Genomic DNA, 72,089 nt, shown 5'->3' on the forward strand with positions numbered 1-72,089 from the left:
TTTCTTAATAGAGGTGAAACATGAAGGAACAGTAAAGATAGAGGGTTTAATTAATCTCATGGGCTTTCTGTCTCAAGGGGAACAAATCTTTCATGAGCCCAAATTATGAATCTACAAATCCATAAATCTAACTAACCACATTAATAAAATAGAAATGGAGACAAATTCATTAAATTCTTTGAGATCTTTTAAAGAAAAATATTATCAATGTGCTGAGTGAAATGTCAATGGATCATGGAAAGCAAAGACATTGATGCAAATTCCTAGGTAATAATGATCCTTGATGGCAAAGGCAGATAGCAAGCTCTGAGAAATGGTTCTAAATTATTAAACTGATTATATTATTTTATCTAATGGCCAAGGAAGTTATTATTGGGTATGAGCCCTAAAGGTGAGCTCATGTGGAAACTGAGACTCTCAAGGTGTTAAGGATAAATATTTCCTTGTAAGCAATGCCTTGATGTTAAAGACAAAAGAGCCATAGATGATATTGAGCACATTAAAAGAGAACACCTAAAGCATTAACATTTCAACCAAAACTCTGAAGTATAATGTAATTCCAGCACATTAAGAATGGTTCATGAATCACAATGAAAATGGCTGATCAAAATATCTCTGGGTTAGGGGAATTTACATCCACTTATGAGCAATTTAGGGAGTCTGTGGGTCCAAACAATAATCAAAGGATAATATGTATGATCTCCTCATGGCCACTGGCCTCTGCTTGGTGGCAGTGACAGATGAAAGATGGATTTGTGCTTGATTAGGGGGTATTCACAGCTTGTTCCAAACCAATTGCCAACTCAGCACACGCAGGGGCTCTCAAGCCTTGCTCACAGCAATGTGAGTGGGTGGCAGTCCATGTCCCAAAGACTTGAAGTCTCTTGAGGCAAATAATAAAATGACATAAAGCACAAGATATTTAAAAATTCTTTAATGTTTCTATTTTAATTACTTGGTAGAGTGAATTCATTTCTTTTAAATGTGTGAGAAGCATATTCCAGACACTGGATTCTTTATAAATTCATCTTTAATCTTTTTCTTTCTTTTTCTCTTTAATTACTTGTCTTATTTCTCCTCTTATTCAATATGAGGTTACATTTTAGATAACTGGGAAGAAAATGTGGTCTTTTATCAAATATATTAATACAAAACTATCTTAAATTTTTAGACTCTGTTTTCCTTTTGGAAATTTCTTGAGAGTTTTCTCCCACTTTCTACCTGGCATTTTGCTGCTTTATTGAAGTTTCACATATCTTCTCTGACAATAGCTAACCCCAGGGAATCAATAGCCATTGCTGTTTAATGCAAAGCCTTACATATAATGGAAATATAACAAACATTCCTTGATTGGATGAAAAAAATACAAAAATCACTGTTTTGGGTACTGAATATTAGAGAATTAATTTCTCCAAAATGGCTTAGCTGTGTCCATGATTGGACTGAGCATTTCCTTATGTGTGGAAACATGAAAGGCAATGGAATTGGGTCCATGAGTCAAGAATACTCTGATGAGGTTTTAGTCTAACTCAAAGTGCAAAGCACATTTTGTAGGCAAAACAACTTTTACACACAGACATGTATTCAAACATATCCTACATAACATTGAAACAAATACTTAACAATACTTGTCTTATGCTATACCTCTGGTAGGTAAATACAAAAGTGACTCTCAATGATTCTCTTTTGTAGTCTTCTATGCTTAGAGGGGGCAACAGCTATGGACAAGTTATGTGGCTACCCTTTGATTAGGTACCACAGTATGAAAATGTAAGACTTTTCACTTGTGATTAATGAACTAGCCTCAAAGCATATTAAGCAAACTAACCAAAAATGAGATTGTCCATAATGGGCCTGAGCCTAAGCAATAAGCCATTTAGAAGAGTCTTGAAGGAAAGGGCCTGAAGATGTGGCAGATACTTCCTGCTGTCCTCAAAAAAAGGAAGATAGAATTGATTCTTCAAGAAAATAAATCATGGCATTAACATCATGAGCTTTACAGGGAAACCCAAGACTAAGACAAAAAGACCCAACCCAAGTCCACATCTTAACTATATCCTTGGAAACCTACTCAGAAGACCCATCAGGCAACCATTGAATCTTTAAGATTACCAATTTGTGGTAAACTGTTAAGTTTATAACTATCATTACACAGCAATAAAAATTAATTCAATCAAACTTCATATTTTCTTATTATTAAAATGCTGGTCAAAATCAAGTAAGTTGAGAGCAAGTCAGATACCTAGACTCACAAGCTAAATTTCAAATACCAGAGTTAAATCATCAAATTTTCTTCACTATGATACCAAATTTTTATCAAAATTTTATTAATATGAATTAACATCTTTTATCCAGAAACTCTTTTAAACATTTGAAGCCAATATTTATGACTATTTTGCTAATTATAATTTTTCTGCTCATTTACTAAAAATCCCTTGCAGGCTAACTATATGTGGGATACAGTGAAGGATGTGACTCACATTAGTAAGTAAAATATATGTGAAGTCTCACCTTTGTGAACATAAGTGTGAGGGTTTGGAAAAAGTCATGAAAATAAAGCCAAATATCTAACGATATTCTGTCAATAAATATGTACTGTGAAGTACTTCCATTGAGCATGTTTTTATGTTTAGGGCCAGTGAGTATTAATAATACTCAATAAATGTGAGTATTAATTAGCCCAAGTTTTAAGAACTTTATCATCTAATATGAAAATGAAATTTGTACAGAAATACATCATTGATGAGAGGTATATACTCATATCATCAAAGCTATATAATATGATAGGTAACCATTCACACTATCAGAGTTGTAATCTATGACAATTCAACACTCATATTATCAGAATCAAAGATAGAGAGTGATGAACTCTACTATGGCATCAAGGAAGGCTTTCTGAGGTGATATCAGACATGGAAGCTGTGGATAGCCTGGATCTGTAGACTCTCTCCTGATGTGAAAAAAACAAGCCAGGAAACTTGTGATTCTTTAGAAGAAAATTCTTTAGGGCCTTTGGTTTCTGTGCCAATGGAAAGTACTGAGGATTTTTTAAAAGGTGTATCACATAAAATAATATTCTTGAAATATAAATGTAATTATCTAAAATTAGAGTAATAAGCACAAACTGCATATAGATTAGTTATAAGTCAACCAATCTTCTCAATGGTAGAGTTAAGAAAAGATGGAGAGTAGTCTTGATGATTTGGTTAAGACTGAAGTAAAAAGCTTTAGGTTGTTAAATGGAAGGAAATGATAAACATTTGAGTGGGCAAAATTGAGCTTTATATTATTTTCAATGAGATTGCTCAAATCCATGCTTTCAGGATCAACATTATAAATTATGCTGTCCCAGGACCTAGTCTGTGTGGCTTCCTTATGTTTTGGCATACTTTGTTTGTGCTCTCACAAATAAAGCTTGCCTAGAGATCAGACTGTGGAGCTGGCCACTAGAGGCCAGACAGTGGTGGTACACACTTTAATCCCAGCACTTGGGAGGAGGAAACCGGAAGTGATATGGCTGGGCAGAGAGAGGAAGTGATAAGGCACAGTGGAGACAGGAGCTTAGCCCTTTCAGGCTGAGAATTCGGTAGAGGTAAGAAGTCTCTCTAGTGGCTGACTCCTTTGCTGATCTTTCAGCATTTACACTGACATCTGGCTATGGGTTTTTATTATTAAGACCAATTAGAATTTGTGTTATATCTGGCACCCAATGTGGGGCATGAATTCACAATAAAAGCCACTTGCCTGTGGCTTTGCAGTCACTGACACAAGCTGGAGCTGCAAGTGGCTGGAGTCATTACCCCACTAGCTAAGTTTCTGTTGCAGTTTCTCTGCAGCAAATTTCATAGTTGTCTGGGTTCCAAACACCACAAGAGTTAGCCACTTTTGCATGTTCCCCCAGGCAGACTGCTGGCTCTTAGGCTTCTTCTCTCCTGGTAGGTTGTGGGCTCTCACTGGAACCCCTCCTCGGGATGCTATCACACTATGCAGCTGCTTTGAAAACTGCTCTGGCTTCTAGTGTTCTATGCAGATGGTTCTGCCTCACATCTGAATTGTCATTGTGACCAGATTTGGTGAGACAACTGGGAATTCTTAAAAGGAGGATTTAGATAAAAGAGTGTTTTTTTTTTTTCACATTAAAAAAATGGGAAACACTATTACAATGGAGGGAGTTAGGTCTCTGATGGATAATACGCTGGATGGATTGAAAATGGAACCATTAAATGAGAGGATAATTAACTTAGATGGGACTTACATAATGCCAATTATAAATATTATCTGTTTGATAATTTTAGTTTTATCATTAAAAAAGTCGGTTAATATAAGTGCCAAGATAAAAGGGTTTTTTAATAAGTATATTTATTTTATAATTAATTTGATTTTACATATCACCCACAGATTCCCCTGTCCTCCATCCTCCCACCTCCCAGCCTTCCCCCTCAATCCAGCCCCATTCCTACCTCCTCCAAGACAAAGTTTCCCTTGGGGATTCAGCTCAGCCTGGTAGATTAAGTTGAGGCAGGTCTAGTTCCCCCTCCCTGCACCAAAGTTGAGCAAAGTGTCTCAGCAAAGGCCCTAGGTTCCCAAAAGCCAGTTCATACACCAAGGACAGGTCCCAGTTCCACTGCCTGGGGGCCTGCTAGACAGTTCAAGCTAATTAAGTTTCTCACTTATCCAGAGGGTCTGGTCCAGTTCCATGGGGGCTCTTCAGATATTGGTTCACAGTTCATGTGTTTCCGCTAGTTTGTCTATTTGTCCCTGTGCTTTTTCCAATCATGGTCTCCATATCTCTTGCTCATATAATCCCTCCTCTCTCTTGCCAGTTAGACTTCTGGAGCTCCACCTGGGGTTGGCTGGGGATCTCTGCATATGCTTCCACCAGTCACTGGATGAGAGTTCTATCATGACAGTTAGGGTGTTTGACCATCCAATCAGGCACTCTCTTGACCATTGACAGTAGCCTATAGAGGAGGTATCTTTGTGGACTTCTGGGGACGTCTATTTATTAAAACAGATTGTAAACATATTCAGACACAGACAGAGCATTTAAAAGGAGAACCAATCTTAGCATTGCATTATAAGGTAACAAAGGGACAGCCTAAGATTTCAAACAGCCAACCTTAATTTATCTAGTAACCCTTACAGGAAATGCCAAATGATAGATATCCTCAAGGCTATGGAAGAGCTAAATGGACTACTGTGCAAATGTTAGATTTGAGGAGATTGAAGGAAGCAATATTCTCAAATTGCATGCATTCACCATTTGTGAAGCAGATGTTAAACTCATGGTCAACTTGTAATAGAATTATCTCTCAAGACAGGAGAGATTTGGTTACAGCAGTCTTGGAGGTTGGTCCTCAATTACAATGGAGGACCTGGTAGAAAGATGAGGCTAAGACCATTGAACAACAAAATAGGACTAGAAGTGTGGAACTCTCCCAAGACCAACTTCTTGGAGAGGGAGATTATGCTAATGTAGAATTGGCAATCTCTACATAATGACCACACTCTGGCTTTGTGACATGCAGCAACCTTGAATGCTTGGGACAGAATTGAAGAAGTAGGAAAGAAAATTGAGTCATTTATTAAAGTTATGCAGGGTACAAAAGAAGCCTTCACTAATTTCTTACAAAGGTTGACTTCAGCAGTTATTCTATAAGGGAAAAATAAAGAATCAGATCATAGAGTGAGGAATCAACTCCATCTATGGTTCAAAGAAAATTGAGTTAAATTTTGATTTTTGATTCTACATGAATTCTGTGATTATTTTTGAGAAACAGAAAAATACTGAGTGGTGGTTCTTTTGACTTGTAGCCCCTGCCCAGGACATAGGTCTGCTTGTCTGCTTTGCTCTTTTGTAATAGGAAATTGTGATTTCATAAAGAATTTTATAAGTATGATCAGTGCTAGAAACCACAGAATTGATGCTTTTTTAAAAAAAAAAATAGACTTCTGTTGAAGATTTAATGTGTAGAAAGACTTCTATACGATTAATTTGTTAAAGCAGATCTATATGTCTTTAGACAGGTAGAAGAATACCAATTCAGGAAGTTTTGCTATGTAAATAATTCACACCAAAATAAATGAATAAATAAATAGCCCTTTTAAAAGCCTACCATAAGATTCTGTTCTTTTTTTTTTTTTTTTTTTTTTTTTTTTTTTTTTTTTTTTTTGATTTTTTGAGACAGGGTTTCTCTTTGTAGCTTTGCGCCTTTCCTGGAACTCACTTTGGAGACCAGGCTGGCCTCGAACTTACAGAGATCCGCCTGGTTCTGCCTCCCGAGTGCTGGGATTAAAGGCATGTGCCACCACTGTCCAGCAAGATTCTGTTCTTCTGCATACCAGAGGCCATTATAAATAACTCACAGATCTATGTCTTATTGGTTCTTCGAGTGATGATTGCTAAAATTCAAACTTGTTAGAAAGTGTGGACAGAAATGTGAGAATTCCCATATCCCAGTGTCCATGATTCTGACCTTGACCAAGGTAAGTATATCTAAGGCTGAAATTTTCTTTTACAATCCTCAGTTGATCATGGCCTTGGGATCTTAATACATTTGAATTTTAGCAGATTTTCACTATTAAGAAATGCAAATATTGACTACGTAAAAAAATGAAAGCATTAATATCAATTACATTTGCACTATGTTCTGGCCATATGAAATTAATCATTCAGTTCATGCTCTTCTATTTCATCATATTATTTTCATAATAAATGTTAAAACTCTTGTATCTTATTCTGAATTTAAATAACTATAAGCTAGGCCCAAAATGGCCAAAGTATCATCGTCACATTTTAGAAAGTCTTCAATTTCAATTATAACAGAAGACAAAGCAATTATAAATACACTTTAATGAAAAAAGTAAGGACATTAGTTCATAAGAAATTTTTTTATATTTTAATAAGGAAATTTCTTAATCACTTAAGTTATACATTGTATGCATTCATTAACTCCTGGTTTACTAAGCACTCAAAGCTTCTGGAGACAAAAAGGACATCAAGAAAATAAACAAAACCCAAATATAATTAAAAGGAAAATGTGAGAGTTTGGTATTTTGGAAGTACTTATTAGCATGATAGTTCTCTCTCAGGGAGACTATATAAACTATTTCACTTTGATATGAAGAGATATTTTGTGCACTTCCATTATTAAAGGACAAATTGAATCATTTCAATAATGTACATTACTTTGTTTATAATTGCTTTTACAGCCCTCTTTAATAGTATAGTCTTTTAGTAAATGCTTTGTCTTCCTTTCTAAAATTTGTTTGAAGAAAATTGAAAGAAATCTTGCCACATTCGTCTGCATAATGCTTGATTTATACACAATGACCTATTCTTCACTCATACATCTGTTATTCAGTGCTGCCTCCCAGGAATGCAAGCTTTGTGACTTGTCCAGTGACTTGATTTTTCTTCTTTGTAATGAAGTCTGTTATCTACTTCAGAATGTTACATGGAGAACTATCTAATGTTTGTGCTCTTTTAGGCCTATTGTGTATACATTATAAACATATACATACATCATTTTAAGCCTATCTGTATCACTGGTAGCATTTTTTTTTATGATAAAGTATGGTATAGAATCTTAGGTAGCACACAATTAGCCAAGAAACCTGGTATGTATTTCTTGGGAAGCAGCAACAACTGGACATTAATTAAAATGCATCTAATAATTTACCAGGAGAGAGAGAGAGAGAGAGAGAGAGAGAGAGAGAGAGAGAGAGAGAGAGAGAGATTTTTTAAAAAGAAAAATTCACTTTCCCACACATTAAACAAGTTGGAGTTTAGTTTTCATTTTCTCATAAAGAAAAAAAAAATAACTGAAATAAAAAGGGTAACAAGAGAAAATAAGTTTGACTTTAAGGCTGAAAAGTGTCTTGGTGTAGGTGACTTTCATCCACTTCCTTTGCCATGTGACTTTTCATTCTTTCAGTTAAAATGACAGAATACATTTTCCCCCACAGCTATTGGCCTGGCCATGAGGCTTCCATTAATCAAAAGCAAGAGTGAGAAATGGCAGCCTGACAACTATAGGCCACAACTTTAAGCACCTCTACAGGTTGTCATGGCATGGCAGTGGCTTAGTGAGCTCTGGTGACTCTGATCATGTGTCACTCATTCCCTGAAACCAGAAAGCTAAAGACGATATTCTTGTGGACTGGAAAAAATTAAGAGGATGAGTGGAAACAAATGGACTAAAAGCATGAGTAGCGACACAGGCCCTGCCATTTCCTGCCAACCTGTAGAGCTGTTTGCCAACTATATGCTCAATACTTAATGTCATGGAGGTTTGTGTTTGGTTCTCACAATCAGTGTAGGAAACATGGTCAGCACGCAGTCTAAGCCTCATGGGCCATTAAGTGTATTTCATCTAAAAACATTAACTATTGAAAATAACCCTTGCCACTGACCTCACTACTCAATATCTCTTGACTGTTATTCTGTTCCATAATAGATATGGTGAAATTCTGTACCCATTCTCTTCATGTTTTCAAAAACGTGAACAATTCCCGCCCCCACCTCCACCCCCACCCCACTACACCAAAAGACAAAAATGGCACCCATATAAAAAGCAGCATATATATATATATATATATATATTATATATATATATATATATATAACAGTGAGCTAACAAAAACCATAATGGTACTGACATGAAAGTAGTGTATATACAAACAAATAGAAAAGGGAGCCTAGATATTTAACTTTCATATACATATTCAAATGATTTTTCAACAATATTGCCAAGCATTTTCAAGAAAGAATAGAATAGATGATTAGACTAATGGTGTTGAAAACTTAATAGCTACATGAAAGAAATGGAGTTATAGACTTATTTTATGCCATATAAAAAACAATTTGACATGGCTCAAATTCCCAAATATGAGAGTGAAACTATGAAATTCCTAGAAAAGAATATAATGGGAACGATTCATGACACTGAATTTAGAAATGATTTCTTAGATATAATATCAAAATCACAAGCAACAAGAACAATATATAAACTAGATTTCATCAAAAATAACCCATTTTTCCAAAAAATATAACATATATTTCTCTCATTAAAAAAAGGAAATCGCCAACAGAGTCAAAAGGCCTTTCCCAAAAGGCCTTTTCATTTTGGAAAATCACATATATGACAAGAAATTGATTGATTATATTAAGGGTTTCTACACAGTGTAACAGTACTGACAACACAAGACAACATAACCATGATAAAACTAGAGTAAATTCCTGGAATTGACATTTCCCATAAGAAGACAGATGAATGGACCATAAGTATGAAAAAGAGTTCAATGTTTCTAATCATCAGGGTAGAACAAATCAAAATTATCATGTGATATCAATACTCACTAGGATGGCAGTCAGTCATGAAGATAGTCCTGATTGATTAAAAAAGGAAGGGAGAGAGAGAAATAGAAAGGAAAGGGGGAATAGAGTGGAGAGAAGTAAGTCTTGATAAGGATGTGGGGAAAATGGAACCTTTGGGCATTGCTGGTGGGAAGGCAGAATTGCTATGGGAAGTTGATGTGGAAATGGTATCATAGTTCTTTAAATCATTAAATGTAAAATATTATACATTGCAGAATGTATACTTTTGAATATATACCCAAAAGAGTTGAAAGCAGAGACTAAAACAAATTATACACTGTCGATAGCACCATTATCCACAAAACATAAAACATAGTGAGGCAGATAAGGTCCACATGCCAGATGAATGGGCTAAGCCTCAAGAAAAAAAAAAAAAAAGCTGTGACATGAGCAGTAGTGCCTTGATCCAGAGGAGGCTGAAAACAGGACCCCCAAGATGACAACTGCTGATGTAAGACCCAGAGCCAAATCAAGAAATGCCACAACAGCTGTAGAAGCAATGTCTGCCAAACAGCACACGCATAAATACCTCAGCCCTTTGTTTAATAAATGATATTACTTGCAAACTTCCCAGAGTCTGTGCCATTGACTCTGTGTCTGATCACTCTCATCATGGGATCAGAGACAGCGGGACCCCAGCTGCAGAACCAGAAACAACATAGAAACACTATCCAAGCATCTCTTCATCAACTGATGGGTGGAAAATAAAAACATGACATAGATGTACAATGTACTATAGAATGCTATAAATCTCTCACAAGGAAGGGAGTTCTGACATGTTATTATATTGCTGATCATTAAAAACATTTTGCTAAGTGAAATAAGTCCTTCACAGAATAAACAACATTGTATGATTCCACATACACTAAGTAAATAGTAACTCACTATCATAGAGGTTGATAGAAAAGTGGCCAGCAAGGACTTTGCTGTTCATTGGTCTTTAATAGATATGAAGCTGCAGTTGTGGAGGACAAGAAAAAAGTTCTGAAGTTAGATGTTGGTATTATACAATGGCATGAGTACTTTTTACTACTGAACTGACTGTAGATCTAAAATTGGTACATTTCACATTGCATGTGTTTTTCTTCATGTAGTATTCTTCCAGAAATGGTAAAAATCCTCTAATTCTCCAGTTAAATTAACATTCTCTGTAATGGGAAGAAAGAGCCATGACACTCATAATATTCAAGATACTTCACATGAAGCCTCCATGACATCATTACTCCTAAATTCCAGTCACCAACAAACTGAGATGATATTGTCTAAGGGCTGGAGCTCACTGCAAATCACCTATGCCTCTGTAAGTAGGCCCAGTAAATTCATTGTTTAATCAACTTGGGCTTAGAATCTATTTTTTTCTGTCTTCTCCTTTTCCCCCAGAAAAATCTAGCAAGATCTCAACAAAATAAGCCGAGCTCATGCAGGAAAACAACCTCATTTCAGACCAGTTTAACTCTCTTGAGTTATTCAATTCTTTTAGTCACTAAGTAAACCTCAAACTTAAGATCCTAAGGGTTTCTGGTGTAAGGCAGATATGCTACATTTGTCGATATGATTGTTTTCTTCTGGGTCTCCTATCCTCTTTTCATGCCTAGAAGCAAGAAGGACAGAATTGTGAGGGTTTGTTTAATGGAGTGATTCATTTGATTCTGGTGAGCAGATGCTACCCATATTGCCTGACTTGATCTGGGTGTGTATGTGTTGTTTTGCTGTGTTTTCCAAGATCTCCATCCCTATAGCAATTTGGCTGATCACCTGCTGGATCCCTAAAGCAATACTACTGACTCTAGTTCAGTAGATATTCAGACAGGGAGTGAGATATTAGCTTTCCTTTAATATTGCTTGTAATTTAGTTTAATGTACTTGAAGATAGACAGTTGGATATAACGATCTGGGCAACTGAATGCATGCTTAAAAAGGTGATTTGCTCATGATGTAGTCCAATAAGGAATGGATAGTCAAAATGTTAGTTAGCTAGCATTTGAAGAATTCAATCAGAGATTGTCAGATGTTGAATACAGCTATTTTCAATATACTTTCCTACGTCTTCCTAGAGGGCTTAGACCTCAATATTCCCCACCCCTGCACACAGAAGCTATAGATGATGAAGGAGTGCTGAGAGCAGGATAAATAGTCTCCGATGTGGTTTGAGTGAGAATGGCCCCTATAGGCTCATCTGTCTGAGTACTTGGCCCCAGTTGGTAGAGCTGTTTGGGAAGAATTAGGAGGCTTGGCCTTGTTGGTTACAATAGCCCACAACATTCCATTCTCAGTGTGTATGTGTGTCTTTCTACGTTGTTCTTATAGATCATGATGTAAGATCGCAGCTACTGCTTCAGCACCATGCCTGCCTGTGTGCTGCTATGCTCCCCACCATGATATTCATGAGACCCTCTGGAACTGTGAGCTCCAAATTAAATGCCTTATTTTGTAAGTTGTCTTGTTAGTGGTGTTTTGTCACAACAATTGAATTATGTAAAGTAGACAACATATATGATAGCTCCAGGACTGTAAAGCATTTTGAGAACTATCTTCAGTCCATGCTATACTACAACCTTTCTTATGCCCTTGCAAACTCTACATCTCAAATTTGTTGGATGATTGTGTCACCTGATTGCACTAGAAAATCAGTTGCTCATGTATCAGCCTGTTTTGACAAAATTTTCTTCAGGTGCTTCTTGCAGAGACTTGGAACTCCTTGAACTTACAATAAGATCCTGACTGCTTTCTTTCTGTATCCCTGGAGAGTAAATACTTGATCACACAGCAAAATTTGTTCAAAGTGTGTAATAGATGATTAGTAATTCTTATGAAATAAATAAATACAATAAAACCTTCCAAGTCGTATTATTTCCCATTTGCTATATAAGAAGTGAAGTTTGACTTGGAACTAGGCAATCAGGAAATTGTAATTATAAAATGGGTATCTAATACAAAGGGGAAAGAGAGTATGGAGAGATAGCTTGGTGAGGAGAAAGATACACAAATGGCTTCATTGTTGTGATGTCCTTTTGTATTGCTCAAAGTATTCATCTACCTTTGCACTTACATTCTTAACCTTGTAGAGCTGGGAATAATGTATACTCATACCACCTTCCAGGGGACACCAAGTTAAGTGCCTGCCTTGAGCCCAATTATGCTCTCTTCCAAATAGAATCCCTGTTACTCTCATGAAGGCATGGGATCTCAGAGGAATAGCAGCTGCAGAAGCAGCTGCAGTGCTGAATAGAACCTTAAGTAAATAGCCTAGAAGGCCAGTGAACAATGAATTATAATAAACCAACTGTAATTAGTAATAAAAGCCTTAAAATAACTGTACTCATGAGATAGTACTGGTCACATCCTTGCTGTGTTCTGGAAATAATAGAATCATTTTTTCACCCAATGTAACTACTATGGTAATTAAAAGCTGATTTAGGATCAAAGGTAACCTCAAGGTTATAAATATAAGTAGCCAGCTCTAGAAGTGTAAGTAGCTTGTTCATATTCACATATTCACTTTTTAAAAGTAGGAAGGAGATTTTGGAATCTATTTTTAAAACAAGCTCAGTAAAATCAGCTAAGTAAAGCAAGTCAATCAATACACAAACTTTTTTTTTAATACAGATAAAAGAACTTAAGAAAGAGGAGACATATGTAATCATGACTGAGGGAAAAAGCTATTTATTACGTCTGTTTATCCATATAGGGACTGCTTTAACTGCAAATATCCATGATATAAGACTTAAAATAAATTTGAAAATTTATAGTGAATACTGTAAGTCAAATTACTTGAGTGGTACACCCAACAGATTCTACCAACACTAATAAAAGCCTTAAATAACTCTACTCATGAGATAGGACTCTCACATCTTTCCTGTATGATGGAAATAAGAGAATTGAGTGTTTTTTGTTTTGTTTTGATTGTTGTTATTGTTGTTTTGTTTCATCCAATGCAGCTATAACAGTTTCTAACAACAACTAGAAATTTCCTAGGCTTTACTAAAGTCTCATTATTTCTATGTGGTACAAATATCTATTTATCAATTTAACTATTTAGCACTTCCATATTCCTATATTATGGTAGATTAAAATGTTTTATATTGGAGAAACCATCAGTCTGTATTCTAACACAGAACTTCTGCACTAAGAATGTATCTCCATCATTGAGAATAATGTTAGAAGGTTACAGTCTAAATCCAGAATTGGAAACTCCAGAATTAAGGCAATAATAAATGAATATGGTGCCTCCAAGAGAAATGCTACAATCTCAAATAGCTGATATTGAAAATGGGGCAGTTGAGCTAGGTGGTGGTGGCACATGCCTTTAATCCCGGCACTCAGGAGGAAGAGCCAGGCAATGTGAGTTCAAGCCCAGCTAGAGCCAGATCTAGCACAGGCACCAAAACTAAAACTACACAGAGAAACTCTGTCTCATAAAACCAAAAAAAAAAAAAAAAATGGGGCAGATGGGAGTAGAGGTTAAAAAAATGTCCTTTTTGAGGCTGCAATCCAGACATATAGACATAAATCATCAAATGGCATGGTTGCAAGTGCAATCGTGACAACACCAAGTGCTATGAAGGGAATCTGGGGTGAGGATGAGAGATCATTAGGACAATTTAGTAGTAGTCGAATTAGTGTAGTTTCAGAAAGGTGCAGATGGAGCCAGTGTCTGAAGGTTAGAAGAAGAGGATGTTATTAAGAAAAGCTAAAAGGGTGGCTGTCATCAAGGGAGCTCTGTAAGGGAGGGAAGAAAGGCAGTGGTGAGATTGAGCAAAAACTCCCTGGCTAAAGGCAGCATGGCATATTCAAGGGTCCTACAAAGGAACACATAAAAACATTTTGAAAATATTTATCTTTTCATCTTCTAGACATGGCAGGTCCATGACACGAATATTACCTCCTCCCTGAACTGGATGGTGAACAGCCTCTCACAGGTGGAGAAATGGTTCCTTGCATGGTCTACCAGGAAGGAAATAGCACATTTGTAGACTCTTTTATGGAGAATTTATGTTCTTTCTTATGCTGGGTCTTCATTCTACATAGAATAGGTCAAAGCATGAGAGACAAGCAAGAACCATCACAAGGTTCATATTGGGCACTTTTCAATGGCCAAACCTTTTCTTATTTCTTGGAGGTAGCCCCAGAAATGGTCACTAATCACATCAATTTACATATTATTCAGCTCAAAAGAGGCCATATTACAATGATGAAGTCAAAAACCATAAACAGCATGTGTAAGAAATGCTTTTCTAGACAATAAAAATGGAAAGATGGCAGAGTAATATTTATGAGTCAGAAAAGTCATTTCAAATTGGGTTATATATGAGTTGAGATATAGACAAAGGATGAATGTAAATTCAATTTGGGAAACGTAGGTAATGAAGTCAGATCTAGAGATACTATTAAGAAAAGGACTAGAATATTCCATGGAGAGAAAGAGGCTCATGCTGGCTAGGCAGTGGTTAGTTACAGTGAGAACACTATATCATAGTCCTGGAGAATTAGCCAATAGCAATGACATGCTGTATAAAAAGGTTCAATGTTTTTTCTCCATTCCTTTCCTTCCCTTTCCTTCCCTTCCCTTCCCTTTCTCTCTCTCTCTCTCTCTCTCTCTCTCTCTCTCTCTCTCTCTCTCTCTCTCTCTCTCTCTCTTTCTTTCTAGAAGAATGAAAGAAGAATTTGGGGAAGAGGAGAAAAGACACATTTTTGGATAAATGCTTAAAAAGTCTTTCTAAATGATTGATAGAAAGGAAAAAGTCTTTCTAAATGATTGGTAGAAAGTCAGTTGCCTTTGGGCAAGCCTTAACATGTGAATATAGATGCAACATCAGTGGATGATTGTCTTGGATAAAGAAAGCATCTCTGTATTTACTATGAGAGAACAAGAAATGTAATGGAGCAAATATGTCAACATACTAAGGTGGTAATATGAAAGTTGACAGAAAAAGGCATATATAATAATCATTTTGTCTAAGCAAAAATAGGAAGTGAATGAATAAACAAGTGAACAAGAAATAAATCAGTCAATCCCTGATATGAACTGAGATATTTGTGAATAACAAGACCTGCAGCATTTGTGGGCAGATTACACAGTATCAATTTCCAAACAAAACCTTAATTTGTATGACAATTTACACCTTGAGCCTAGTTTTATTTCCCATGTTGTCAGACTAATACTTACATATTATGAGGCCCATACTGCTCATGCAATGATTTCTATTACTACAGTTAAAAATGTTGATGTCTCAGGTTATTTGTTTTTTTTTTAATTAAGAATTTATTTTTATTCATTTTACATACCATTCCAAGATCACCCTCTTCCCTCCTCCCGCACCTCCAGCCTCCCCCTCCCAACCCATGCCCCATTCCCTCCTACAAGAAGATAAGGCCTCCCATGGGGAGGTACATTTAGTAAAGTCAAATCCAAGCCCCTCCCCCTGCCGCAGGGCTGTGCAAGGTGTCCTATCATAGGTAGTGGGCTCCAAAAAGCCTGCTCATGTACCAGGGATGGATTCTGACCCAGGGGGCCCCTTAAGCAGATCAAGTTACACAACTGTCTCACTATGCAGAGGTCCTAGCCCAGTCCCATGCATGCTCCACAGCTGTTGATTCAAATTTTATGAGTTCCCACTAGTTTGGTTTGGTCATCTCTGCAGATTTCCCCATCATGATCTTGATGCTCTTGCTCATAGAATCCCTCTTCTCTCTCTTCGACTAGACTCCTGGAGCTCTGCCTGGTGTTTGGCTGTGGATCTCTACATCTGCTTCCATCAGTTACTGGAGCAAAGCTCTAAGATGACAGTTAAGGTATTCACTGATCTGATCACTGGGATAAGCCAGTTCAGTTCAGGTACCCTCTTCTCTATTCCTAGTAGTATAAACTGGGGTCATCCTTGGGGATTCCTGGGAACTTCTTTTTCTCATTAGCAATCACTAGTGAAAGCTCCAGTTAAAATAGAAAAAAAGTCTTGTCACACTTCTATCTCTTGCAATTGATATGCTGTCAGGTCTGACTAACCCTCCAAAGAAAAGTGGGATCATATTCATTAACAGTCTTGCTATCAGGAAAATAAAGTCCATGTAAGATACATCTGGTCAACTGAGCAAGATCCTGTAGCATTTGGGTTCAATACACTGCTATTTTGTACTGTATCCTTTATATACTTTTGTTCCAATAATACATACCCTCAACAGATCTGGACTATCTATTTTAGACACATTTAGGTGCTTCTTACTTCTTTGGGGTTAATTTTTATAAGAAAGTTACCAAATGAGTTCTAACTTTATTTTCATTTTGCAGGTTGAAAAACCACAACTTAAAGACATTATCTAGACTTACCAAAAATTTACAAGTAAAAAAGATGATCAAAAGCAGGATACAACTAAAGCCCTCACCATCATTTGCAGCAAGAGCGTCTTCCAAGACACCCAAACACTCATTCTACTTTGCCTTTTATATGCTGTAATATTGTTTCCTAAAAAGGTTCAATTCATGTCACAATAAGAAAATAAGATGCTTTAATAAAAATAATTATTGTATCAGTTGAAAATTATTATACCAGCTTATCTAGACAAAAATATTTAAAATGTTCACAAAATTAATTTTCTTCAGAATATTTTGGTATTGACATAATATCAAACAGCAAGGCAGCCATTCAAATTTTAAAATACCAATTCATTATACTTGTGTAAACTCCAAGATACATTTTAGTGTTATAGCTAACTTTTCTTATTCTTGGGAACATTCTTTCTCTCTCTCTCTCTCTCTCTCTCTCTCTCTCTCTCTCTCTCTCTCTCTCTCTCGTTTTTCTCTATCACAAAGAAGATGGGAAATGTATATTTCCAAACAAGATGCTGTAAAAATTTTAGGGTATTGAAAATATTCTGCTTCAAGGCTGAAAACTCGGTTTTTTTAATAATTCAGACCTCTGTCTTCCTAGGTGTGCTTTGCAACTACAGTGAAAGTTAGGAAGCGTGAGAGTGCCTTCCCTAGGAAGCAAACTTCTTAGCATACCGATCAGAACAGTTTCCTCTTTGTCTTCAATAGATCAATAACACTAAAGCTTCCAAAGCATCTATGCAACAGAGGGCTCCATTTCAGAATTCACTCCTGGGTTGTCTTCAAACGCACCGGTCGGTCAATACCTGCAACTCATCAATTTCTCAGGTCCTCTGACCATACCTTACCTGGATCTAATACCAAGATCTCCATTGTAAGTTTTTCCACATTAGATCAGCTTCCTCTGGGATTATATTTCAGTAAGTAAAATGCTCTTTGGGAACTATTTAGCTTTTTCTCAGCTTGTTCTTTTTTCCTGCCCATCTACTCTCATCCCTAAAAATCCCATGGACTTGTCATTTTTAAAGTTGAAGTATCAGGATTATCTAAAGTTTATTTTCTATAGGGAAAGCACAGGAAAGCAAGATGAAAGGGATATGTTGGAGCACATACTCACGAGTGCACAAGTTAACACACACACACACACACACACACACATACACACGAGGGAGAAGGTCTTTAGAAGCTGCATTGACACAAAAGCAATCTATTTGGTATGGAAAATAAAATAAAATTAATTTAAATACTCATGAATCACTCACATAATAGGCAGAATATTTTATATCCCACATCTAAAAGATATTTCCCTGGGTTTACTAAAATTAAGTGATTTGTAATTTAAAAAATAGATATGAACATTACTTTTGGCTGCAAGATTCTTTATAGTTTTCATGATTGCCTTCTTAAAAGTTTTTAAAACATTTAACACACTGTGTGATCTGCCTTGATGCTATGTCATGTTTCTGTTTTATGGGAGAAAACTGTACAAGGTCAGACATGCAAAAACAAAACTAAGAGTTTACTAAATAGAGAATAGGCATCTGTGAAAATGGTGAAGACTGTCAAGTCTCAAAGAAGCAGATAATTAATTATAGTTTGGAACTCTTCCAATATCTAATTCACCAACTGGTTAACACTTAGGAGGAAGCACACTGAGTGACAGGAAGAACCCTTGGGGTGAGAGCTGCCAACTCTGAGACAGGCAGCCTCACTATAGTGCATCAGGCCCTCCTGTATGGGCAAGCTTCCTCTGGAACAATATATAAAGCAGAGGGACAGGGATAGCAACATGGGTTCCCTAATCAGAATACCCAAGGCATTAGTCATGTGTGCTGTGCAAGTAAAAAACAAAAAACAAAAACAAAGTATATGAGTGTAAGAATAAAACACAAATTGCATGACAGTGAGACTAGAGGTGATCCAGTCATTAGTAAGAGATTTTCTATCCAGGGTTTTTGTGGATATCAATCTAATTGTTTAGCTTTCTAAATCTATGTTAGTATTAGTTTATGCGATTAGTTCATTTATCAAAGTAACTTTCTTTAAGCAACTTAATGTTAAGCAAGTGAAGTTTGCAAAGTAAATACGAGAATAGGAAGCTCCATTGTCAACAGAAGCTTCTGACACAGAGATGAAATCAATGAGTGAAGAAAATTTTTACTAGTGATGAAATAAGAGAAACATGAGGGATCTAGATAACTAATCTAGAATAGAAGCAAAGAGGAACAATTCATTGTTTGTTTTGATAAAACCATGCATTTTCTTTTCCATGCATGGGAGTCTCAAGAAAAGTTAGTCTCTTAAGAACAAGAAACAGGGCTTATAATGGCTACTGTTAGTCTACATGTTCAGTTAGATGCTGTGATGATGGGGAAACACAGTAACAACTCTTGAGGTTTATGACACATGTGCTATCATCTCCAGGGATTACCTACAGAAGTGCTTCACCTGGGGCTGCACTCAGAACATCACACAGAGCCATCTGGATGCCATCCTTGAATCTGGAAGACAGAAAAAGCATCAGGTAAAGCTATCAGCTTAAGATACAAAGGTAGAGCTGAGCATAAGTGATAGGAAATATCCACACACTGGAAAGATCTGTCCACAGAACACAGAATGCCAAGGACAGCGGTGGATTAGTGGGTTTATCTCAGAAGTGACAGGTTTCTGCATATCAGAAGCAGCATGCTGGAGTGGGTGACGGAAAAGCTTTATATGAATAAGCCTAGGGCCCCATTCACTGGGCAAACTTGGTTTTCTTTTTTGATCTAAGCCCAGGTTGGAAATCCTAGATTAACCCGACAAAGGCGGTTTTCCTTCAGTCTCAGTTGCTGCTTCCTTGGGGTTTGAGAGGATCCTGAAATGCAATGCCTCTCACCAGAGCCATTAACAAACATGACAAGACAATGAAGATAAAACCTGCAGAAACAAAACAAAGGCTAAAAACTCAAAAAGAACCACTTCCACTTTGAACAATTGTGCTCAAACTATTGATTGCCTCTGTGTGGGATATAAGTTTTCACTCCATTCCATTGTTTTGAGAGAGAGACCACAAAAAGTCATTATTCGTCTTAAGTGTGGACTTGACTGAACTCCATTGGAACACCATGAGAAGCCTACAAAGTGGGGACACCAAAATACTCTGGTTACTGTCTCTCAAGTAAAGCCTTCGATTCAAACTTCTGTGAGACCCTTAGAAAATTTACAACCTACAACACTATCTTTTGCACTTATGGATTTGCTTGGATCCTGTCAGCACAAGTCTAAAAGAACAAGAGAAGTACAGTTGGGCCTTCTCCAAGCAGAGGGGGGCAGGAGCAGAGTAAAGGTAACAAAGCATTGTTAAGGAATTTGAACACGTGCAGAAGAACTCACTGATTTTCTCACCTTCCTGCACTGTGCTGGGACTGTTCTTGGAAGTCCAACAGGTGATCAGATGAAAACTGTCTATTGTGATAACAGGAAAATATTTACTTAGTACATTCTGATGTCAGGGCTCCCAAACTCTTCTTACTTGGTTCACATTATTGTTTCTGGATCCACAGTTACAAGAAGGAGCAGAAATGTAAAGGCAGATGTTTCAGCCTCCATTTCTAAGGTAACTGTACTAACCACTAATTTTTTTTAATAACTATCAACCCCTCAGCGTTCTGCATTTTGAATCTAGCATTTGCAAGAAAGGCCCTAAAATGGAGCTCATGGAGTTCGACTTTTAGGGACACTATGGTTACTTCAGCTTCTTGTAAGAAGTGGAGTTATGCACTGAAAGCTTCTACAGACAAGGCTTGTTTTTTCTCCTCCTCTTCTTCTTAGAAACAATCACCAAGCTCATTATGAACAGAACCTAATTAATATAACCAGTTTCATTATAATTATCAACCTCTTAGGACAAATTGTGTTCCTTAATGTACAGTCTGCACAGAACTGCCTACGTTGTAACTATGAAAAAAAATTACTGGCTACCAGAGTTTACCAAATGTCACTGCAAAGAAATACTAACCCCACTGGAGTGACAGCTTTCATTTACCAGAAGATATTAAAACCCTGTCAATGTGATTTCCATCAAAAAGGTTTTCACTGAAATAATAAAAAATGAATGAAGGAAATCAAATGTAGTCGTCTAGTTAAATATTCATTTTCTAATCTTTAGGGAGCTGTTTACTATACTTTGAACACCTGGCCTCTACCAGAACATTGTCTGATTTTAAACTTGTTATCATGCCACAGAGAATTCCAACAGGGCCACCAGGTAAAGCCCATTTATTAAGGCAAAGTAACAAAGAATCCTCTTGAATCTGAGAATGACAGAAGGAAAAAAAAAAAAAAACCTCTGGATCTAGGGAAAACAGCTGGATATTCTTTCCAACATTTGAGGCAGAGTGAAGCAAGCAAGCTCCCAGGATTCATATTTGAAGAGGCCCTCTTTGAAACATGGGGGCTGCTCACAAATACGGAAAGGAAGGGGTCCATTCAGGATGGCATCTGAGGTACCTCAGAACTGGCAAAGGTTCCTAGACTTTACCTGAACCTCACCTCCATCCCTACGAGACGCTGAGGTAAGAAGCAAAGTTTAACATTTAGAAAGGATGCTAAGAAGAAACAGGTGGAGAGGTGGAAGAAAACATAAGGAAGTACAATATTGATAAATCAAGGAATGCAATAAAGAGGTTAGGGCCATAGGACACTGCACCATTCAATTCCCCAGAGGCAACATGGGAAGAAAATGGTTGGTAAGTTAGGGGATTAAGCTCTTGATTCAAACCCCAGGCCTGTCATATTAACTGATGTTATTTTTTTTCACTATTAATTTTTGAAGTTACCTTACAAAGCAATACGTTTCATTGTTTTTCCTATGTGCCTGTATCTGGTAACATGCTTTTCTAACTCAACACTGGCCCACTTTGCTCTACCTCAGACCTTCTGTCTACTCTCTACCTCCCTGTTATCTCCTCCCATTAGTTCCCCTTGTGTTTCTGTGTCTCTATCTACTTTCTTGACCGCCTCCCCATACACCACACAATTTTAGGTTCAGCATATGAGAAGAATCATAGGTCTTCTTCCAAGTCTGCGTTCTTTCACATAACACAGTGACTTCTGGTTCCATCTACTCTTCCTCAAATGTCTTTAGTTTTTGTTTGTTTGTTTGTTTCTTTACAGAGGAACAAAATTCCATTTTATGTATATGCTACATATTTTTTTATCCATTCATGAATAAGTGGTTATCTTAGCTGGAAATTTTTAAACAAGTTAATTTCTGTGAAGCTTAAGTTCTTCATCTATTGAATAAGAGTGACAGAGAACATTAATAATAAAATCATAGTTATCACAGTTATACTGTGGTACTTCCTATCTTTCAAGTGTTCTGAACACATATTATCTAGTGTTTACTAAAATAAAACTTAGCCAGTGACGCATTAAACAATATATCATAATAATATACCCCAATGTATAATTTTTAAAACCTACATTATCAAAATAACATTCATAGAGAGCATAATGATGATGTCAGGCATCAAATAACACACTAAGTACTCAGCAAAGCATGGAGTTCAAGGGAGAATTGCCATTGTCATGGTGGGTTATAAATCTTTTCTGAATGTTCTTTTAATGAAAGTGAAAGTTTAATAAACTTCTTATTTGGTCATCTTAATTTATTGGTTCATCACAATCTAGATGCCACTTAATTAACATAAAGAGAAGAATCACAAGAAGAGTCACTAGACACCATCTACAATTGTCCCCGAAAGGCACAACTAAATCCCAGACTTGAATGTCCCAGTGAATCTATTAACACTAAAGAAAACAGCATCCTCAGAGTGACAGGTATGAAGAGTGGAGGGTGGGAGGAACTGGAGGCTGTGGATCTTTACAACAACAAAGATGACATGCTAAGGAGCATGGTGTGGCAGTAATTGTCATACTGTCAGCAGATGTACTCACTCTTGCAAGTAGCAAATCTAACTTCCCAGGGCACAGTTAAGAAATAGGAGTAAAGAGGGCCATTCACATAGTGGGAACTAGACAGCTGTCTTTACTGGAGTCAACAAATTTGTCAGAGTATGTCAGTATGTGAGACGACAAATAGAAACCAAGGTTTTTGTTTTTTTTTTTTTTCATATGATTAGTGCTTGTTCAGGAGACACGTCCATTTAAGGTAATATTTTCCTATTAGAGGAGTTCCAGATCTTAGTCACAAGCGTCCAACTGATGTTGCTTTGATGTGTTTTTTGTTTGTTTGTTTTGTTTTTCACTTTCCCTTCCATTTAGTTTTACTAAATGGGATGAATACTTGTCCATTCAAAAGACAAGCTTAGCGTCATGAGATATGTTTCTTATACACAGAAGCCAGGAATATCTGTGAATAAAAAACAAAAATTTACAATGGACACTCACTGAGTGACAGAGATTATCTTGGAAGGTAATAGAGCTCAAGAATGGAGAGCCTGGATTCTCGTGGGGAAGCTGTCATTTGGTCTGTGGAATCAGACAGCAGGTAAGAAGGGCTCCCTTTGGGCCAATAGCACATGAACTTCATTGGCCATAACTGAGATGGCCGATGTCTATGAATCAAATGACAATAAAGAAGAAAACACCACTCCACCCCATCTCCACCCCCTGGCAAATGAAGCACAGACAATGATTGGCGTCCCAGGAAGGTCATGGAATATTTGAGGTTTGTGATATATTTAGAGGACCTATCTGTTTCATTTGGCAATGACTGTACCCTTAGGCCTTCTGTATCAATCCTAAGATTAAAGCATGGAATCACTTAAGCATCATATTATCCTGGTTCTATTTTTCATATAAAAACTTTTTATTGTGAAGGCACATTGCTGTGTTTTAAGCTGTTAGACACAAAAATTCTGAGGTTTCTATGGTTTCTTGAACCTCTGGACAAAACCTGCCACACTATCATAAGACAAACTAAATGTAGAAACAATATAGAAGATAGTAAATAATTAGAGTACACATTGGATATACATATAGTAGTAAATATATGTAAATATATTACACACAGAAAGTGCACAATACATGCATTTGGCCTGAGAAATAAAATGAAGATTAATGTAGTTACATCTAATTTAATGACTCTAAATTTGAGTGTGTTTGTGTGTGTGTGTGTGTGTGTTACTGTGGTAGATTTATTCATCTAAGGGCCAGTTGATATTTTATAGTACTAAATAAATAAGGCATGTAAAAGAAGAGGAAAGCAAAAACAAACAAACAAAACAGACAAACACACATATGCACACACACACACACACACACACACACCTCTGAAAAGATAAAAGAAGTGTGGTAAGAAGGTGAGAAGAAAGAGGCAAAATGGCACAGAAAGTTGAAAAAAGGTTAAAATGTGATTGTAAGGAGAATGTAAAACAATTAACTTCCTGAAATACCATAATTTTAAATATTTATTTATTTTAAATGTTCCTTTTAGAAAGGGGAAATCAACAGAAAATTTCAGAGGGCAACAGGAGGTTCTCCTTTGTATTTAGGGCAGCATTAAAGTCAATCCTGTGTGTGTGTGTGTGTGTGTGTGTGTGTGTGTGTGTGTGTGTGTGCATATATTTATATTTGCGTAACAGCCATCCTAGGTATTTGAAGTGTGGTGAAAATTATAGGGCAAGTTGCGTTTGCTGATCAATACTGGCCACCAGAATAAAAGACATTAACTTAAAAACCAGGCATTTGTTAATTTACATTTCCTTCTTTGTTATAAAATGTCTTCATTTTATTTTGGAAATCAGATGTGTGTGGTGTGTGTGTTTGGTGTGTGTGTGTGTGTGTGTGTGTGTGTGTGTGTGTGTGTGTGTAGTGGCATCCTCTTCCTTCTTTGCCTACATCCTATCTTCTCTCTAGTGAGCCTGAATATTATATACAATGAATTTCCCTATATAATCTCTTGAGATTGCTTTTTAAGTTACTATATGGAGGATAACTCAATATAAAGGATAACATAACAATCTCTGATACCTATGGATGCTATTATTATAGACCAGGTAGATACACCATCACCTTTGAGATCAGAGGCCTCTTTTTATAATGCTCATGTAAAATATCCTGTTTTATCAAAACTTGAGACAGTAAGTATTTTGCCTTTATCTTAGTATTGTCTTTGCAACACACACATGACAGTATGCTTCTGTTCTTTGGTTTGAGGGGAAGTTTTTTACCCCAATAACAGGAATATTTGCAACAAATGTTTAATAATAAACCATGGACCTTCCCTGTTTTCTCCCGATGAGATGATGTAGGAAAAGGACTCAGATAATCTAAACAATAGTTAACACCTTTAGCATCTGTTGGGAAGCAAAAATGAAGACTAATGTTCTCCTAGATAGCTCATTCAATGTTTAGCTTGATGACTAGAAAACAAGCAACTGAACAGCCATTGAACTGAATTACAATAAAATATACGTTTTTCAGAGAGAGGAGCACAAAATCAGTTTTCATTTGGCATGCTAAGTATGCTATATTTGAACAGAATGTTACATATTCATTTCATTCATCATTTAAAGGCAGATAATCAGGAAGTCATTACGTGGCCTGCATTGGGCAGCTATTCGATTAGCGTATAATTGAGCACTCTGTAATTCAGCCAAAGCTGACAGGCCAGGAATGCATAATAGCAATCCTAGGTATTTGAAGTGTGGAGAAAAATATGGGGCAAGTGGTGTATGCTGGTCAATACTGGACACTAAAATAGAAAACAGTACCTAAAAACTAAGCATTTGTTGATTTATGTTTCCTTCTTCATTAAAAATAAACATCTTGTTAATTTAATTTTGTAAATAAGTCATTTATAAAATTTTGAAATGTGAAAAATCATTTCTCCCTTGTATCTGAAGATTTAACCTGACATATGTGCAATGCCATAGTATGGCTCTCTGATATCCCAGGTAGACTGTATATTATGCATCAGGAAGGTAACAATGAGAAAAAAAAAAAAAAAAAAAAAACTTATCTTACCCACTGCCTAGAGTTGGTATTTGGATTTAAGAGTTACGTTAGAAATATGAATAATTCTTCCAACATTTGGAACTGTCATGTTCTTCAAAGGTCCATGAGTTCAAGGCTCATGATGCTTTCCAAATGTAGAAAACCTCAAAGAACTGGGGCTTCGCAAGGATGGTAGGTCACAGCAGCTGTAGCTCAGAAGGAGCTCTGGAGCTGAGGTTGTTTTGTTTCCGAGCTACACCATAGATGAGCAGATGAGTTTTGCTTCAGCACACATTCCTTTCCACTCCACACACGCTGCCTTGCCACATGCAAGGACCAACCAACCCCACATCGCAAAAATCAAAACTTTTCTCTTCCTGACTGCCAGAGGTATTTCTGAAACAGTAAGAGAAAACTGAATGTCGCGACAGCATAGGGGGAAAAGTGAACAAGGAAAGCTACAGGTATCCATCGTATGATGGTGGTTGATGAAGACAGGATATCCTACTGTACGTATTGAGGTGTGCACACACAACACATCTTAAACGTCACCGACCTATGGCAGCATGTCTTCAAGTGGTCTACTCTGAGTACTCTAAATGTAATCCTCCCTGTCAGCATTTACTCTTCTCATCCAAATCCAAGATGAGGGTTCAATTAGAGAGGACATCTACAAGTTTAAGAAATACAATGGATTTGCACGAAGAATTGGTATTTACTCTTATTTAACTTTTTGCTAAAATTTGATGAATTTGGTGGTGACTCTTTGAGACAAGGCACAGTGTTAACACTGACATTTGCATTAATTTTCTGAGGCTGCTATAAAAAATGTCTCACAAACCAGATTTTTTTGAAGCAGCAAAATCTACCCTCTCCGGTCCCGGAGGTAGAATATCTGGATCCAAGCTGTTGAAGACGAGGCTAGCAACTTCAGGTGCAGAGGTTTTCCTTTCAGTTTCACGGCTGCAGATGTGTTAACTTAACCTTGGCCACCATCTTCATGAAACTTTCTTCCTGTGTCTTAATCCTTTTTTTAAACCTTGTATCTTGAATCTTCAGTCCACCTTATTTCAGTATGAGCCTTTCTTGACCAATTGTCTATGTAATATTCTAATTTTTAAATATTGTTACATGTAGTTGGAATTTTTGTTGTGCCATTAACAAACTCCCAAATAAAGATATGTAGACTTAATGATTATTGACCTTAGCTTAGGCTTGTCCCACGTGCTCTTTTAACTTAATTTAACCTGTTTTTCTATTCATATACATTTTGCCTTGGGGCTTTTTATCTTTCATTCTGTATGTCCTACTTTCCTGTTTTCTCCATGTCTGGCTGCCCCCTGTTTAGCTTTTTAATAGACCAATCAGGTGCCTGAGGCAGGCAAGGTAAAATAGCAACACATCTTTACATAATTAAACCAATGCAACACATCTTTACTTAGTTAAGCAAATGAAACTCATCTTTGCATAGTTAAACAAATGCAACACCTCTTTGCATAGTTAACCAAATATTCTGCAACAACAATTTCATTCTCCAGTTTTGAAAATTTGGTCTTCACCATGTCATTTTAGAGGACACAGTTTGTTCTATGCAACATAGTTTAGCATTGTTAACACATTACAAACAAAACAAAAACAGACTCTTTGTTCTAGTATTTAAGGAAGATAATGTCTACTATTCCCTCCTGATACCAGCTGTCTTGATGTGTGTGTGTGTGTGTGTGTGTGTGTGTGTGTGTGTGTGTATGAGCATGCATGCATTCACAGACAATGAGTGGGAAAAGAGCAGCAAATAAATGAATCTATGTCATGATGAAATTTGAATTAGGAGCTTGGAGATATGCATCAGTGGTTAAAAACATCTGTTGCTCTCACAGAGGATCCTGATTGACTCCCCAGCAATCACATGACTCACAATTATCTATAACTCCAGTTCCAGATTATCTGATGCTCTCTTCCGAACTTCAGAGGGATGGCGTATTATTTTTCTATATACACATAAGCAAAATACCCAAACACATACAATGAAATATAAAAGTTTGATAAAAATAGAATTATTCATGTACATGGTGTCAAATATCTCAACTAATTGAAAAATACCACCTCACAGCTTTCTGCTAATAGTTTTCATTTTTTTGTGTTGAAAGACTGTTGACAGGCAAACATCTACCCACACTCAGTGAAATACTGGTAGTAATTATATATGGAGAGAAAGAGGCATTTTCTCTGTGGTATCCATCTCCTGATAGAGATAGGATAAAGCTCTAGAGGATTTGTAGTAAGTAACAAAAACGTAAGATCACACAGGGTAAATGAAAAGGCTGTGCTTTCAAGTTCAAGAACCATTTAGCCACACTTTCTGCATCATCCTTCCCCACTGTTTCTTCCCTTACAGTGTAAGATCCTACCAGGACAGCCTCAACACAGTATGATATCATATAACAACATGGGAGTATAGTTGAAGAAAATAAATTTTATAGTAATTTTACTAGTTAACAGGATCTAAATGTGGCAGAAGTATTTCTGACTTGAGCTTTTCAATAGCTTTTGGTCTTTGATGTGAATCACATCATTGACAAAGTACGTGGTATGACTCTCACTTCAAGTTTGGTGCAGAGATGCTTCAATAAGACCATATTAGAGAACATGATGGAAAGCTCCATTGCGGTTATGGGAACTAGGGTCTGAGTTGGCCAGGACCAACCTATCTATTGAAAAATGGGAATGATTGCCATGAAATAGTGGGCAGAAAAGAGAAAAAAAATGCCCTCAGTATGTAGCAGTTAAAGCCTGCGCGGTTTGTTCAGTTATTCAGAGAAAATGCAAGTGTGTATGAAAGCCAGGATGAGAATCAGGATGCATTGTACTAGGGGAATGAAGAAGAGCACATGCTAGGCAACTAACTACAAGTCCTAGGAATCACAAATTTCCAAAGATTGGAGAAACAGCTACGTGTGGCAACCTGGATATTCAGCACCAAGTGCAGATTTCTGAAAATGAGAGAACTTGAGGTCAGAGAGGCAATGAGCATACTCAATAATTCATGTGGAAAAAAAAAGAAGAAAAGAAAGAGACATTCTAAACTTATGCCAGAACCAAAGAGAAGGAGCTACCAGTAAAATCTGTTAGCAAAATAAGACATTTCTAGTGTTCATTTCTTCTCCTCTGTCTATGCTCTCTCCAACATCTCTCACTAAAGGCTTTCATAGCCATAAATGCCTCAACATGGAACAGAAGGTGAAAGTTTTACCCTTAATCAAATATATTTTTTTTTCATTTCTTCAACAGGATAGAAGTTATAATAATTGAATGAAGAGTGTGTTTAGTAACTTTATATGGCCATGGGTATTCTGTTCATTAAAAATAACCCCCAATGGAATGGTGCCAGCCTAAGTTTGCATAGAAAAGTCAGGGAATAAGTAATCCAACTGAGAAAATTTAAACATAAAGTGAGACCCTATGTTGCTATCGTTACAGGCTATTATTTAATTGCTTTAAATATATAAATTTATTTTTCTCACCTTTCCTAACTGTTCGATTATTCTGTGGAAGGGACTGCAGACTAAAAGTTGGTGAGGACCCTTATAATATTGCTTGCATTTTGGAGTTGAGTGTCACTAATTGAGGTAGATAGTAAAGTAGAAGATATGGTCAGTTTGCTCTTCTGACTCCCTTGCTATTTAACTTCTGTAACAGTTTCCATTACAGATGAAATTGGGTACAAAAACCATGATCAGAATTTGGGTAAACTTAATGAATTATCAAGATTGGGCAATAGAGACTAATATTAAATGTGTTTAGACTCTTCATTTGTTTGTGTTCTGCTAGCGGTGATTAATAATGCTTGCTCTGTAATAGTTAACATTGTAAAACATAATTGAATGATGGTCACCTTCTGATAAAGAACATTTTCAGCATTGATATTATACTTAAGGTTTACAAAACTATTTGATGCTGAAAATACACCAATAACAGCTAGAAGCATAGTCTTTGCTCCCTTTATTTGTTTAATTTTCTTTTTTTTTTTTTTTTTTTTTTTTTTTTTTTTTTTTTTTTTTTTTTTTTTTTTTTTTTTTTTTTGGTTTTTCGAGACAGAGTTTCTCTGTGTAGCTTTGCACCTTTCCTGGAGCTCACTTGGTAGCCCAAGCTGGCCTCGAACTCACAGAGATCCGCCTGGCTCTGCCTCCCGAGTGCTGGGATTAAAGGCGTGCGCCACCAATGCCCCGCTCCCTTTATTTGTTACAAGTGATTTAATTAATACCATTCTTTATAAATACATTTTGGTTCTGGGGCAAGGATATCTCAGGTTTAAGTACTAAAACAAATGTCAAAAAATATCATGCAGAGAAATACAGAATATTCGTTGCTGAGTTTGTGATATGTAAATATGTATGACAAAGACTATGGAAAATTATATTTTTAATTTATTCTCTTATTAAGGAATTTTTTATTCATTTTTCCATACCAACCACAGATCCCCCTCTCTTCCCTCCTCCTGCCCTTCCAGCCTTTCCCCCAAAACTGACTCCCCATTCCCTCCTCCAACAGGGTATGGCCTTCCATAGGGAGTCAGCAGAGCCTCCTATATTCAGTAGAGGCAGGTTCAAGCCACTCCCCACTGCATCAGGGCTATGCAAGTTGTCCCACTATAGGCAGTGGGCTCCAAAAAGCCAGCTCATGCACCAGGGATGGATCCTGATCCTACTGCCAAGGGGGGCCTTAAGCAGATCAAGCTACACAACTGTCTTGCTTATGCAGAGGGCCTGGTCCAGTCCCATGGAGACTCCACAGCTGTTGGTCTAAAGTTCGTGAGTTCCCACTAGTTTGGTTTAGTTTTCTCTGTAGGTTTTCCCATCATGATCTTGATGTCCCTTGCTCATAAAATCCCTTTTCTCTCTTTTTGACTGAACTCCTGGAGCTTGGCCTGGTGCTTGGCTGTGGATCTCTTCATCAGCTTCCATCCATTACTGGATGAAAGCTCTATGATGGCAGTTAGTGTATTCACTGATCTGATTACTGGGATAAGCCAGTTCAGGTACCCTCTCCACTATTGCTTATAGTCTAAGCTGGGTCATCCTGTGGATTCCTAGGAACTTCACCAGCATCTAGTTTCTTCCCATCCCCATGATGTCTTCCTCTATCAGGTTATTTCTTTCACTGCTCTCCCATTCTGTCCCTGTTCCAGCTTGATCATCCCATCCTCTTATATTCTCATCGCCCATCCTCTACCCTCCATTGCCCCCTGCTGTGGGATGGTCTGTATGTCAAATTACTCTGATTGGTCAATAAATAAAACACTGATTGGCCAGTGGCTAGGCAGAAAGTATAGGCAGGACTAACAGAGAGGAGAAAAGAAAGAACAGGAAGTCAGAAGGAGTCACTGCCAGCTGCCGCCATGACAAGAAGCATGTGAAGACACCAGTAAGCCACTGGCCACGTGGCAAGGTATAGATTTATGGAAATGGATTAATTTAAGCTATAAGAACAGTTAGAAAGAAGCCTGCCATGGTCATATAGTTCATAAGTTCTGTGCTTACTTGGTTGGGTCTGAGTGGCTGTGGGACTGGCGGGTGATAAAGATTTGTCCTGACTGTGGGCAAGGCAGGAAAACTCTAGTTACAGCCCTCCTCTTCCTCACTTTACTCATGACAATCTCATCTATTTTCCCTTCCCAGGGTGATCCATGGGTTCCGTTTAGGGTCCTCCTAGTTAGCTAGCTACTCTGGAGCAGTTGGTTGCAGTCTGGTTATCCTTTGCTTTATATCTAGTATCCACTTATGAGTGGGCACATACCATATTTGTCCTTTAGAGTCTGGGTTACCTCACTCAGGATAATATTTTCTAGTTCCTTCCAACTATGGAAAAAATTATGACCCTGATGTTTTTTTCAGGTAGATATTATGGACTGAAGTCATTCAAACCCAAATGACATATTGAAGAATAATTTCCAAGTACCTAGAGAAGTAACCTTATTTGAAGACACAACCAAATCAAACTTAGATCATGAGGGCCAGCTGAATCCAAATACTGATGTGCTAATAAAACAAAGAAATGTGGAAACAAAGATAAAAATTTAAATATCCTTGCTTAGAGGAAAAATGGCATGAAAGGATGTCATTAGGGAGGATGTGGTCAGTAATTAGTGTTCATATGTACAGAGATCTTTGTAATTGTGATCAAAGACCAGAAACTCCAAGCAACAAAGAAGGATGCCTCCATTGAGCCATCAAAGGGCACATGGCCTGTCAATATCTTCATTCTGGCTTCTAATCTCCAAACCTGGGGGAGAAAACTCATGTCCACAGCTTTGTGCCACTCAACACCTGGAATTTTGCCGGAGAAATCCAAATAAGCTAATTTGGTGGGTTAATGAAGATAAAATAACATAAATTAAAATTATATTTCACAACTTCCTTGGATATTTTGTTGAACACATGATATTCTTCCCTTGCATTATTCAAAATATGATATTCCTCCATATTAATGTAAAATTTATCTTTCCTACAAGATTTTTGTGTCCTCTACTCTCTCTCTCTCTACACACACACACACATAATTTATTACAAAATATACATATAATATATATTATACATAATATATATAATATAAATATACATAATATATATAATATAAATCATATATTCTTTGTAATTTTTTTACTTCTGTTATATTTTTGTCTTCTGATACTAATTATAGATTTATTGAGTCAGAGCTAATGCTCTGTAAAGTTTCCAGTTCTATAGAAAATAGCAATTCCTCTGCACGTAGTAGGCACATGATGATTTACAAGTTGGTTGAGACTTTCATATTGGAACAAGATCATATCCTAGGGCCATGCACACTTAAATACTCTATAGTCAGCTCCATATTCTCTTATAATAGACTAGCTTGGTGCTGTGTTTGAAAAGACCCGACATTTTAATTAGCTTTGATTAACAGTGCAGAGAGCTGAAGGAAAACAGGATCTATTTCTTTCTGTGTTTTTTAAGTCAATATTCAGGGATTTACATTCACTAGTCTGACTCCTTCACATTTCACCAGCAGGATTGGGCCCCAAGCAATTTATTCATTTGCAGCCATAATAAATGACTCAGGGGATTGAAATGGTGAAAGTCTGTCATTTGAAGAGTTCTAGTGATTGGCTACAATAGGAAAATGAATTCCACAAATCCAACTAGAGTTTCTATAATGAATCCATTGCTTCAGTTACCACAAAAGCATAATGTTAAAGGTTTAGTTCTCACATATAAAACAAAGCTCAATGGTAATATCCTGTGGAATGCAAAAATATTGGGAGGACTAAATCTAATAATAGTTACACATGTGAAACAGTGCAGGTTGATCTCAAACCAGAGGCAGCTAGATAAAGCACACACCACTGCTAAAGATTCCTTGTCATGCTGAATGTGTTTGCTGTCTCCTGCTTCCCATTTACACTTCCTGAACACTCTGTTTCCAGGACTCCTTACCAATTGGTGTCCTTTTGGGATACTGCAACAGACATGCCAGTTGGAGATTCAGGGGCCAAAGGAAAAAGGTCTATTTTTTTTTCATGCTTATTTCAAAACTTCTCATAACAATAGCAGAAACGATAACCAAAGAATGTGACCACACGTGACAGCATGTGTATCACATGCAGCAATGTCATGGCATTCAGGCACCGTTAATCCTAACCAGGTAGCTTTAAAGACAAAATAGTTTATCTCTACAAAATCTACAGCTATTATGGGCTGCAGGGATCCAGCTAGATGTGGAGAAGCTACTCACTGGTTAAATAGTAATGGCACACCCTCTCCTTCCCAAACATCACTTCTTTCTTCTTTCTTTCTTTCTTTCTTTCTTTCTTTCTTTCTTTCTTTCTTTCTTTCTTTCTTTCTTTCTTTCTTTCTTTCCTTCCTTCCTTCCTTCCTTCCTTTTCTTTTCTTCTTTCTTTCTTTCTTTCTTTCTTTCCTTCCTTCCTTCCTTCCTTCCTTCTTTCTTTCTTTCTTTCTTTCTTTCTTTCTTTCTTTCTTTCTTTCTTTCTTTCTTACTTCCTTTTTTGTTAAAAATGGATCCTCAATACCCCTAGATTCTTACATGAAAAGACCTATCTCCTTATAACTTTTGGTATGGTTTTAATTTTCTCCTTGGGATACTGATATCAAGTAATGAATTCCTATAGCATAACAATATTGTGCCTAGAGTTGCTCCAGAATCAAATGAATCTGGATTTGGTATGTAATCTGGTTGGGTCTAAATGCAGTCATGGTTCTATTGCTTGCAAATCTAAGAAACTAGTACATGTCATATAGTGACTGAACTGTGACTCAGGTTATCCCATCATTGTCTGAGATAGCTTGCCTTTTAGGTGCTAAGTGTGAAAATGTCAGTCACCTCAAACTATAAGCAGAGAGCTTCTGTGGTGGTTCCTAAAGAATGTCTCCTCTTAGAGCTGTAGTCTTGAAAAAAATCAGATCCCAGGTAGGAACCATTGTGCTATATAATTACAGTGTAAGTTCCTTTTACAGCTTCAACATGTCTTTTCTGAAAATACCTCTTGGTTAATAGGGAATGCAGTTCTTAAAATTCAAATGAGGATCTCTGAGTAATTACAGGTTAATCAGAACAATGAATCCAAATCCCTCTGAACTCCTTTTCTGAAGGAAGATGAACTTATTCCCTAAGGAAAGGCAAACTATGATCCCTGGCTCTGAGAACATACAAGGAACCCAATAAAGTAGTGACTTAGTGAGAAGATGTACATATTTGATGACATGCCCTCATCTCCACTCACCACCTTGTGCCCAACTCTAGAGTCAGCTCCTTTCAGGCCCAGGCCCTCGATTATGCAAACTAAGTTGAGCCTAGATGAGGGATTATACACAGAAGATACTGTAGGTGGTGCATAATTTATCTCTGGTAGACACTTGAGAATTTCTGTAGGAATGTATTTATTTTAAAGGTGTTAGATACAAATACATCTAGAAATAGTTACATAATGTTAGGCCAAAGAGGACAGAATACAGTTGTGTCTTCAGTGTGTTAGATGGATTGGTTGTAAGTAGTTCTAACAGTGTGCTTGACTGGGTGGTAGAAACGACTCAGTAGCTGTGTATATTTGACAAGTGGTCACATAACTACACTACAATGATTTTTAAAAAGAATCCAAAGATGGATGATTTTACCCCTTTATTTTTGGTACGAGTGCATCAAAATGTAATTGATACTGGGAGTGTTAAAACTGTAAGTGAAGCTCTACAGCTTCAGAATCTATACAGTTCTAATTGTATTGATATCCATGGAGACAGATGAGTTTGGGACTTGGCAAGTGTTTGAGTGGTTACCTTAATCTAGCTGCATGATATTTCACTTGTGAGTTCATTACAATAACACATACATGTAACAACAGTCTTTAAGAAGAGGCCATGCAACTGAGAAGAGAGTCAGGGTTGAGTGGGCTGAGTACAGGAAGAATATGTGGTGGAAACGATGTAAATGAAACACTCATGGATGAAATTCTCAAAAGATAATTAAATATTAACAAATGAAAATAAAATCTAAACTCTTTCCCAGCTATACAATATGAAAAAAGAAAAAGGAGCTTTATTTTAAACAAAAAATAGAAGACACTGGATGGCTGCTGCACTGTTTTCACAAATATTACCAAGTTGCTCCCATGCCCTTTGGTAGCATCTATAATATTCTTTATTCATCCTGGTATTACAAGACTGCTCATCTGGAAACTAATGATCTGCCCAGCATTTTCTGGTGACTGATCACTGGCTGAAGGAGATCGTGGGAATGGTATCAGTGAAAGGAGTTCTCTAATTTTAGAAAGAATAATAAAATGAAAGTTATTAAATGCTAACAAGAATGATACATTGAAAATGACCAAACTTGAAGGAAATAGAATTTGCATCCATCTTCTTTCCAAAATGACAGTGTTTAAAGTATATTGTTGTAGAAGAGGCTCTGTTTTCCTTGGTAAAATATTGCTATCATATAGTAATTCATTAATTGAAATCAGAAATCCAAGTGAGTTAAAGGTTGTCTATGGGTCAGGATACCTGCACACTCAGCTGGAGGACCACACAGATGGATGTCTAGCTAAACAGCTATCTCACAAGGTCAGTAACTTTTTACTTATTTACTCCCAACTAGATAAAGACATGACTCTCAGATTCCATTATTCAGCATAGTTAACCTCTTAGTGGGTATTATTTGCCTTTGATCATGCCCAGGGCCAAGAAACTGCAGACAATATTTAAGAGGATACATTTATGGTATTAATACTTTCTGTCAAAGAAAATGAATTGGTTTTTATCATTGACAATATACACAATATAAAACCAAAGAATTTAGATGTGTGCCCGAAATTGAAATATCGTATGTAGTTTTTGTTTAAATACTTAAACATAATTCTATTTACAAATTGTATTTATAAAGCATATATGCATCATTTAACTTCTCGTTAGGGTTCATCCAACAATTGTGGTAATTAAACAGAAAAGAGATGTATTAAACTTATACATGTAATTTGAAAGTCTGATTTTGTTTAACTAAATTTTTACATGAGATTAAACAATAATCAAAGGCTTCCTTAAAGGTAATCACTTGAATTTGTTAAACCTACAAATAGAATAATAATGTTTATATGCTAAATTAAAAAGCTTAAGGTTGAACTAGGTTTGTAAACTTGTCACTAGTGAACTGAATATTAATTCAAATAAAGTTAACGTATGAAAATTTGTTTTTGTACTCCAAAGTCACTGGGATATGCAAAAATCAATTATTTGATGATCAGTATATTTTAGGGATAATTGTATAGTGATTAGTATTTCCATACTATAAAGTTGTTATAAACAAGCTAAATATATCAACTAGGGCTCCCACAGATATTGAAAACATACTTGGCTGTATTTAAATTACATAAAAATGATGGATGGTGTATTAGCATGCAGCCTGGACTTTGCAAGGTTAATGTTGGCTCATAAGCCACTTTTTTCTTCTTTATGTAAAACTTATCACATAAAAGTAAATCTACTTGAAGAGGAATCGACCACTTACTCCTAAAATTCCAGTCTTGAGAAGAGTCTGGGACGTTATCAATTCTAACCCCTTCATTTTGTAACAGGGAGTAAAACCCGAGAGATGTAAAATACCTCTAGGCACAGGGCCCCTTTGTGAGAGAAGGAAAGCCTCCTGACAGCTCTGTGACTTTTCATCTCTAATTGATAGTGCTTCCCACATCAGGTCTCTCAACATTGACCCTTGAGCCAGGTCATCATTTTAACCTCCAATTTGGTAAGGGGAATGTGGAGCTGAATGCCACATTATGCAGCAGTATCATCATTATGAGAACGAACCCAGCTGCGATTCTGGAGTTCCGTGCTTTCATAGGGCCCTGTTGCTTTCATTTCTCAACCTGGCACCTTCTGTTGCCACTAAGTATTCACTTGGAGTTCTTTTAAAAGGAAAGTTTCACACGCTTCCCATGCCCTCTACTCTCTCAGAGAAGGAGTGACATTTGAGAATTCTGACAGTAAGACATCTCTGACTTCAATCACAGAGTGCGAAAATGAATATTTTCCACATGCAACTTTGAAGGTTGGTGCTCTTTTAACATAGCCTTTCAGTTTTACTGGAGATTGACTGCAGGGGAATTGGAGGGTAGGTCAAACAACACAACAGAGGGTGTTTGATAGTCAGTGCCCTGTGTAAGGGAGAGGAAGAGGAGGCCTAGACTACACCAAGCCAACCCAAAGCTCTTGGCAGTGGGAGAAACAAATGATCCTAAGAGATTTAGCATTTCCACAGGAGACTTCTGTAGCAAACTGTGCGAACAAATTCTGTTCTCTTGCTGCTATTGCTATTGCCCCCATGGTTTCTCTGAAATCCCCACTGACTGGTGAATTTTGTACAGTTTGACTTCTACTCAGAGCATGTACATTTATTTGCATATGCATTCTAGCCAATTGTTTACGGTTATACAGTAGATGATTTAGCATAGGAAAATGAGAAAGCAGGTATCAAAAACTAAATGTTTCAGAAAAGTAATGAGGAAAATAAAAAATGGTAAATGAGCAACTTTCTTCTAGATTAATTCATAAGAGGAAGTTCTCTCTTGAGGAATGTTCAATATTATAATGAGTCCCCATTAAGATTTTGCTTGTAGAAACCAGGATGGGTAAGTTTTGTAGATACCTTAGCCTCCTTGATGCTGGCTAGCTAGCTTGTGGTTTATTTCTTCATAAGGTGGGAACACATTCATCCTTCAAAGTGTCTTTTTATCCCCACCAATATGGCTGCTCCTTTCAGGGCTCTGAGTTCATTTGTAGAGATCTGAGCTCCATCACTATTATTTGTCTCTGTCTTTAACAATTTAGACATATGTTTGAAGTGTGCATTTGTAAAGACAAGCCCTCCCCTTGATTTCGCCTTCATTTGTGAAGACTAATTTGGTTATAATGAGATTCTGTTTTAGTATTTTTTCATGTTTTGCCTCTTAGTGATGAGACAGCCTGTCTGCTGGTCTGCTTCTGATGAGAAGTTACCATCACCAGTCACTCTTACAAATGTTCCCCTTTATGTAATGCATCTTTGCCCCTGACCTATCTCTACCTTCTGACTTACAGATTGATCCTCTATCCTTTTTTCTCTGAACAGATGGACTATGATATGACTGGGTATGTTTATATTCTCAGTCTTTCTCAAGCAGTTCAGTCTTATGTTGTTGCCCTGAATCAACTGTAGAATGTTCTTTCTCACTGTCTTTATTCATGTCAATTATCTTTATTAAAATATTGAAACTTTTCATTTGCCATTGCACATTGTTGTTCACCTTGTTCACAGATCATTCTATGTATTTATAATTATTAGATCTTTTAAAATTATAATTACTGCTACTGTAAAACTTTTGTGTGGTTAGCTTACTATCTGGGCCTTTTCTGTGTCTGTTTCTATTGAAAGTTTCTTTCTCATTTTGAGCAAAAATTACTCATATTTTTTACTTCTTTACCTGTATTGACAGGTTTGTGAGGTTTTTTTTTTCTCATGACATTATTGTGTACCTATGGACAGGGGAGGTAAAAGTTAATGAAGACTAGGAATATCCCCCAGAGATATATCACTTTCATAGCCAGTTCAAGGTCATATTCTATACCTAGTACAACACACATAAAATTTTATTACCTATATTTAAATAAATGATATTTGCCTACAAACTTCTTTATTTTTAATTTTTATTTTTTTTGGTTTTGGTTTTTCAAGACAGGGTTTCTCTGTGTAGCTTTGTGCCTTTCCTGGATCTCACTCTGTAGCCCAGACTGGCCTTGAACTCACAGATCCTCCTGACTCTGCCTCCTGAGTGCTGGGATTAAAGGCGTGCGCCGCCACCGCCGCCGCCGCCGCCGCCACCACCAAGTGACAAACTTCTTTAATGTCATAGTGAAGGGCCCAAAATCAATCTCATCTTTTGTTGAAATCTAGAATTTGTTGCTATTTTAAGGAGATTTCAGTTGTTTTGGCTTTTAAATATTTTGACGCTTGTCTTAGGGTTTACTATTGCTACGGAGAGACACCATGATCATGGCAACTCTTATACAGAAAACATTTAATTGATGTGGCTTTGTTACAGTTTCAGAGGTTCAGTCCTTCATGATCATGATGGGTAGCATGGCAGCATGCAGGCAGATGTGGTGCTGGAGCTGAGAGTGCTACATCTTGTTGGCAACAGGAAGTCGACTGATTGCCCCAATGAGGGAAGCTTGAGAAAAAGAGATCTCAAAGTCAGCTCCCACAGTGACACACCTCCACCAACAAGGCCACACCTCCTAATAGTGTCACTTACTTTGGGGGTGATTTTCTTTCAAACCACCACAATGCTTGTTAGCAGTTGATACTCACTTTCTTCCACAAACTTTCTATACCTGAGGGGAGCTCTTTACTCAGTTTCTTGATGCAAAACTTTGGAGTACCTATGCCATAATCTTGCAGGAGATCTGAGTAACTTCAGTGGGCTTTCTCAAGTTCTTTGTCCAGGTTTAATCTTGGGAATCCTCTGGCTCACATGCAGTAAAGCTAAAGGTCCTAAGAATTTTCTTCTTAGCACTCAGGCCTCGGCTGAGCTCTCACTGACTTATATTCTAAGAAGGCCTGTGCTTCTCATAGGGTATCTGTCTGTGAGTTTTCACATCTAAGGAATGACTTGTCACTCTTCCGAATTTAGTGTATTTCAGGTGCTTTGTAGCCAGCGATCTCAGGTGGGCTTCTAACATCTTATGAGTCAGTAGTTCATCTAGATAATTATAATTGTGTATGACCACATCTTGAATATACTTATTTATTCTTTCCTTTCTCTATAAAGTGTCAACCTCTGTTTCCTATTAATTGGTAAAAACTTTAACTTAACTCTAAGGAAAGAAGTCAGGCATGTTTGAAGGGTAATGACTTAGAGAAGAGCACAAAGGTGCCAGAACATGAAGCATATGTAAAGAATGCCAGAAATTTTATCTTGGCTGAGATATTTGATATTTGCAGGTGAGTAGACATAGATACCCACTGAATTTGACAGCAGGGTTCTCCATCCCTCATTCTGAAGAACATTCTCTGCTTCTATTTGGGGAACTGTCTCTTACCTAATGCAATTATTTTATTTTTACACAATTGTTAATATAGACCTAGACATGGAAACTCAGCCTAAGCAGCCATCATACCCCATCTTATAGTTAAAGGTACAGTCATGAGACACACTGAAACTGGATGGAACTTAGAGTCTGCATGTGCTGAAGAGTAAAAAGATCAGTCAAGTCCCCCTACTTATGGTGGAGGCCCATCTGGAGTCCAATAAAGAATCATAACCTCTAGCCTAGACTCATCATGCCTCCTTCTCCTTGTTTCAAAAGACACTTCTGTTTCAACTAATTAAAGATGGATAATGTTACCTTACAATCTCAAAATATATTCCTAGGCCATTTTGCTTTTTCTGAAATAAAATATGTAAGTTGTAGTCAATTTATGGTAAGTGTCAAAATAGCTCATGGCAGAGTTCCAAAGAATTATTTCAAATTATTCTTTTAAAACTGTGTAAAAATGATGCACATAATCACATGAAGAAGTTTATTTTACTCTTCTCTGAACCATTTAATTTAATCATGCAATTGAAAGACCCTCAATACTTTCTGATAACCCTTATGTTATGGATGTGAAAATCGTGACACAAAAGGATATAATGATGTTACCTTGGCTATATAAATGGTGCCAAAATATTAAAACCATGTATTTGAATTTTCAGATTGGTCAATTGTGGTAACTTTTACTTTACTTTTAATAATTTTAAGTTATAACAGAAAGTGATAAATTTCATATATCATTTTCACATATGTGCCATTATATTGTCCTTATACTTTTTCTATAAAATGTATTTATTCAGAGGAGAATGATATACCTACTATGTGTGCAATTCCAATGGAACTTGTTTTTAGCCTATACTTATAATCATTAAGATGCATAAGAAGACTGCATAATCATTGGGATTTAATGATTTAACTTCCAGTGAAACAAAAGTTTTTATTTGGTAGAAATGATTAAAAGGTGAGGCTATTGACAAAATATTGTTTCATTTGTCCACTCATGAACATACATACATGCCTGATGTTTTCTATGATCTAAATACTGTCAGTATAGATGGCTTCTTATCAATTGAAGAACATTCTTTCATGAAGGTACAAGATAAATAAAATAATCAATACAATAAAAAAGTTGCTTCAAGAGTCAGTCTATGAAAATACTTCCCAGATTAAAATTTTAGGACTCTTCTAAATTAATTTGATATATCTTTTCAATTGCAGGTGCTATAGTGCCTAGAGCTACATACCATTTTCATAGTCACTGTTTCTGAGTTCCCCCTTCACTGCCACTTTATGTAATTGGCATTCAATAAGTATTCTGGAGATGAATGTCTGGATAAGAGATACTCCTGAATTTACTCAGATTCAAAACAGAGCAGGGTTCCTTATTGCTGGCATGATTAAGGAGGGCTCTTTGCAGCAGACAGCATTTCACCTGGGCCTGAAAGGCTAGTCAAGATTTGAATGAGATTGGGTTTGAGGCAGGGGAGCTGCATAAACAAGAGCACACAGGTGCCAAAATATGCAGCACGTGTGAAGAATGTCAAACAGCTCCGTTTCATTGAAGCATTTGATATATGAAGGTGAGTTGTGGAAAATGAGGTTGGAAAGGAGGTTTGGGACCAGAGGGCCTTTTATTTCAATCTAAGAAGTTTTACTTTTATTTTGTAGACAATAGGGAGTCAGTGAAGGATGGTGCCCTGGAGAATGAGCAGAGCGAGGGTACAGGATGATTAATCTGGGCAATGTCTGCCGACTGGATTAGAATGTGGAGAGTTGGAGGTAAGGAGACAACTTCACTATAAATTGCAGGTGAATAACAATGAAATCTGAAAACAGGGTACAGGAAACAGCGCTGGAAGTAAAGTGATATACAGTAAATTTTCTTACTGTTGACCGTGATTATAGCCACAGCAATCGTTTGCTTTTGTATTCACTGCACAGGGACACGAGCTTATTCTCTCCTATCTTCATGAGTTAAAACCCCATTAAGTACATCTCACTCTCCCTATTTTGTATTTTAGAAGCACATAGCAGCTTGGAATACCCAGCAAGGGTATCCTATTTAAACTTAAATAATCTGACTATGTTTGTGTTTGGTTCTGGACATTGGGTCTAGAACATTATGTATGCTAAAATATGCTAAAATCCTTGGTGACTTCTTTCTAGATACAGAGAAAGCAGAGAAGGGGCTTTCTTCTATGACCATGACAAAGACTACAAAAACCAGAAAGAGAGTTAAGATGAATGAGAGCTCAAAAAGACAGGTGATGTTATGGGTTCAATTGTGTCCCATAAAGCCAGGTCAGAGTCTTCATTTCCTGGAACTCAGAGTGTGACCTAACTTGGAAATAAGGTCTCTACAAATGTGACTAGCTAAGAAAAGGTGACAACCATGAACCATAAGCCAATATAACTGGTGTTATCATAAAAGGAGCAACTTAGATTGCTGCACAGAGAAGGAAGGCATTTTAAAGACACAGAAGGGAAAAACAGCTACGACTTGTTGAGGCATCCTTCAGCCAAAGAACATCACAGATTTCCAGCCTGTACCAGGAACAAGAAGCATTTGCCCTTACAGTCATCAGTGTTATTAAGGCACTGACAGTGTCTCAGCTGATCCTTTTATCTTCCAAAGTGAAAGGCAACAAAATTTTATTGTTTTAAGCCATCTTGTTTTTAGTACTTTTATGGCAGTGCCAAGAAATGAATATCAAAGGCAAAGCAAGATGCTTTATATACATGCACATTCACAGACATGCAGAAACACACACATATGGAAACATGCATATATTCATATTCACATACTCATAAGAAGCATTCAAATGGATGACACTCATCAGTAGACAGGTGCAAAAGGGTGAAATTGGATGATAGCCATTTCATTTAATATAAATATTGAACATTGGGGCTAGGGAGACTGCTAACTCTGTAAAGTACTTTCCATGCAATCATTGGGACACAAGAGCTGGATGTAGTCACACACCTTTGTAACACATGTTAAGAAGTAGAGACCAAGATAGGTAGATCACTGGAGTCTCCTGGCCATTCAGTTAGCTCCATTAGTCAGCTCCAGGTTCAGTGAGAGAGCTTGAGAAGCAAGGGATGACTTGGGCAATGGTTCAGCAGATAAAGGCATACACTGGCAAGTCTGGCAACTTGAGTTCAATCTCAAGGACCAAGGGGGTGGAAAGAGAGGATCAACCTGCAAAAAGTTGCCTTTTAATCTTCACATGCACACCAGGACATGTACATGTGTGCGCACGCACGCGTGTGCACACACACACACACACACACACACACACACACACACACACTATTTTAAGAATTAAAGTGGATATTGAAAGAGAAAAATACCCCACATCAACTTCTGGTTGCCACATGAATATTCACAAGAATGCACAAATACAGGCAAATACACATCCACACATCAAACACACAAGACTAATTATGTTATTTTGTTAATAATTACATGCTGGTTACTGACCAATGAGGGATCCATTGTAATGCATTAGTGTGATAAGGATATTTCAAATTCCAATAACTATTGACACCAGTTAGTTCTATTAAGTAGGAGAAATACTGGGCTGGAATAAAAGATGAAACATGGCAGAGACTCCCAGCAAGTTCTAGAGGTCTTTCTCTTGCTACCCACCAGAGTGACAATGAAAATGACATCTACAGGCCATAAACACACGCAATTCACATCAGTAAATGAATGTGTCATGAAAGCAAACCAGGAAGAAAAGTCTTCAGAGATAGAAGAACAAAAGGAAGGATTTCTTGTAAGAATGCTGTAGAAACTTTGTGAAAAACTGTGAAGCTAAGTATTCAATTTAAAAAAAAAATTGAAAAAAAAGTGGTAAATATTTTATCACCATAACATTAATAGTAATGTCTATAAAACATACACAGTAAACAATGCCATGTACATCTGCTCTTATCATATGTTAATCTAAAAATTCTCCTTATTTTTGACATATTCTGCTCTTGTTCTTTTAATTTCACAACATGAACATTTAGATCATTGACTTTTAAAATCTTTTCTTATCTATCATACAGGTTTTAAGTTATATATTTCCTTTTACATACTACTTTATCTTTTCCTCTATAATGTATATTATACAGTGTTCGCTATCATTCAGCTAATAAATTTGGGGTTTTATTGAGACAGAGATTCACTATGCAGCCCTAGCAGGCTGATCTGGGATTTATGACATAGAGCAAGCTGGCCTTAAATTCAAGGTCCTACATTTCTCTGCCTCCCAAGTGCTAGTATTAAAGATGTGAACAACCATGCTCAGCTACTATACTTTCTAATTTGCATTTTTATTTGACCTCAAGCTATTTACAATACAGGAGCATTTTTTTTTAATTGAGGACTTGCTGTTGAGTTTTCATTACTGATTCCAGATTAAGTTTCTCTTATTTTTGAAATGTACTGACTTTTAGGACATGGGCGATCCTCAAGTATTCATTGCAGACATCTTTTGAAAAATAAAATGTATTATTTTAGAGTTATGATTGCATGTTCAATACATCCAGCTGATTGCTAGGTTCTTTCCATCTCTCATTGCTATCTAGTTTTGATTTTAGCTTATCATTTAATAAGAACTGGATGTATGGAGACCATGATTCTTCACATTTGACCACTCCTCCTGTTACCTTTATATCTTGTTTCTTCAGTTGTCATAATCAATTATTTATGTCATATGTATGAGAGATTTATTTACTCATATACAGTGCTTTTTCATTTATGTTCCTGTAACAGAGACAGCATAAAGTTGGATTTTAACTTTTTTTTAATATTGAGATTCCTTCTTTTAAACAGTGGTGTTTCTTTCATGTAACCCCACCCCACCCGTATATAAACTCTGAAAAGGATGTGAGGAAGTCACTGAAAACAATTTGAAATAGAAGAGTTATTGATTTATGTGAATATTGCAACTTCACTGGAAGTATTTTTATGTAATAGAGATGATGGTAATATATTAATAATTTGATTTCAAAAGATCAGATTTCTTTAGACAAGCATTCTCCATTTAATGAGGAGAATGTCAAAGTACTTTGGCCCTTGCCTTATATTTTTGCTTCTGTTTTCTTCATAGCTTTTAATTACACTCTATTTTTGACTGTCTTTTAAGACTTCCCATCTTCTATGCAGAAGCCTGGCTTCTGCCACCACATACTAGATTGCATCTGAGTTTCTTGAGATCAGGTGACAAGTTATAGTTCACGGGAAGCCAAGAAGAGGCACATGCCTTATATTTTTATCCAATTACTTTTCACATGGTTGCTTTCTTTCAGCATATGCACTTCACATTTGAAGAAAAATCAGAAAACAATAAATATTTTTTAAAAATAACAGTCTCCATGGAGCTGTATCACATTGGCTTCTGTGGGATACATCTGGTTGCAAATTTGACAGATGAAAATTAATATGGTAGTGCTAGTGAGTTTATCTGATGGTTTATTTTTCTTTTAAGTGTATTTATTTTAGAAGCATTTATTCTTAGCACATTGAAAGTTTCTGAGTAGTTGTACTTTTCTCCCAAACATTAAACTTCTCCCTTTGTTCTGACCTTCTACTGTTGATGGAAGTGGATTGCAATGTCATATTTGACTTACTTGCTAGGGTTTCCTGTGTAGGAAATATAGTAATTATTGTCTAATTGGAAGACCATAATAGGCAGGGAGAATACAATCTAAGAATCCATAAAGTTGGTAGCCTAATGGATATTTACAAACTGTGTGCATTTGACTATGACCATACAGCCTCTGTCAGAACCAGAAGAAAATCAAAATCATGCAGAAATCATTGAGATGCACGTACCATTACTATGAGTTTTGTAAAATTAACCTTTATGACATGAGGCCATCTGGCCTTCATGTTTGAGTCATTCTTGGTTGTAATAATTCAACCCCCCGAAGCTGCTTCCCTGTTTATAGTCTTTTAAGAATATAATTAATCTTAAGTGATTTTACAAATTGAGTTTTCTTAAACCAAACTCAGATACGACAACTGACAACTATCCATTGCTCAAATAGCCAGGTGCTTCAAGTGTCCTTAGTATATTCACACTTACAATTCACATTTGCTCTTCTGATGCCTTAACAGGGCAAGACTAGAACTCTGGCTTGGAATCCTTGCAGAGGTTTAGTTTTTGGCTCCATTTATTATTATAGCCTTTGATCCATGGAGATGAAATTTAAACATAGGTCCTTCCACGTCTTATTTATCTTTCTGTCCTAAGTTCATCATATTTTTTCCAATTTATTTTGAAAATGAAACACTTGCATATGAATATGTTACACATTTTCAGATGCTCAAATTCTCAACAGGGACAGTGGTACAAAGATCTTGTTTCTATTCTAGGACTGGGCAGTTCTAACTTGATTCTCAATATCACAGCAAGTGTTTAAACTATATCATGACTGATTGCTCTTACAAATGTCCCTAAAGTTAAGGGACTAAGGACTAGTTTAGAGAACATTATAATTTCTATTATGTTTAAATCTTATATACATAATAAATCATTGAGTATGAATGCATGCATGGAGGTAGGGGAATACACAGAAGAAATGCAACTTCAGCCCAGATACCTGCTATAAAAGATCCTCTGTCTTTTGTGGATCTAGAAGAGTAGATTTAAAACGGAGTCAGTTTTCTTCAGGGTGGTCACTCCTCATAGGGTTCCCAAGCTCCAGTGCATAGCCCTACACTCAAGTACATATAGGCAACATTCATTGTACTCGTTGGGTTATAACAAAATGGAGAAATGGAGTTAGAAGGGGCCATTGGCAGGGGAGATCCAAGAGTAACTGGAAGTGGAAGTACAGGATCATTATGACAAAAGTACATAGTGTCATAGTATATCTTTATGAAAATTTCAAAGAATAAATAAAAAACTGCCTTCAGATCTATCTATACTCAGAACTCAAATGATCTCTCTCTCCCATCTCTGTGTTCTCTCCCCCCTCTCTCCTGTATCTTCCTCCCTTTCCTTCTTTTTTCTTTATCTCTGTAAAAACAAAAGGAGAAAAAAAAAACCACAAGCAACAACAAAATAATGAGTCCGATTTGCTACAATTTGGGTCAGGGTCAAGAGTGCAATATTTAGTGCTAAGTAAGGAAATGCAAAAGAACCCATTTATCTGCATAAAATCTCTTCTCTTGCCTAACTTTTAAGGAATCCTGAGTTCTTCCTCCATGACAGCCGGAAGACAATTATCCTAGTATTGGTCCCAGGGATTGTTCTTAGTGTAACCAGGTCTGTATGATAACCTATCATTTTCTATAATAAAGGATGTAGGTCTGGGCATATGACTTAATTCTAGCCAATGAGACATGAAATTCAGTTCTATATGAGACTGGGATTAAGTCTGGCCTTATGCTGCTGAGAAAGAGAAGGAAGAAGATCTGGTGACTCTTCCCAGCCCTCTAGACAATGTCATGTCTGAAAGAGATTAATAGCTCTGAGACTGGCATTAAGGAATAACCTCAGCACAATACCATCATGCGGAGAACACAGCTAAGAGTACCACCACAGAGTAAGCTTGACATGTGAGAAACTCCAGCTAGATGCAGTGTCTTCTCTTTCCTTCCACAGGTTAAAGCCACAAGCATCTTTGTTGTTTAAGCCAAGTGGATCTGATCCTGTTTGTTCAGCAAATGCTTCTTATTTAAAATTCCCGTGATGCTTTTTGGTTGTGCAGCTTCAGAAATTTTTGTTGGATACTGCTAATATTCTCAGGTTACTGACTCAAAGTTTATTATGACAAGGCCAAGAAAGTGATAGCCACACAAAATAACATAGGCTTTGCTCAGGTAATTGTGTACTGATTTTAAATCATGGGCATGAAAAACACATTTCTTCTCATAGAACGCAGAAGGATAGGCATGTATCATGCTGGCATCGTTCACTGTAACAGACTCAAATTCTAATTTAGAGTTCTCCTGGATGTGAGAATAAATTGAAAGGAGTTGTGTTTCAGTGTTAACTTCAAAAGGAAAGTAAATATTCTTTTAAATTGAACTATTTCTTCATGACTAATAATCCAACCGTACTCTTAAGGTTCATGGTATTCTATTTGAAAATTCAAATGATTAAAGTAAATTTTACATAATGTGGTATAAAATTGTTCATGGAGTAAAAAGGCTAAAGAAAATTTTCAAAAAATCAAGTACCCTCCAAAAGAAATCTGATCCTAAAACTCTGAACATCAACACATAGTGTCTCATTTCAACTCACTGGCAGAGGTGGGAAGTCAGAAGAGTGTCATTAGGAAGACAGAAAGAAGGGGAAAAGGTAAAGTAAGTGAAAGGAAATGAGAGAACACAAGGGGTTCATTTTCTATAGTGTGAAGAGTGCTAAGTATCTCATCAATTATATTCAGGACAATTAGGAGGCTTAATTGAAACAGAGGCAAGAAACCCATATAAAGAGTGTGTGTGTGTGTGTGTGTGTGTGTGTGTGTGTGTGTGTGTGTGTGTGAGAGAGAGAGAGAGAGAGAGAGAGAGAGGAGAGAGAGAGAGAGAGAGAGAGTTTCTGTTGCAGTTTCCTTGAAGTTTAAAGTTAACTTTTCTGAGGTTCATACAGTAAAGAGGCATTTTGCTTCGGTGATCTCTTCACAAAATCACAAGGTGTAATGAAGACTCCAGAGCTGCTCCACAGCTGGAGTCGAATCCACCACTTCCCTCAGGAGGCAGTGTTTGGCCAGGCAGTGATATTTTCCTGTTGCCTCCATCTCCTTGCCCTCCCTTCTCTCTTGTTGAATGGCAAAGCCAGCCTTGAAATGTCAAGCCTCACTGAGCAATCATGTAATTGAACCTCTACACGAATAGGGTGATTACCCAATTAGGAAAACCCTGAAGTTTTAGCTGTTTGCCCCTTAATATTTCATCAATGGTCCTTGCCATATAACTACACAGAACCCTTTATTTATAACCAGACAGCAACTTACCAGGCTTCTTTCCTAAGGTCTATTACCTCTGAAATCTAAAATGTTTTCTGAAGGTTTTTTCTATGACTCTAAGGATTAATAAACTATTTCCACCTTGGGATATGTGCTTAACATATTCCAATAGAAGTATCTCCTACAATGAAGCCACTGGGTCACTGTCTTCTTTTAAGAACTGGCGTTGCATTGTTCTTGCTCTTAATTCTTCAACACAATTACCTAAAAGTGTGGATTGGTGGTTGTAATGTAATGAACTCTATTTAAATAGAAAGAATAATCTAGAAATAACATGTAATGAAAATGTGTCCAGTAAATAAAATGGCAAAGATAGCCAATTTTCACATCTGGGGAATTATAGGCAAGTAAATACACACATGAGTGACTCATGGAAATTTTTTTTTTGTAGGAGGCAATATGAAGCTCTCAATTAAACAAGTGTTTGAGACATCTGGTCACATTAATCATCTAAAGAAATAAAATATGTAGTGTTACTTGTTGTAAAAAATTTTAAGTGATTAAGGTTCCGTTTAGCACAAGGGATCATTGAAAATTGAAATATGTGATCAAGATTTAAATGGGACATACATTCAATGCATTCAGCCTTTCTTCTCCTAAAATCTCCCTTCACTACCTGATTCTTTCACTATTAATGGTAGATTCCAAGATTGTGACAAGATTAGTTATGTAAAATATATCCCATAGAAAATCAAAACTGATTAGCATTAGATGAAAAATAAGTACAATTCCTGTAAAATTAAAACACTGTATTTTGCATTTGCATTAAAAGAGAAACAACATAGTTCTAGAGAGCAAGCAGGCCAAGATTTTTTCAAGATCTATATTGCTCTCCTTGTTTTCTCCTTATTGCTCCCCAACAGAGGAAGTGGGTAGCCTTGTTAAAGAAATGTAGCAATCCATTTTACCCCTTCTATTGGCATTTTAGCTATAACCCCAAGCTTTAATTTTTAGTGGTTCCTCTGGGGTTTACAGTAAGTATTCTTAACTTATCACAGTTTACTATATATTATTATGCACCCCTGTTTAAATACTATGAGAACCTTAAAATCATAGAACTTCATATATAATCTCCCATCTTTATATACCATTGAAATATACTTACAAATGCAATATTAAAAGCTATGAAATATTTCTATTATTTGTTTTAAAAACACAACAAACCAATGTTAAAAAACATTTTAAAAGATCTACCAAACTTCTTGTAATATCAGCAAGTTTATTATTTTACACTTTGGTCTGTTTGTTTTACATTGCTGGGGATTGAGTGGAAGACCCTATGGATGTTACAGAAGCACTCTACTATTGAGCTATATTTCAGCCTTATCACTTTTCATTCCTAGGCATACATATTTTACTTTCAGCCTAAAAGAAAGAAAAATCTGCTTTACTTATTTGTAAATAGCTTTATTTCACCTTCAGATTTGAAGTGTACTTTTTATATGATGTAGAATTCAAGGTCACTAGCACTTTAAGATGGTTCCCAGAACTGGACTTGGTTGTACCCACCTGTAATGTAGCACTGGGAAGGAGGAGGACAATCTAGAGTTTAAGGCCAGCCTAGGCTTCATAATGACCATGCCTAGAAAACCATTATTCTGCTGGATGGTGGTAGCACACGCCTTTAATCCCAGCACTCAGGAGGCAGAGCCAGATGGAGGCCAGCCTGGTTTACAGAGGGTAAGAAAAAAAAAGAAAAGAAAGGAAAACCATCATTCCATTTTCTTATGGCTGACATTTTCCATGCGTACTGTGCCTTTCCTCTATGGATATTTTAATGTTTTCTTTTTATGATTGGTTTTATTGATTTATCAATGATTTACATAGTGATTTTTTTCTACTTTCCTACTTGGGATTTGTATGCCTTGAATATAGTGTTAATATTTTTTTTATTAGATTTAGGAACTTTTAAATTCTTTTTCCTCTGTACATGCAATAACAAATATTTCAAGGATGAAATTGAGAAAAAAAATTATATCGACATCAGCTTTAAAAAAAATACATGAAATACATATAAATTTAGCCAAAAGGAAAGATCCTGAGAATAAAAAGTTACAAAACAATCACAAAAAATAATCCAAAAAAGACAGAAAAAAATAAAAAGACCTCTTAAAGTCAGGGATTGGAAGTGTTAAATTTGAACTTCGGTGGTGGCACATGCCATTATAGGAAGACAATTATAGGGGACTGAGGTTGGAGAATTGTGAGCCAAGGATCACCTGGGTGATACAGCAAGACCCTGTCCAATTTAAAGACAAAAAAAAAGAAAGAAAGAAAGAAAGAAAGAAAGAAAGAAAGAAAGAAAGAAAGAAAGAAAGAAAGAAAATAAGAAATATTATTTAAATATTCTTACTGTCCAAAGGAATTCATAGATTCAGGGCCATATTAGAAAGATATCAATAGGCTTCTTCAAAAGAAAGAAAGAAAGTGAGAGATAGTGAGAAAGAGAGAGAGAGAAAGAAAGAGAAAAAGCAGGCAAACAAACAACACAAGGAAAGCAGGCAAAGCTGGCATGCGTGGGGAAGCACAACCATTCCAAACGGGCAAAGAGGTCTTGACCAAACAGAACAGAGCTGGTGGCCTCAGAGCACCTCAAGAGATACTGGGAGGCATCTAGACCAAGACATAGGTGTGAACATCAAAACCAACACATGGACTACAGATGCCACAAACCTAGCTCTGCTGATTGACAAAGTCATAGGAACATAGTTCAGAGAGAGGGTAGCTTGGTGGGCACACTGTGCAGGGCAACCTGGATGTTCTCTGATGGAAAGATGAAACTTAATAGCATTCCCTTACTATGAACAAAAATTAGCTGAAAATGTGGTAAAGACATACATACAACTTCTGTTATTAGGAAACCACTTATAGGAAATAGGAAGAAACACTTCAGGAACTTTAAGCATCTTCCTTTGAAATGACTTTTTCCTATGGTTAGATGTTAAAAGTAAAACAGACAAATGAGATGAGGTAAAACCAGAAGCATCAATGCAGCCGTGATTAAAAGTGAACACAGTAAAGAGGCAACTTATAAAATTATTTGTAAACTATTTACTTGGCAAGAGATTAATATCACAAATCTAAAGAATTTTGAAAAATTCCAACATCAAACAAATAAGAAAAAGCAACTAAAATGGTGAAATGATCAGACTAAATATTTCTGAAAAAGAAGAAATCTAAACTAGACAACTGTTTGAAAAAAACTGTTCAACAACACTGAGCACTGGGAAGTGCAAATCAAAACCACACTTCACGCCAGCACAAGGGGCTACTATCAAGCAAGCCAAAAATAACAAATGCTGGCTTGTGTACAGGGGAGAAGGTGGAGTAAGGTTCCATGGTGTAAGTGGAAATGTAACCAGTACTCCATTTGGAAGTACAACATGTATGTTTCTCAAAACTAAACTACATGCACTGAATGATATAGCTAGACTTCTTGAGATCTGGACACAGAGAAAGTCAAATAAACTTATCAAAGAGATAATAGCATCCCATGGTTATTTCAGCAATCCTAATAGCCAAGACATAGAATTGTCCTATGCAGCCACTGATAGATCACAACTGAATTAAAAGAAAAGGATGTAGACAGACAGATTGACAAATTGAAGGGAGAACACCCTGTCATGTGAAGGCAATGGATGGAAGTGAAAGAAGGTGCCCTAAGTAAAATAAGGCAGGCAAAGCAGCATGTGTACCTAAAGAGTTGAACACAAAATCTTCTGTCACGAGAAGGGATGAGGTCTCTTCCTAGAGCTAAATGATTTGGATGGAAATGGTAACTTCCTTGATTTGATCACTATATAGGAGAGTACATGTATTCAAAATTATACTGGCCCATAATATGCAAAGCCATTTAATTTTAATTAAAGACAAAAGAAAGAAATTATGCAAAACTAAAATGAGTGTGATCTAAATGAAAAATGACAAACTCCTAAAAAACTGAAAGATATTAGTATTGCTTTTCTGAAAAACATTAGGAGACAATTATTGGTGGACCTTCCACATTGTCACCTGTGTGGGAGCAGTTTTGTTTTGAACTCTCTCTTAAAGGTCATTTGATCAGAAAGCAGGATGGGAGACAGGCCCGGGGGCAGAGACAAGCAGACACAGGTAGGCCTGCGGCAGCAGCCCGCAGAGGCAGAGGTAGACAGGCCCAGCAGCAGTGACAAGCAAAGGTAGGTAGGCCCGCGGCTGCAGCCGGCAGAGACATACAGGCTCGCCCACGGCCCGCAGTGGTAGATAGGCCCGGTGACAGAGACAAGCAGACGCAGCTTGGAACAGGGACGCCTCTAACCGCAACACCCGGGGAAGAAGCTATCTCCGTGGGATGGAACCAAAACGAATCTGAACACTCAGTCTGAGGACAACCCAGGACCCAGCTGCTGATCCTGTGAAACCCAACAACTTGGAGGTGTTGGTGAGACTACCCCGCTCAGCTGAAATCCATCTGGGAGAGGATTCAGATGCCTACAGTTTGAAGTCTGAAGAAACAAGATCAGCTGAGGAGTTGATGAATGAACAAAACGTGACCTGGGAACACAGAAGAAGGTGCTGCCCAGCCACCAAACCAGATCACCAGTATCATAAATATATACTTCACTGACTGAGATCAGCTGCCCCTGAAGAAACAGCCCAATAGCACCAATTTAACCAAGAACTCCTACTAAACCAAGACTGAAAATTAGAACAAAAGAGGCACTCTCAGACACAGACACCACCTGCACCGAGCAGAGGAAGAGATGAGTAGACGCCAGTGCAAAAATACAGGCAACAACATAAAGACCTATATGGCAACATCAGAATGTAGTGATTCTACACCTGTAAGACCTGAACATACCAAGACAGAAGAAACAGAAGAAATCAACCCTAAAAATGACTTTAAGAAGATAATAGGGGCCCTTAAAGAATAAATAAAACATTCCCTCAAAGAGGAAATAAAAACTTCCCTTAAAGAGGAAATAAAAACTTCCCTTAAAGAGGAAATGAAAAACTCCATTAAAGAGGAAATAAAAACATCCCTTAAAGAGGAAATGAAAAACTCCATTAAAGAGGAAATAAAAAACTCCCTTAAAGAAATGGAAGAAAAAAACGAACAAAAAATGGGAAGAAATCAAAGAAAGCCAAGAAAAAGCAATTAAACAGATGAAAGAAACATTCCAAGATCCTTTACACAAATGATAAAAGCGCTGAGAAAGAAGTCAGAGAAATATCACCCTTTATAATAGCCACAAATAATATAAAATACCTTGGGATAACACTAACTAAACAAGTGAAGGACCTTTTTGATAAGAACTTTAAATCTCTAAAGAAAGAAATTGAAGATATCAGAAAATGGAAGGATCTCCCATGCTCATAGATAGGTAGGACTAACATAGTAAAAATGGCAATCTTACCAAAAGCAGTCTACAGATTCAATGCAATCCCCATCAAAATCCCAACACAATTCTTCACAGACTTGGAAAGAAAAATACTCAACTTCATATGGAAAAACAAAAGACCCAGGATAGCTAAAAGAATCCTATATGATAAAGCAACCTTTAGAGGCATCACCATCCCTGACCTCAAACTCTACTATAGAGCTATAGTAATAAAAACAGTTTGGTACTGGTATGAAAACCGACATACGGACCAATGGAATCGAATTGAAGACCCTGACACTAACCCATGCACATATGAACACCTGGTTTTTGACAAAGGAGCCAAAACTATACAATGGAAAAAAGAAAGTATCTTCAACAAATGGTGCTGGCATAACTGGATGTCAATATGTAAAAGATTACAAATAGATCCATATCTGTCACCATGCACAAAACTCAAGTCCAAGTGGATTAAAGACCTGAACATAAATCCAGTTACACTAAACTTAATAGAAAAGAAAGTAGGAAGCACTCTTGAACGCATTGGCACCGGAGACCATTTCCTAAATAAAACACCAACAGCACAGACCCTGAGCACAACAATTAATAAATGGGACCTCTCGAAACTGAGAAGCTTTTGCAGGGCAAAAGACACAGTCAATAAGACAAAAAGACAGCCAACAGAATGGGAAAAGATCTTCACCAACCCCACATCTGACAGAGGATTGATCTTCACAGTATATAAAGAACTCAAGAAACTAGACATCAAAATACTGAACAGTCCAATTAAAAAATTGGCTAAAGAGCTAAACAGAGAATTCACAAAACAAGAACTACAAATGGCTGAAAGACATTTAAAGAAATGCTCAACATCCTTAATCATCAGAGAAATGCAAATCAAAACGACTCTGAGATACCACCTCACACCTGTCAGAATGGCTACGATCAAAAAAAAAATGACAGTCAATGTTGGAGAGGATGTGGAGCAAAGGGAACACTCCTCCACTCTTGGTGGGAATGTAAACTTGTACAACCACTGTGGAAATCAGTATGGCAGTTTCTCAGAAAATTAGAAATCGAACTACCTCAAGACCCAGCCATCCCACTCTTGGGCATATACCCAAGGAATGCTGATTCATACCATAAAGATACATGCTCAGCTATGTTCATAGCAGCACTATTTGTAATAGCCAGAACCTGGAAACAACCTAGATGCCCATCAATGGAAGAATGGATGGAAAAAATATGGTACATATACACAATGGAGTACTACTCAGCAGAGAAAAACAATGAAAGCATGAAATTTGCAGGCAAATTGATGGAACTAGAAAAAATCATCCTGAGTGAGGTAACCCAAACCCAGAAAGACAGTCATGGTATGTACTCACTCATAAGTGGATTCTAGATATAAAATAAAGAACAATCAGACCACAACCCATAGAACCATAGAGGCTATATATATATAGCATGGAGGTCCATAGGACAACTGTGGCTTATAATAAATTTCGGTTTTACTCAATTATTGAAAAAAATAGCCAAACGAATGGAAACACATGAACTATGAACCAAAGGCTGAGGGGCCCCCAGCTGGATCAGGCCCTCTGAATAGGTGAGACAGTTGATTGGCTTGATCAGTTTGGGAGGCAACTAGGCAGTGGGACCGAGTGCTGTGCTCATTGCATGAGTTGGCTGTTTGAAACCTGGAGCTTATGCAGGGACACTTGGCTCAGTCTGGGAGGAAGGGACTGGACCTGCCTGGACTGAGTCTACCAGGTTGATCACAGTCCTCGGGGGAGGATTTGCCCTGGAGGAGGTGGGAATGGGGGGTATGCTAGGGGTAAGGGGAGGGGGTGGGAGGGGGGAGAATAGGGGAACCCGTGGCTGATATGTAGAACTGAATGGTATTGTAAAATAAAATAAAATTAAATTTAAAAAAGCAGGATGGAAATCATAGAGAGGATTTTTTTTGGAGGGGTCTGGAACAAAAAGGAGAATTCTTGAGAACCTTAGAGGACAGAGATAATATCTTCCCATTGGAGCAAACTTAAACATGCTTACTTTCCATTATAAAATATTTGGGGTCCCTAAAAGCAGGGCCACTGCTCTGTCACACACCCATAATGCAGTAGTCCTCTGGTAGTACTGAGCCTTGAGACTGTCATAATTGGCTTCAGAGAGGCTCACACCCCCATAGGGCCCTGCTGTGAGAATAAGACATTACGTTTCTCTGATACAGGACTCCTTGCGTCCAACCAAAACACACAGAGGTTGATGGGACTTTTTTCGACAGTAAACAGATAACTTTTTGGAATAACCATATACAGTTTAGCCTAGAGATATAAGACTAGAGTTCACATGACCTCAAGATATTTTCTTGATATTGATAAATTATCTCTCACTAATATACTGAGATTAAAGAAATTAATAATCAGGTTTTTATATTGAAATATTTTGTTTGCATTTTTAGCCAACAATAGGCTGACAGAGGAGTAGGGACAAGAATGCTATATTAAAACCTAGACTCTTTTCAAAATATTTCAAGAAATTATGTCTTTATGAAGTTAAAGAAATCATTAACCTTCTTGCTACTACATTTTATACAAAGAAAAATCAATATGCCCTCTAAATTAATATTGTTTGAAATAAACAAATATGAAATAAAAATAAAACAATGACCTTCAAATGAATCCACATTTCTCTACTGTTCCAATAAATCCATACTTAGATATTTTATAATCTGACAGGAAACAAAAATAAAAATAACACATATCTATCCTGTCTAGTTTTATAAAATACAGGCTCATAAATTTCTTGTAGAGTTTACAGATCAGGAATGTTGGAGTGCACCCCATTAATTAGTGGGGTCATTTCAACTATGGCCTTGGAGACATGTTTTTCTCTATTTTTTTTTTTTACTTTACCTAAAAGGTCTCAAGACATTTAAGCAGTATTTTTAAGCAGTATTTTCTGCAGTCATCTTTACAATAGACTCTAAGAAGGTGGTTATCATGTTAGCGATGTGAAGGATTGCATAAAGACATCCTCACTTCTTCACCCTAGAGGAGATTCAATTTTGTTGAAAAAAAAATATATATGGATATATGGTGATCATCAGTTCTCACATTTTTCTCAGGAGTGTAGAACTGTCAATCCATTATGACTGGTTGTTTCTAGTTAAATGGGATTCAAACCAACTTCATTTTACCTGAAGACCAAATTTGTGGCGGTGTCTCAAATAGGAAAAAACAAAGAAAGAAAAAGTATAGTCAATTTAAGAAAAACATTTTCCCTAGCTCCCTTATATCAGGGGAGGGCCTATTGGAGCTGGGATTTGCCCACATTTCTGATAGCTATAGAGAAATGAAGCTACTTTAGGAATTCCCCAAATACTGAAAGCAAAAATTAATACTCCTGAAACTCTTCTCTTTCTATGTCTTTCAAAATGTTCAATTATTATAGAGTTTAAAGAGCTGGGAAGGGGATTAGATTTTTAAATTTATTTCATAATCAAAAGTCCAATGTGTTCTATTTAAGGGAATAAGCTGAGAAGCAGTAATTTCAGTCAGAGCTCTGAGTGCTTCAATATGAAGCTCTATTGGATTTTCAATTATAATTAACAGAATAATAACTAAAGATGTAAACAGAAACAGAAATGACTGTACTATCAAACACCTGCTTCATAATTATTTGAACAACAAAATGTTTTTGAATCTCCCACTTATTTATAATCCTGGCATGTTTTTTTAAAAAACTCCTGTCTATGTATCAATCTGCTTAATTATTTTACAGCTCTCCATGAGACAAAAACAGCTAAAAAATAATTTGATCCAGGTGACAAACTAGAAGCAATAAATCTATTACTGGGAGGTCAGTTTATTTGATCAAGTAGAGTGGAAATATTAAGATAACATGAAAGTATTATACAATCTTATGCATTAAACCCTCACTTAAAGAGTATTTCAATGACCTAAAAATGTCAACTTATGACTTAGATTCCATAGTCTCACAATAATCTTGAAAGTGAAAGGTGGGGATGATTTGGAAAACTGTCTTTAGACAGCTATTGCAGAATAAACGCAGGCGTCTGCCATCCTGCCATAAAGGAGGCTATGTACAATTTCCATTTGGCATCCTAACAATCTTATATTTGGTTTGAGCAGTACATTTTCATTTCATTCATCATTTAAAGACAGATAATCAGAAAGTCATTACATTGGCCGACACCAGACCCTTCGCTCGATTGTATCGTAATTGAGCACCGCAGAGCGTGTGCCAGATCTAATGGATAATGAATATATTATGTCAGTAGAACCGCCTCAGTGAAGCTCTGGGGGAATCGACAGAGGGGCTTGTGATGGTGACACACAGGGTCACAGATGTTGCGCTGATCTACTGATGGGATGATTGTGTAATTAGGTAATCAATGGTGGGTACTGTGCTGTTGTGGACATCTCACCCTGAAAATGGAGAGTATGTGTGATAGACAAGTCAGCATTCATCCAAGGGACTTTTCTTGGCTTGGACCTATAGTTATTGTTAACCATTACAGAGAATGTTGTCTTGGGATAGAATGATTAAGATGTAGACATGTGTCTAGTTATGTTATAATGAGAATGTTTAGCATAGCTTTTCAATTACCCTTTCACCACAGCCTGGTCAAGGTCTGTTTTCTTTCTTTAGAATGATGAAATCAATGTAAAATATAGAGACAGAGATTTACATTCATCTATTGTCAACTTAGAAAATCTTTTCCTAAAAATAATTACATATATTCAATAGTTTGCTTGGCCTAAGAAATTCTTAAGCACACAGTAATAATAATAATGTTGATAACAATAATAGCAGTGTTCTTTAAAATTAATGAGTTGTTTGATGTTTCAGGCATTCTTATTTAATTAGCATGAATTATCTCATTAGCTGCAAGTTCCTTGCAGACAGATATCGTTATTATTTTCACTCTAAACATTTGAAATCTAAAGCATTTATGACTCTAGTAACTGGCCGAAACCACAATGCAATATGTGACCAAGTTAATGTTCAAAAGATACTGAAAAGCTAGGCATGATGATGTATACGTGTGATCTCTGCACCTGGAAAACCGAGGGAAGAGAAGACCCAAGAACTCAAGGCTCTTTACATATCTTCTTAGCCTCATCTAACTCCAATGAACCATTTTTATCTCATTTTCTCTTTTAAAGTCAGTGTCATATGATAAACGTTTGAAAGACTTCTTAAGAGCATGTAATATCAAAGACTGAAAAGCAAATAAAAAACATATCTTACGTTATATAGAAGAATAGAGAAAACAATGTCAGAAGTGTGACCAAGATACAGATCTCAAGGTATGTGGCATTCCTCCTAAAATTCCTTCCCAAAGAGAGACATAAACAATGTCTACCCCTCCTCCTCAAATCCCAGTGACAAACTTTGATACAAGTCTCCCAAAGTTCATCAGGAGAACCAACAGATTTATTAGGCTTACTTGACAGAACCATTGGTGAGAGGTTATGGGTAGGAAGACAAGTGACCTTAAAGTAGCCAAACTGTACTACTGCACCATCAAGAAAAGTGTCTGTATATCTTCAATTCCCTTCCCTCAAAATATTCCACTTACATCCTCTAATCTCTCTCCTAACACCTCTTGAAACTAGTGAAGAATTGCATATAATTGGTTGGAAAAGGTGACTAAATACTAGACTGACGGTCGGTTATAGAGCCATCAGTCTAGTATTTAGTCACCTCTTTGAGGGAAGGTATAGTCAACAGGCCCAGCTGTGATGTTCATGTTTGAGCAGTCCCAACAGAAGTCCTGAAAGTGGAGGATAATCCTATAAAACAGGTATTTACACTGGAATTTTTTTCAAAATGTAACATTCAAATTGCTATATATATGTATATATTGCTATGACTAGTAATTAAATGTTGATAATTATTATGTGCATAATTATCAATTGCATCCTACAGCCTATGATTCACCATAGCTGTGATCAATACACATATATCAATCTACATTCAACATGATTTTAGTGATGTGAAACAAGATGAATTGCAAGACCATTGGTATTGCCAGCATCAGAGGGGCTCATTCTTATGCTATGCTTAAGCACATGTATAATGACAGTATGAGAAAGTATTTTATCCATGGAGAAATGCTGTGGAATAACTCTCTTTTACATTGGAAAGATTTGTCACTCGAATTGGTTTAATAAAATGCTGATTGGCCTTAGCCAGGCAGGAAGTATAGCTGGGATGACCAAACTAAGGATGATGGGAAGTAGAAGGGTAGAGTCAGCAGCTGCCAGCCAGATGTAGAGGGGGATAGGAATGTGGCATGCTAATAAAGGTACCACCATGTGGCAAAGCATAAATAGAAATATGGGTTAAGTGTAAAAGTTAGCTAGTAACAAGCCGCAACTATGGGCTGAACATGTATAAGTAATATTAAGCCTCTGATTGGTTATTTGGGACTAGGTGGTTGGGACAGGAAATGTCCTTTTACAGAGAATCAGCATTCTATTAAAAAGTCATCAATAACCAATCAAGTTTGATTGAGGAAACTAATTTTAAAAAAAGTAGAACTTCAATGTCCTCAAACCTGGAGTAATTAGACATACGATTCATATTATTAAGACTAATATGACTAATAATCAGATTAAATAGTGAAATTTTGACTTGGTAGACTCAATATAAAATGGTTAAAAAGAAATTACAGAACTCTAACATGGAATAACTCAGCAATGGCTTACATATAGAATAAGAGATACAGTAAACTAATATATGGAAAAAATATTCACAATTAAATTGTGGGAAATTAATTAACAATAACTTAAAGAAGAATGAATAAATAAGACATGTAAAATAACTATTCAATGTGTAAATGGAAAATACAAAAGGGAAAGGAGTATATTGATCATGCATTTTTGTGTAATAAATTACTATAGCACTGGCTAGTTTAATATAATAATCATTTATTATGTCACAGTTTCTATGAATCAAACTGCATGACAATCACTTGAGTGCTTATACTTCAAGGTCTCTAATTCGTTTTCTCTCATCTGACAGGTGTGTCTTCAGTGTTATCTGAATGTTTCCAAATTCATTTGCAAGGGTATTAGCAGGATTCCATTTCTCCTGGATTTTCCAACTAAATATTCTGTTAACCTTCTGGTTACTGACCAGAAACCTTGCTCGGCTTTTTGCTACATGGATCTCTTCATGGGCAGCCTGTCTCATGGCAGATGGTTTCTTTAAGGATCACACATAAAGAGGGCAGAAAGAGAACATAGGGAAAAGAGGAAGACAGTGAACACCCAACTATGAGTTAGAGTGAAGATAAAATTGCCCAATTTCATATAGCACAGTCAACTCCAAATTCCAGTCATTAGAAGCCAATCATAATGAATCATGTATGACAAAATGATAAAATTATATGGGATAATGACTGTCAAGAATAAAACAATAGGAAATATCTTACAGCATGTCCACCACAGAAAGACCATTAGAATATGTCTCTCTCTCTGCAGAGGTGTAACTAGTCATATAATTTAAGGAGTTCATCACGATCTTGGTGCCAAGGCAATAATCTCTAATGGGCTGATTGCAATCTAAATCTGAGTGAATTCCAAGTAGGTCACACTTCCACAGGAGAAAAGACTTCTGTAGGTGGTGCTGAACCAAGAGCTGCCCAACAGCTTTGCCCATCTTTCCTTATACTTTACTGCAGTTTGATATCTCAGTACCCCAACTTTTTCCTTGGAAATTAATTTTAGGATGAAGGTTCATAAACTGTCTTCTGGATCCTTATCATTTTCTCTTTTTGACATTCTCCTTGATATATTTTCTTAATTATTTCTTTTTGCTTATTCTTGGGTAAACATACACACTAGGTAAGGACTTACAAAATAAAATATATACAAACACAATAAATAGTTTGAAACATTTACTAACTTTCAAAAGAACAAAAGAAAAATTCTTCAAAATAACAGAAAAAAATTTAAGAACAATAATGGGGTTGGAATAGTTGCATCTACTGCTGTGGAAGGAAGAAAAAAGTATACATTACTTTAAAGATGTATACATAAAAAGTATGTGTGTGTGTGTGTGTGTGTGTGTGTGTGTGTGTGTGTGTGTGTGTACAGGCTCCCATGGGACCCAGAAGATAACATCTGTTTTCCTGATGCTGAACTACAGATGGTAGTGAGCCACCTACGTGAGTGCTGGGCCATCAGAAGAACAGCAAGCTTTCTTAACTACAGGGCCTTCTCCCCAGTCCCATATTTAAGAGAAATGATGGGCATTATGTACCAATGTTATGACTACTATAAATGCTAAATGAAATTAAATATATGTCAAATTACCACTATCTACCAAACAAAAATATTATTCCATAATTATGATAACATATAAATATTTTCAAACAAACTGGTCAGAGATCTTGTGACTAACAGCATAACACACACACACACACACACACACACACACACACACACACACACCATGTAAATTATATTTATACTAACAAAAGAAACATGATCCCAGAAAGAAATATGTGAATGCAAGAAGACTTGAGGAACATTAAAACAGAATAAATTTGGTTTAACCTAAAAACTAACTTTTCTTTTTCTCTTTGTTTTTTAATTTCCTAATTTTTTTTTTTTTACTGAAAATGGATTCTTCCCTCATACAATACACCCAGACCACAGTTTCCCCTCCCTCCACTCCTCCCAGATCCCTTCCATCTCCTCTCTCCAACAGATCCAACCTTCCTCTGTTTTCTCTTCAAAAAAGAGCAGGCCTCAAAGACATAAGAGCCAAATAGGAGAAAGATGATACAACAGGACAAGGCAAAAACAAACAAACAAACAAACAACAAAACAAAAAAAACTTCATATAGAGGCTAGACAAGGCAATCCAACTGGAGGAAAAGAGTCCCAAGAGCAGGAAAAAAAAAAAAGAGTCAAGTGCCACACCTGCTCCCCACGTTAGTAGTCCCATGAAAACACCAAGCTAACAGTCATAACATATAAGCAGAGGACCTGGTCCAGACCGATGCAGGCCCCAAAGTTGGAGTGTATTTTAAAAGTACAGAGAATTAAAATGCATGATAAAAATAGTCCAAAAGGAAAGGGGGACGTGGAGTGGAGTAAAGCTTAAGGTTCTAAAAAGTAGGAAGACAGAAGATCAGAGCCAGTATCTATAAGATGGGGAGTTCAGATGGAAGTCAAGATAAAAAGACACTGACTGAGAAACAAGAGAAAGAGCTTAGAAACAAAAGTAGGACTAAGTGAGAGTCTCTCCATAAAGTATCCAGACAGCTCCCCCATAGAAAGTGGCCAGAACTGAGCTGGGTCTTGTCAAGGTAGTATTTTCAAGTAGTACAGCACCAAGAACTATGGTATCTGTGGGAGGAGGTTCATATTGCTAGTAACCCCAATCTGAGTCTGAACTCTGTGACTGAAGAGGAAAATGGAATACAAGACACAGATGCTGCACCAAAAAGGAGAGAGAGAGAGAGAGAGAGAGAGAGAGAGAGAGAGAGAGAGAGAGAGAGAGAGAGAGAGAAAAAAGAAGAAGAAGAAATGGGTAAAAGAAATCTAAAGTGGAAAGATTAGCATTGCTAATCATCCCCTCCCCATCAGGCTGCAGAGGAGTATAAAATTGGGATTATGTGCAGAGTGCTGCAGAAGCTGAATGTGCAAGAAGCTGAATTTAGTGTGCCATGAGAGGAAAGTGGGGCACAGTGCAATGCTCACTATATTCTCCACCCCTGGAACTGGTAAGAGTAGGGAGGCATAGGAACCGTGGGAAGATTTCAGTGAAACATGAATTTGGTTTAACCTAAAAACTAACTTTTCTTTTGTGGAGGCTGCAGCAAATGTTGGTAAAGAAGTCTGTGTAGTGGGTAGCTGTTCCAGCTTTGGCCTGAAAGTACTACCCCCAGTGAAGCTTTCAGTAACTATTATGCTTACCTATGACCTGCCCCTAAGGCCAGACCAAGATGTGAGCCATAAGAACCTAGATCCAGACATGCAGGCAGCGCTCTTGGTTCCTGGTGATCCTGGATGCTGGATGGTAGACCAAGCAGAGTTCTCCAGAGAATACCACTGGACTGCACTTCACCTCTCCCGGATCCTGTAACCAACCCCTTCACTAGCTGCAAGTTACAACAAGCAAAATTACAACACAAAATACCCAAACCTCATGAGATACAGCCAAGGAAATCCTAAGAGAACATTCTGCAAGTACCCACTTTGTAAAATCAGAGATCTCAGAAACTAATGAAATATCATAAAGATGTAGAAAGGGGGAAAAGAACACAGGCCCCAAATAATAGACACCAAAAAACTAGTAAATATTAGCACTAAACAAAACAACAACAACAAAAAGAACATGAAATGGAGACTGTAAGAAAAACATGTAAATTGATCAATGAAGGAACTGACTGTTTGAAAAGATTAACATCAGTGACAAAACCCACACAAACTAGAGAAGGAAAGAAAAAAAGCAAGTAAATGGAATCGCACATAAAAGGGAGATGTTACAACAGGTCCTCACATAATCCAGAAGATCATTACAAAATACTTAAAAAATGAATATTCTAAAAGGTTGGGAATCCTAGATGAGATGGATAAATTTCTAAGTGCATATGACCTCCTAAAATGAATGTTAAAAAAATATTGAGAATTTTAACGACCTCTAAAAATAAGACTGAAGCAGTAACTGAATTTTCCTACAACAAAAAGCCCAGGAATGGGTGGATTACTACTGAATTCCACCACACTTCAAAGGAAATCTCTTGGCAACACTTCTCAAAACTGTTCCAAACAAACAAACAAACAAAAAAAAAAAAAAAAAACAGGAAAGGAACTCATTTACTCATTTGAGGAAGGAGTTTTATGATGTAAGCATCCTGAAGAAGCTAGGTCTAGAAAGAATACACATAATAAAGGCTAAATATGACAATCCAATCGGCAATGCCAGAGCAAATGGGGAAACCACACAGACAGAATTTTCTCTAAAATCTGGAATGAGATAAGCATGTGTATTATGTACATTCAAACGTGTATTCATAATCTTTGCTAAGATCAAGGAATAGAAAAGAATTACATACAAAAAAGGAAAAAGTGAAAGTATATTTATTAACAAATGACATGATCCTCTGCTCAAAAGACCCAATAGACACTACCAGAAAACTTTTAGATCTTTCAGTAATTTAGCAGCATACAAAATAAACCAATAATAAACTTGCTTAGAAAGATAATAAAAAAATCTCATTCACAATGGCTTAAAAATACTCAGGAATAAACCTAATCAAGAAGTTAAAACCTCTGCTGTGAATACTTTCAAACACTGGGGGGCGGGAATAGAATAAGACACTTGACAATAAAAATTAGATCCATATCCCTCATCTTGCACAAAAATCAATTCAAAGTATATAAAAAAAACTGAATTTAAAACCTGAAATGCTGAAAGTGCTATACATAAACATAGAAAGCACTTCAAGATGTAAATATAGGCAAGAACGTTTTTACTAGAACTCCAATAGCACAGGCAATTGCCCTAAGAATTAACAAATAAAATTACATAAAATTTTAAAACTTCTGCTCAGCAAAGCAAACTGTGGCTGAACCTGACAGCCTACCTAATGGGATAAAATACTGCCATCTATATTAATAGAGTGCTGATATGTAGATTATATAAAGAATTTCAAATTTTAAATATCACAAAGTCAATCATGCTAATCAGTAAATGAGCCAAAAACAAAACAAAAAACCAAAATCTCAACACACACACACACACAGTTTCCTAAGTAAAAATAGCCAAAAATATCTTTTTTGTTTGTTTGTTTGGTTTTTTTTTGGTTTTTCGAGGCAGGTTTCTCTGTGTAGCTTTGTGCCTTTCCTGGAACTCGCTTTGTAGTCCAGGCTGGCCTTGAACTCACAGAGATCCATCCACCTGGCTCTGCCTCCCTAGTGCTGGAATTAAAGGCGTGTGCCACCACCTCCCGGAGTCAAAACTATCTTTTAAAAGGTTCACCCTTGGTCATCAAGAAATCACATGACACCAAATGATGGAGAGGATGTGGGGAAAGCGAAGCTACTGTATCACCCAGATGTATCACTCCTTCACTCTTGGATACACACACATACACACACACACACACACACACACACACACGTGTGTGTGTGTGTGTGTGTGTGTGTGTGTATGTATGTGTATATGTATGTATATATATATATATATATATATATATATATATATATATATATACCCCTAAACCATAGTTTACCACCAATACACTGCATATATATGCATATTGATATTCTATTCACAATAGCTAAAAAATGAAATCAACCTAGATCCTCATTAAAAAATCATGGATAATGAAAGTATGGTACAAATACATGATGTTCATAAGCACAATGATATTTTATTTAACCATAATTTCAAAAGAAATTAAGAAATACACAAGCAAATGAGTGGAACTTCAAAAGAAGATGTTCACTGGGGAACCCAGGCTCACAATGACAAACGCTGCATGTTCTCTCTCACATGTATTTTCTAGCTTCAAATTTTTATGTATTTGTATTTATTGGGGAGAGTGAGAGTATAGGTCACAAAACTATATGGAGGCCCCTAAGCAGAAGAAATAAAGTCCCAAGGAAGAGGGAATGGAGTACAATAAGTACTCATGACAAGAAAATGGAAAAGGCAGTACCATAGATGGAAGAGTACAAGTAGTGAGGAGGAAGTGGATGGAGAGGAGTTAGAAGAACATTGAAAGGATCAATCAAAACTAAGTTTGTTTGAAAATGTCATATGATAAGACATTACTTTGCCTACTAATTAAAATATACAATCAGAGCTGAAGAGATGCCTTAGTGGTTAAGAGCACTTGCTATGCCTGGAGAAGACTTAGGTTTGGTTCCTAGAACCCCTAGCGCAGTTCACATGATCTGTTACTCCAATTCCAGGGGATTAGACTCCCTCTTCTGGCCTCTATAGGCACTGCACACACTTGTTGCATATAAATGCAGCAAATACTTATACACAATTTTTTTTCCAAAAGGCACTTACACAAACACACATACAGAATAGAGAGAATTTTAAAGTACTGCTTAAAAGCAGATGTTGATAATTAAGAGTACATTTATGCTTCTGCTGCAATAGGTATACAGTAAAATTTAATGTAAAATTAAGAAAAATAATGTGAAAAGCTAATGCTTTTCAAAAAGCAAGATAAGGAGGGTGAAAAAAGGAGAAAAGTTTGAGCACAGAAAACAAATAATAATTTTTTTCATCCCAACAAATTAATTAATTATTAGTGATTATATTAAATACAAATGAACTAGGAAGGGATTCCTTTCTGAAGGAATAACTGAACGGCATAGAAAGATCACCATAGACCTTCACTGAACTATGATAGGAAACAGTAATGCATTGTGTTCCAATACATGAGGTTTAAATATCATCAAGTGAATTGTTTGTGTTCTGAGTGTAGATGTGGTATTAGCTTTGATGGCTGGAGTGAATTTTATATGCCATTAGAGCATGTTAGCACATTTTTTATCCTTCCATAGTAACAGTATCTAAACAATGTCAGGTGCTGTTATTGTCTCAAGGGCTTGGAAAGGTGAGTATGAGAAAAACCAACTAGTAATTGAGATTTATTAAAATACAGTCTGTTCTGAAAGTAAAAATAAAACCCAGAGGATAGTTTGACTCCTGGGGTGAAGTTTCATCCATTTTGAAAATCATAAAGAGAAATTTACAAGGGCAAAATGGAGTGTGATAACTGAGAAGAATCGGGATGCAAGAACTGATATTCTCAACTTCTGTTATTTTAGAAAGTGTCATGGATCTGTACAAAGTTGTTAGCAACCAGCTTATTCTGAGTGTCTGAACTGCTTTCCTCCGTCATCACTATTCACCTTACTATAACAATTACATGCAAAACCAAAAAGAAATGTATCTTTTATCTGCCTAGCCATGGCTTCTTTTTTCTGAGATAGGTAGAGAGGGTTACTTTAATGTTGCTCCAGACTGGGAGGTAGATAATATTACTATAATAAATGATAAAAATATCAATATGATGCCTAATGCTCCATAATTAAAAATAACCTAATAAAGAGCTGTTATTTCTATCAGATGCACAAGCACAACTTTCTTATTCCAGATATCTGGATAGAGTACTATCCTTCTTGGATATTCTAATTCTGGGTCAAGTGAAAAAATCACTAGCAAAAGGAGTTTTGTATAATACTATTATTCATTCATTCATTATTCATCAACGGGGCTAGAAAATGTCTGCCCAGCTTGAGACAAAATAATTTCAAGGGAGAAAATGAAATAAGTTTTAAGTGTTAGAAACACTGATATATACTAAAATAATGTTACTGGACTCTAAAGTCTAGAAAAACATAAGGATTTAAATCATCGCTTTACAAGGGCAAATAGGTTTTATTATACAGAAATTATGTTGAACTAATCTTTCCCTCATTTCTCCATTTTCTAAACAGCCTTGCCCCTGGTGGTGAAACTGACTATACATTATATATGAATGTGTGATAGAGGTGATTTTAATGGGATTTGCAGCATTGGGAAAGAGAGAGTGGCACCCCAGCTTCACAGCACCAAGCTTTATTCTCAGGAGTAACTGTCATTCACTCATATCAATCAAAGAAGTGCCTTCTTTTCTCTGTGCAGCAAAACTTTACATTTTCATAATTTGAAAACTAAAACACTGCCAACAACAAAAGGCCTTTGACAACTTTATTGTCTATCATAAATCAATCCAGCAAGATCAAGTGACAAGATATGAAAAGTCAAACTTAAACTTCTGTCTGTTAAAATCATACTATTTTTTGTTTGTGTAGTGCATGGATTTACCTTTTGTAATCTACCAACAAGCAATATTTCTGGATTCTTGACATAGATTAAAAAAAAGTCACATTGCACAAGTAAAATTAAAACCTGTATCACTGTCATTTTTAAAAGTATAAAGGAAAAATATTATAATATATAGTTTCTTCACTATACAGTAAATCTGAATGCTTGTTGTTATACCTAGAATGCAATTATCCTATATGAAACTCTCATGTTCTAACATCCAAATTTATGAGTCCACATATATTGGTGTAATTTCACCAGCATTCCTGGTCATCCTATAATATACACACCCAGCATATTTTGGAAAATCTAACTCCTATATTCTGAAGTTATATTCAGAGTGAGGACTGAAGACAGCTATCTTTCCTCCACATGAAATGCTTAAACAGCAGGACTAAATAAATGCACTTGACCATAGTGCCATAAATAAGAGGATGATTGGGGGAAATGCAGATAGAACTAAACTGTCTTTTCTGTGTCTGGGCCCTAGCCTAAATTCCCACGTTTATTGCAATGAACCACTGCTCTTGGTGTCTTTGAGTTAGGTAGCCATAGTACCTCTTTAATTAATTAATATCACATTCTAATTTGTTCCTAACATGCCCACTTTGACAAAAACTGTGTTGTCTTTCTTCATGTGACCTCTCTTTCTCATAGTCTCCTGATGGAAGCTCTCTGAAGAAAGGGCTGTGGTCTTTTCATTGAGTGTTCCAATGCAAGCATTTGGCATGCACTGAAAATATGACTCCTTTTTCTACTTACTTTTAGTAATTGTTTTCATTTACATTTGAGACAGTTTCCCAGTACCCCAGGCTGACAATGTACTTGCTCTGCAACCCAGGCAGGCTTTGAACTTGATCCTCTTGCCTCAGGCCCATGAATAGCAATGATCACAGGCGTATACCAATATCTCTGACTTCTTAAAGCATGTTTAGTGCACAGGGTTAATTAGTTAAAGGAAAACATACAAATAATAAAATGTGGAGGCAATAGCAGAAAATGTGATTGTATCAATTAATCAATCTTTTTAAAGCCATCATAGTAACTATGAATGCACTTACAATACAGAGAATGTCATAGTGAGTCAATACAAACATATTGACTCTATAGAGTGATGAATTATATAAGTAGGAATGTGGAACAACTATAGGAAATAAGTAAAGATTTAATATATAAATGCTAGTCAAAATAAACTTTAACTACATTACATCAACAAATGATATGGTTAAAAAATTCTTACAAATAGCATTATTTTAAAATAGGCTAATTCATAAAAAAGGTTAAAAAAACTTGTATAAATCTAGTAATAGCCTCAAAATACAAATAAAAATACAATTGGACAAATCCACATTCATACTTAGATAGTTAAATTAATTTCTATTATTAATTCATTTCTTAATTAGAGCATTGAAAAAGAAAATAAAAATACAAACTAGGACAAGAAAATGTGAGCCATCTATTTACCAGGGTAATTTTATGATATGGAAACTGTACTAAGGGGAATATATTCCCTCCAATCCACAGAAGAAAGTATCTTTATGGGTATCAAATTACATTAAAGTTATTCTATAATTTTCTGTAACTCTATGGAATCAAGAACAGTTTTCTGAAACATTTGGAAGTTTCAACATACTTTGCAAAATACGTCATGGCAATATGGAAAATCAAAACAGAATTGTAAAGAATTCAGAAATAAAGAATGGTGATAAAGTCAAATAGAAATAAAAAACCAGAAACTTAATGTTCATTTGATGAAAGAAGAAAGGGTAGAAAGATAATCCAAGCTTTTATGTAATTCCAGAAGTTGGTGAACTAGAATGAATCCAAAGCAATTCAGAGACAGTTATAAAAAATTATAAAAAGTGTGAAAGGTAAAAGAATGATAGATAGAAATAATCAACTAAAGAAAAGGTTGGCTATTTATAAGGAAATTCAACTATAATAACACTATCAAATTAATAAATACTTTAAAATGCAAAATAAATATTAGGAATGACAGCCACTGGAGCTGAACTTGAAAGACTACAACATGATATTTTAGGAAACAGATAAAAATAAACTTTCCTATAGGAGGTTAACCTATCAAAAGTGACAAAGGTAATAGAAAGCATAAGCCCTTTAATTATTAAAGGGCTTTAATTAGTAGATTAAAAATACACGGAGAAATAGCACCAAAAGCAACATATCAGCACTCTAGGACCAGCTATTGACTGGAGCACAAGGATGTCCATAAATAGCAAAGATGGTGATGGCGTTTATGAAGCAAATCCATACAACTTAAGGGGTAGTATCTATTCGTTGATCGCGTTGTTCTTGAGAACTGAAGTCTAGTCATTATGCTTGGTGGAAGGTGCCTTTGCCCCTGAACCACTTCACTGGTCCCAATACAACCAATCGAGCAGAGCTTTTAGGAGGGAGGACAAATATGATGGTTCGATTAAATAATAAATGCAGAGTTTTCATATTTTAAGTATAAAGTCTGAATAAACATTAGACAAATCAATGCAAAATTTCATTGTAACCATTAATGATCAAGTTTGGAACTTCACAGCAGGTCACAAAGTATTCCAGTACAGAATATGTATTATGAACTTAACTTATCAGAGACACATACA

Source organism: Peromyscus leucopus, chromosome 8b (genome assembly GCF_004664715.2).
Source record: "Peromyscus leucopus breed LL Stock chromosome 8b, UCI_PerLeu_2.1, whole genome shotgun sequence".
NCBI classification, from domain to species: domain Eukaryota; kingdom Metazoa; phylum Chordata; class Mammalia; order Rodentia; family Cricetidae; genus Peromyscus; species Peromyscus leucopus.